Source organism: Panthera onca, chromosome A1 (genome assembly GCF_046562875.1).
Source record: "Panthera onca isolate mPanOnc1 chromosome A1, mPanOnc1 haplotype 2, whole genome shotgun sequence".
Lineage (NCBI taxonomy): Eukaryota > Metazoa > Chordata > Mammalia > Carnivora > Felidae > Panthera > Panthera onca.
Genome location: NC_138339.1, coordinates 164,076,639 through 164,148,365, shown reverse-complemented (window position 1 = coordinate 164,148,365; position 71,727 = coordinate 164,076,639). Strand labels below are relative to the sequence as shown.

The 71,727-nt window shown below is 46.6% G+C and overlaps 1 protein-coding gene and 1 long non-coding RNA gene across 2 annotated transcripts in view; one reads left to right on the top strand and one right to left on the bottom strand.

Annotated features, from left to right (window-relative positions):
* LOC145715546 (uncharacterized) overlaps positions 1-3,613 on the top strand; it is a 6,618-nt gene extending 3,005 nt beyond the window's left edge. The window contains exon 2 of the long non-coding RNA XR_014137759.1: positions 1,931-3,613. This is a non-coding gene — a long non-coding RNA (uncharacterized LOC145715546). The remainder of the gene's footprint in view (positions 1-1,930) is intronic.
* Positions 3,614-26,922: 23,309 nt separating this feature from the next.
* On the bottom strand, positions 26,923-71,518 carry EFNB2 (ephrin B2). Its single transcript, XM_060636717.3, has 5 exons — positions 70,786-71,518; positions 48,606-48,889; positions 31,492-31,584; positions 30,635-30,748; positions 26,923-29,293 (listed from the first exon to the last, which is right to left on the bottom strand). Exons 1-5 carry the CDS (start codon positions 70,905-70,907, stop codon positions 28,905-28,907), a joined length of 1,002 nt encoding a protein of 333 aa, XP_060492700.1. The 5' UTR covers positions 70,908-71,518; the 3' UTR covers positions 26,923-28,904.
* Between the last annotated feature and the right edge of the window lie 209 nt (positions 71,519-71,727).

The following is a 71,727-nucleotide window of genomic DNA, read 5'->3' as shown; positions in this document are numbered from 1 at the left end:
GGGCTGATGGCTCAGAGCCTGGAGCCTGCTTCCGATTCTGTGTCTCCCTCTCTCTCTGCTCCTCCCCCGTTCATGCTCTGTCTCTCTCTCTATCTCAAAAATAAATAAACGTTAAAAAAAAAAAAACAAAAAAACAAAAAAACAAAAAAACTCCAGGAAGTTACCAAAAAGAACGAAACACATGCGGATAGAGCCACTACTCAGAATCCACAAGAGCCAACACTCGCTGCTTTTGATATTTTTTAAGGAACTAACCGAACATTTCGATAATGTGACCTCTCCCTTCCCTTGTGCATCCCCAGTCGGATTCACAGCCTCCGCAGAGATGATCGGTTCGGGAATTTGATGTGTGCACTTCCCGCCCGTGTTACACACGCGCACGCACACGTACGTGTACGACTTGGATGGTGTTGCTTTCCTCAGCGTACATATATAATATTGTACTGGGCTATGTGATCCCACACCTTGCTGATTTGGGTTCAATAGTATGGGTTTGATATCTCGTCGCAGTGACACACAACCGTCTTATTTCAATTGTTCTGCACCCGTTTCAACCGCGTTACACGAAAGTACCAACTCTGGTTCCGTCGTTTGAACTGTTGTCCATTCCTTTTCATTCCCTTATGTGAATACATTAAAGGTTTTTTCATCCATCCCCAGGGCTGTGGTGAGTACCTTTGTTCGCGTCTCCTTCTGAACGTAAGCCTGAATGTGTATACTCCGCAGAGTAGAATATTGTCTCTGAAACTTTAACAGCAATTACCAGTTTGCTCTCTAAAATGATTGGATCCATCCGTCTTCCCAACAAAATGCATCAGTATTTTGGGGGGCTCTGTACTCTTTGGAAATTCAAAGGGGTATCCGCTAAATAATAGGTATCGATTAAGCTCCTACTCCAGTTAGTTTAGTCAAAGAAAAGTAAACCACGGTGCCCCTTTTCCTGGACCTCAAAATATACATGGGTGGAGTGGATATAAACACACAGAAAAGCATCCTGATAAAAAGCAGAGGACAGGTACAGATGGGGAGGATTCCCCAGGTGGCCGTTGTCCTCGGCAAGGCGCACAGCAGGTGGCAGGGACCAGCACCGGAGTTGAGTTCTTTCTCACAGGCTCTGAAACACAGCTCTGGAATTTCAAGACGCAAACAGGTGGCCTGGGGGCCATGGGCACCCCACAGACACGTTTTCATTGTTTTTGTTTGCTTTTTTGTCTTTGGGCCGCACAGTTTCATACATATGAGGCAACGTGGAATAATCCTGTTTCTGGGAACTCTGAGCATCGCATTGCTGGCGGCGGTGGGGGGGGGGGGGCTAGCAGGCTGGGGGGAGCCAGTGACCACAGCAAATGGTGTGTGCGTGGTCCCATCCACCAGCATCGGGACTCACAGACAGGACGTTGCACAGGCGGTCACAGCCCTCCCCATTGATCCTTTAGTCAGTGCCGGGGGCCCTTTCTGACTCGCCAGCAGAAGGATACAGTACAGATGTTATCTGGTCCCAGGCTACATAAAAGAAATACCCCACTGGATGCCTACCACTGGCAGATTTAGTTCCCAAACTGTCAAATGTCACTCAGCCCGCACCTGGCTCCTCGTTCCATCTCTGCGACCCCCTCTGCTACCGCTCTCTTGGCCTAAGCTCTGTTTATGCCTTCCCTTGTCATTCCAATTTGATGCATGATTCCCCTTCTCTCGTCTGTGACCTCAGCTCTCCTCCAGCCTCTGGCTTTCATTTCTTTCCTCCGACTCTTTGATAAAATAAACAACCTTCCCGTCAACACCCGTCCCGGGCCGGCCCCCCCGGGACCCAGGCTCCCATCAACAAGGCCTCAGGCAGGAGGCCGAACCCACTTTGCCGCCGAAGTTTAATGTGTATGACTTTATTCCTCCTTAATTAACTTACTTATTTAGTATTCTTGTCTATTTGCAGTCATGTTCTGGAATAAATATTCAGAAGAAACGCGCAAATACGGTAAAACAATCAAAAACAGAAAAAATAGTGTGAAAGTGAACTAACGAAGAGGGTAGGGAATGATTGTGCCACGACACTAAGGCTGACCCGCGTGTATCCCGATGGCACTTTTAACAGTTGTGAGCTTCGTGGAAACAGTGGCAAAGACAAACAAACAACAACAAAATATAGCTACGAATTAATGCGGGTCATGTGCCTTAACTAGCAAACAAAAGAAGCGTATTTGTCCATTTGGAGAAATGAGTTTTCCTGCACAAGAAAAACTGAAAGACTTCAGGAAGAAATAGTTTTTTACAACCACGAACCTCTTCTCTGAATATTAAAGATAAATAAAGCAGACCCTTCGCTCTAAGGGCCATTGCAGCCTTGCAAGAACGGAGCGTTTGGAGGAAATAAAAAGATGCCTTCCCCTTTACAGCCTGAAACTGTCGTCCGGCGTGGTGACTATCAGCGAGGCTGGAATGTTCCATCCATGGGAATGAACGCTAATCCTGACCCCTTCTGTGGGCTTTGGCATGATCTAATTTCACTGAATGCTACTATAACTTGCTAACTTTAATTACCACTTAGCACCTGAAAATTGATACTTTGAAGGCCAGGAGAGCTTCCAAGCTTTCCTCTGAAGTGACACTCTTTTTCTTGACAGGTCCATTGTGTGAAATAGACTCATCATTTCATGACTCCTGGACATCAGATTGCTGGGAGCCCAAGCTCATCCCCTCTCAGCATGTTCCGGCCTGACAGTTCCCTCACAATGGTTTTGAAATTCCATTATCGCCGGTGACCCCTCTGACCCGCCCTTTGCTGGGCTGACATCTCCCCTCTGCGGGTGTGGGGGCTACCTTAAACCTTTCCCTTTTGGGGCCTTTCAATCTGTTCTTTTAGAAGCCAAACAAGCGTTGGGAGCCAACGAGTGAGATACGGAGAACATCTTCTTTTAACTTTCTCTAAATTATCCGAGAAGACAGGCCAGCCACCTGGGTCGACGATTCAGCAGGAAGATACAGGTTACAGTCAAAGCGTTTTCCTCCACCCAGGAACCTGTCAGAACTGGATCACGAGAGAAAATGCCAGAGTCTTAGTGGCCTCGGGCACAGGCCAACTTGCCAGCATGAACATGGGGCTTCGTTTGCCGGGCCCCAATTTTTCCATCTGGGCCCGCAGCCTTGGCTGGTAACATCAGCAGAAGCATCGGCCGTGTGGGGAGGCCCCTGGGAGTCCCGGGTGATGACGCAGCTTTTCATTGGTACTCTGCTCTAGCCAGCCTGTCAGGGGACATGGGGGGGCCACCCGTCAGCCACCTCAGAAAGGGTGACACAGCCAGATCTGTGAAAAGGGACAGCAGCTAAGTTAACATAAACGAATCAGATCAGGGACAGGGAAGCAGGCAGAGCGGGGGCTCTGACAAGGGCCGCGGTCCCTCAAATTCCCGCCTCCGGGGACAGGCAGAATGTGCAAGAATATAGGATGGCAAGTTCACATCCAACTTGGCTCTAAAAGTTGCAAAGTCACCATTCCGTGCCCCGATCTTCATCTTAAAGGTGGCTCCCGCACTTGCCCTGTATGTCTGTTTCTGAAATAATCACGTTGCCTCCTTGATAGTTTGGGATCCAGGACAAAACATATTTGAGACTTAAAAACTATTGATGAATTATTTTTTAAAAATTGCCCCGACAGCTGCTGACATGATTCTCCTCAATCTTCTTTTTTACATGTTGCCTTGGAGACACAATAATATGCAGTTCAAGCTCCCCTTTCTCTGGGAAACCGGGAAAGGACTTTTGTCACTTCTTATCAAGCCCACGATGGCGGATACAAGTAATCCTCTCATCCCATAGAGGAAACACCTATTCCCTGCAGGTGTGTGGGCAGAATTCACAGGTGCTTCTGGAAATCCAGTCTGGGCACAGGGCTTTATCTCTGCAAAGCACGGAGCCCTTCACTGAAATCCACCTGCCGGCCACGGTCCAGCCCTTGGCAGCTGCCACGGTTAGGGCATAGCCACAACACGAGATTTTACTGAGGAGGGATCACTTTGATAATAATTACCGATCCCATGTCAGGGCGGAAGCCGGTCCTAGAATAATATACGGAGAAACTCATGTTTCTGACTTGGGGCAAACGGGGCTTTTGAAGCCCAGCATTCAGCTCTCAAGGTGATACCTTCTACAGGCTGCCTGCAGAGACAGAGCCCTGGGGAAGGTAGAGGGATCCGTCCCGTGATGGGCCGCAATGAGCGTGAAGAAGACGCTGGGCACGGGGTGGGCCTTGCACGGATCAAAGCCATGCATGAGTATTCAGGTCTTCATTTTGCCAACAGACTGAAGAATTTAAGGGGCACCTGGGGGGCTCAGTCGATTGAGTGTCCCACTTCAGCTCAGGTCATGATCTTGCAGTTTGTGAGTTCGAGCCCCGCATCAGGTTCCGTGCTTAAGTAAATAAACATTAAAGAAATTTTTAAAAGAACTGAAGAATTCAAAGGTGGAAACCAGAAAGTTCAAGAGTAGTAGCGCTTAAGTTTAAGACCGGCGAGCGCTCCGCGTATTTGAGTAAAGGCCAGATTTTCCCTCCAGGTTCTACATACAAACATGGATTTCATGTTTTCCTTCAGAAACCCCCAACATGCAGAAAATAAGTCTCTGTTTGATTGATTGGCTTTGAGGTTTGTTTTTATTCTTTGGAAGAGGACAGTAGCATGAGCCTCGCTGGGGTTTACTGGGTGGTCAGGTGGGGGTGCGGGATAGGTGGGGGGCAGAGGAGCCCAGACAAGCTGGGGAGACAGAACCAGGGCCCCCAGCTGAACGGGGAAAGGCAGGAACAGCTTGCCAAGTTTTTAGGACGTCAGACTTGCTAGAACATAGGAAATATCTGAACAAAGGGAAAAATCAAGGAAGAATGTTTTCACTTATTATATGACATTTCGTACATATGCAAAGGTAGAATAGTGCAAGGAGCCCCCAGAGTCATCAGAGTTTACTAATTATCAAGATTTTGTCATATTTGCTTTGTCTGTACTTTTTTTTTTTTCTGTGCTCATGTATTTTATATGAAATCCAGAAGAGCACATTGCCGTACTTTTGAGTCTGACAGGCATGCCGATGCCTTATGGGACAACAATGCCATTACGACACCCCACAAAATAAACAACAGCCTCTTGCGTCATCGACTGCCTCCCTTGTCCATAAACCAGTTTCCCCAACTGTCCCCAAAATGTCCTTTTACAGTGGGGTGGTTCAAATCAAGACCCAAACAAGGTCACTGCATTACATTTGGCTGTTAGGACTCGTCATCATGGGGTTTTTCGTTTGTGTGCCTGCTTTCTTCAAATTCTTGACTCGTGTGGAAATCCCATCACTTTGCCTGTAGAAGGTCCCACATTTCAGACGCGTGTTTGCTTCCCGGTGCTGGTTTTTTTATTACAGCTTTGAGCCTGGATGACTATAAGAATTTTAAAACCACGGGCAGAAATAAGGAAATTTCAAGGAGAATCTTGCAGGACAAAACAGAAGTTCTATTTTGTTTTGTGCTTTAGAAATTTTTTTTTTAAGTAGTTTTGGGGCACCTGAGTGGCTCAGTCTGTTAAGCATGTGACTCTTGATTTTGGCTCAGGTCATGATCTCATGGTTCGTAGTTTCAAGCCCCGCGTCGGGCTCTGTGGCGACAGCGAGGAACCTGCTTGGGAAACTCTTCCTCTCTCTCCACCCCTCCCCTGCTGACGGTGTCTCTGTCTCTCTCTCTGTCTCTCTCTCTCTCAAAATAAATAAATAAATATTTTTTTAAAAAGTAGTTTTAGTTTCAGAGCAAATTTGAGGGCAAGGTGGAGGGACTTCTACAGCCCGGATAACAGTCCATTAGGAGATGTGTCTTTTGCAAAGGTTTGCTCCCAGTCTGTGCCCTGCCTGTTCACGCTCCTGACACTGTCCTTCACATAGCAGGACTTTTCCATTTTAGTGTCATCCCCCTTGTCAGTTCTTTCTGTTATGAATTGTACCCTTGGTTCTGTATCTAAAACATCCTGGACAAACCCAAGGTCGTCCAGGTTTCCTCCTGTTATCTCTTAGCAGTTCATACTTTTGCATTTTACATTGATGTCTGTGACCCATTCCAAGTCATTTTTTTTTTAAAAAGGCGTAAGGTCTGTGTCTAGATTCGTAGTCGTGCATGTGAGTGTCCAGCTGTTCCCGTGTTCTTTGGGGAAAGCCTGTCAATTCTCCACCATATTGTCTTTGCTCTGTCAGCGTGCAGTCGGCTGTACTGTATGGGCTGTGTATTCTGTCCCACTGGCCGTTTTGTCTACTCTTTCCCTGACATCCGAGCCTCGATTACTGTGGCTCATAGGGAGCCCTAAAGCCGGGTAGGCTCAGCCCCCCAACTTTGTTCTTGATTACAGCAATGAACACAGACAAATAAACAATAAGGATCCCGCCGCATCTCACCCTATCTTAACGCTGTTGCTGTTCTCAGATGGCTCAGCCCCATGAATATCAGAAAGCAAGAGCTGAACAGGGCAGGCGCCCCCCCCACCCCGCCCCTTCCAGTTCATTCCCCACTGTTTGTGCCCAACTTCTAAACATTTTATGAATTGTTTTGAGGAAAGTCCAACGAAAACACTCTTGCTTTGAATATATTAACGTGAATTTAACAAGAAATGGTTAACGCATTATCTTCACAAGCCTCCTTTTTGCCCCCATCCCCAGAGCAAACCTTTTCATTGAAAAATAAAATTTCTCCAATTTCCAGGGATGCCCATAGCCACGCGGTTTCCGCTGTGCCCTGCGTTGTTGCACTCCGTGCCCAAGTGTTTCTGTGCGCTCCCAGGATCCGGGGCCACGCCGGCCCCCTTGGGTCTCTGACATTTACTGGGCATCCTTCCTGAAACTCTCTGTGTCCTAAAGGCCCCTGATGCATGCCGATGTCCTCGTTACGAATACTCTGACACGGTTGTTCAGTGCATTTCCGTAGGGCTACCACAGAGGAGTTCAGGAGCACGTGACAACCCCCTTCCTTCCAGTCTTGCTCATGTCAGCTCAGTTACCTGCATACAGACAGAGCAGTAAGACCGGATGGGCCTGTAGCATGTGCTCAGTCCTGTGCCCGGTGCCTCGAGGCGTGGCCTCGAGCTCTCGGCCGAAGTCTCGCAGGGGTCTGCTACGACAAGAGCAGAAACTGAGGCTGGTGGGCGGGGAGGGGCTCACCTCTGGTCACAGGGAGCGGTGGTCGAGCCGGGATCCCCGCAGCCAGTCTGACGGCAAAGCCCCTACGCGTCACCAAACGACGCATCCAGGCCACGCTGTCATATTGCCACCCCGTGACTTTCCTCCTCATAGTTTCTGACTCGGGGACTGGACTGTTGGCCTCTGCTACGTCCATTAGCGGCATCAGTGAAACCTCCCCCCGAAAGCATCATACTACCTTGGGAAAAGCAGGCAAACCCATCGTCTCTCTAGAAGAATGTGTGTCCAGTATTCAGATGACTGTATTTCACGATACTTGGTTTCCCTTGATAACTCAGTTTCAGTATAATTGGTTTGTTTTTTTTTTTTTTTGGTGTCGGGCATATTTTATTTTATTTTTAATCGTAAGATATTAACTTATTCTATAATTTTACATCATCCTGTTATTTTCAGGTGTACGTCGTGGTGATTCGATATTTTTGTCCTCCGTGTATTTTATGTCATGGGTTTTAAAATACTGTTGTGGGTCAGGCTCCTCAGGCTTCACCGATTGCTGACGGAGTTCTCGGCTCAAAAATTGCTTAGGAATCCCTCCTTCACTGCCTGTCCTGGGCCCAGAACTCATGCCTCCTGGGCTATGAAGCAATCTTCTTGAACACGGGGAACCTAGCTTCCCTCTCATGAAGGCGAGTGCCTGTCACAGAGATGAGGCATGGCTTTGCGGCTGGCAATCAGTCGGGTGTCACCTGGGAAGGTGCCCCGCCCGGCCTGAGTCACTGCGCCCAAGGCCGTGGGAACTGACCAGGTAGGGGCACCCACATCCTTTTACAAAGCCCAGACTCCTGGTGCACTTCTCATTCTGACTTCCGGTTCCCAGACTCCACTGGACTCCCTGGCCTTTGTCCCCATTTCTTATTCTCGACTTTCCTTCCTGCTTTGACTCCTCTCCTGGAGCCTGACTCCTGGCCACCAGAACTCCTGTTACCTGCTCCTTGATGAAGCCATCTCTCTAGAATGCACCTGTCTGACCAAGCCCACCCAATCTGACAAAGAGGGGCGCTAGAATAAAGGCAACGGCAACCGAAATTTGCATGTGATAATGAGAATGCTTCTATTCACAATGGAAGGAAATGCTAAGTTTCTTTTTTTTTTTTTACTTGACCCCTTTTACCCATTTCTCCCACCCCCACCCACGGCCTCTGGCAACCCACCAATCTACCCTTTGTATCTATGAACTTGTTTTGTTCTTGCTTTATTTCCCATGTAACAGAGATCAGGTGGTATTTGCCTTTCTTTGACTTATTTCAGGAAATGTAAGTTTCAATTAGACGTTAGTGAAAATAAAGATATAGTTTTTGTTTGGTTTTGTTTTCTTTTTAGGCTCAAGGATCCCCAGGTAATATCCATAAAACCACCCATGGGCCCAGGTGTCGAACTCCAGCCGTGGATGATGAGAAAGATAACTCATGTTTCTGGGATCACTAATCTAGGGCAAACAGGTTCCCCGCTCTGCTCACGACTCCGTATTTCTCTAGCATGACTACCTCCCTCTCCAGCTTCTTTAAACCCCCTGAGTGAGTGTAGAAGTTCTCCAGGATGGTGTGATGTGCATTTAACAAATTCCTCCGGACGACCAGGAGATAGTCACCATTCCCTTCCTTTGCTTCAGCCAATTGTAAGACAGGTTCCCGCTGCTGCTGAGTGACCCAGCGTCCAGCGAGGTCCCCGCCTTGTGACTGTCTTCCCAGGGTGGGGCCGCTGTGGCTGCTGTCTGGGGTGGGCCCGCTGGTGCTATTGGCCCCCAGCACGGAAGGTTCTACCGCTGGTCCCGGTGGCCATCACAGCAGGTGCCAAAGCTGGGAGAGCCTCACATGGGACCTGAGTTGGAGTGAGGCCTTGTGCTCTCATCAGGCAACAGAGATTTCGGTAAAATCGCTCTTCTAATTTGTACATTGCTTTGATTTTCGTTCCTTGTCCAGGCAGGACTCTGATGGGAGCATGTGAACGCTAGGCCAGGGGACTCCCTGGGGGCAGAGCGCTCTGGCCTGAATCACCCCTCCCTGGCACCTTGGCACATAGCCTGAATCAAATTGGGGAGCCCTGTGTCTTTCTGGTTTTCCGGAGATCCTTTCCCAGGGACTCCTCAGCTCCTCACAGACGCAAGCCTCGGGCAGGCCAGCGCCCAGGTCCAGCCCCGTTCTGCTCCCGACCTTTCTGTGCTGCCACATTCCATCGGCAGCCGTGACCGTGCTTGTGTGTTTAGTTCTGTGTCTAAACGGACTGTCGCTGGGGCCTCTGCGTCCCACCTGGTGCCCCCTCTCCTTCTCCCCTGTCCCGGCCACCCATGGAAGCACCGTCTGGAGTGCATCCTGGGGGGTGGAGTCTGGACACAGGCCTACATCCTACCCCACACGAAAGCGACAAAGAGCCACCCTGAAACTGAGCTTCTAGCTGTCTTCGAGAGAACAGCATTGACTGAGTCTGTGGGGGAGGTCTTCGTAACAGAGGGGGATCTTGCGGTTTCTACAAAATAAACAAAGCCTTGTCGGTGTTCTCTTCATTGTCTTGTTGTGCTAATAATAGATTAGTCGGAAATGGGGTCAGTTGTAAGTAACCAGTAAAGATTATGAAGACAAACCCTGTGGGGGCTGCTAATTTTCTCTTATGCATTATAATTGCAATTTTTAATGGCTGCCCTAAAATGGCTGAGACTTTTAGTCTCGGGTACGGTTTTTAAGAAAGTAAATTCTCCTTGAAAAAACTGGTGTGGGGGCGCCTGGGTGGCTCAGTCAGTTAAGGAAGCGTCCGACTTGGGCTCAGGTCATGATCTTACGGTTCATGGGTTCGAGCCCCCGGTCGGGCTCCGGGCTGACAGCTGGGGGCCTGGAGCCTGCTTCGGATTCTGTGTCTCCCTCTCTCTCTGCCCCTCCCCCACTTGTTCTCTCTCTCTCTCTCTCTCTCTCTCTCTTTCTCTCTGAAAAATAAATAAACTTGAAAAAAACTGTTTTGCAATATGTGCAAATGTGGAATCATGACGTTAGATACCCGAAACTGGCTACATGTTACGTGTCAGTCATACCCCAATTAAAATAAATAAAAACTGTATCTTTACGAACATACAAGCTAACGGTCTTGCCACAGACAGTATTGTTTTATGCGCTTTATTAGCCCTTCGAACCATCACAACGACTCTATGAGATTTTCACTATTAGGTTCCTCGCTTTTACAGATAGGGAAACTGAGGCCAAGACCGTTAGAAAGCTGTACTCATCGCGAGGCAAGATTTAAAGAAGTATCACCACATGGATCCAAGAACATTCTCGCATTGTTAACTGCTTCGAGACCTTAACTTGATGCCCATATGACCTTGAACTCCTTTGGGGAATCATAAACCTCCTCTTTCAGTGACTTTCAGATTGTGGGCTTTGACCCCTAGGAAGTTGGGGGAAAACTGTGAAATAAATGTAATGAGTTAGTTTGTTTCTTTTTTTTTTTTAAGTATCCAAAATACCAGAAGACATTGCATACCATGGTGGTAAATGTTGTTTCAGGAAACTCTTGTATCAGTCGCATGGTGGGGGGGTGGCGGGGGAGGGTGCGCTAGGTCACAGTGTGGCACAAAACCGGGTTACATTCAAGAGAACTTGACCAATGGCGTCTCCAGGGTTTGAGCTCTTGCTGCCTTACCTGGACCCTGAAAACTCTCAACAACGTCCTCATCCAGGTCTGAGCTAAGGTGTCCTGTCCCCTTGCCTTTGAAGCACGGTGACAGCTACCTTTCGTGGTGAGAACAAAGGAAGTATTATCTTCATGGCATGAGTCAAACACAGACCCCAAGACGTGGAGCCGCACACACCGTGTGATCCACTTAGGAGGATAATCACAGGGCAGCTATGGCAACATGGCCGCCTGGCCCTCCTCCCTCGATGGTTCTTCCCGAGCAGATCTGCACGGGCGTTCCGCCCAGAGTAACCTTGACTCTCCTGGCCGTGAGACAGCGGCTGTGTGCGAGCCTCGGTAGGAGTCACTCACCGAGCAACAGCCCTAACAGGGTCCCCACTCTACACCCTGCCTTGGGCACCCAAGCAAGCCCACCAAGAAGTTTGAAAGGCTCTTGGTGATTGGCTGAACCACCTGTATCCTGTATCCCTCCTGCTCCTGTATCCCTCCTGCTCCTGGCTTAGTCGTTGGCACAGTTGCAGATCATTGCCTGCTTGCTGAATTTGCTTTTGGTGTGTGCAGACCTTTTTTGGAAACCCAGTTTGAACAGAATCATTTAAAAAATAAAATTAAGAATTGCTTCCAAGAGATGCATGCAAAGTGTGTAGGTCTTACCCAGCGTGCTTTGGGACTTGATGCGGAGATCCTAGCTGAGAAATACAGAGCGACCCTCAAGAAGACAAAACTTCTGGCCTCATGAGCTCTATTGTTTCAGCCTGATGTGGTAATCTGACCCTCAGGCTCATTCTGGACTCAGCAGTTTCCCCAGCTGTGCTGGGTGTGCAGAAGATGGCCTGTCCCCATACCCAACACTTGGCGACAATGGCTTCATGACGGGGCGTTTTTGTTTCCAAGTTAGCATAAAATTCGCAAGTATGAATCATTGGCAGAAAATCTGCAAGGAAATTCCCGGCTCTTATCAGGTTGGGAGATGTGAAAATGTTGGACCTCTGGCCATGGCATCACTTTTCTGCTCAACGGCCCTCTCTAGACACGAGATGCTGTTACCCAGACACATTCCGGGGGAGGGCAAAGCCTTTCCTCGCTTTGTCACATACGCCCGCAAACTCTGTGTGTCTTCATTCTTGTCTCTGTAATAATGACTGCCTGCATTTACTTAGCTAACGTGTGGGTTAATCATGCTCTTAGAAAGCTGCAAATCTCGGGGTGCCAGGGTGGCTCAGTTGGTTGAGCGACCGACTTCAGCTCAGGTCATGATCTCACGCTCGTGAGTTCAAGCCCCGCGTCGGGCTCTGTGCTGACAGCTCAGAGCCTGGAGCCTGCTTCAGCTTCTGTGTCTCCCTCTCTCTCTCTCTCTCTCTCTCTCTGCCCCTCTCCCACTCACCCTGTCTCTCTCTCAAAAATAAATTAAAAAAAAAGAAAGTAAGATGCAAATCTTTCGTTGGCATTTTGTTTGATTCCTCTCACACCTCCTGTGGGTACTACCATCATGCCCATTTTCTGGTGGGGAAACTCAGGACTGCAGAGCTCATGGGACACGCCCGAGGTTGACCAACAGTGAAGGTTTCATCTGTCGTGATGGTGGAGGTCTGTTGAGTTCCAGCCGCTTGTGCTAAGCTCTGCGTCACTTTGGCTGCCCTGTTCCCACCCAGCACCCATCAACCCAAGACAAAGGAATGGTCTGCTCCATCAGAACTGTATTACTCCCTGCCTCATACGCTTGGGCTTCTCCGTGTTTCTGTAGGACAACATCGTCAGTGTCTTAATCTGCCTGGATAACGTAATCCCCTCCCCCAGACTTAAAGCATCATTTTCTCAAAATAGGTTGAATCATGACTCTGATTATATGAAATCGGATGAAAATGGACACGCATTAAAGATTGTACTCAAGGGGCACCGGGGTGGCTCAGTCGGTTAAGCGTCCAACTCTTGATTTCGGCTCAGGTCATGATCTCACGGTTCGTGAATTTGAGCCCTGAGTCGGGCTCTGTGCTGACAACACGGAGCCTGCTTGGGATTCTCAGTCTCTCTCAGTAAATAAATAAATACACTTAAAAAAAAAAAAAAAAGAGTGTACTTCTCACTAATAAGGGAACTGGTAGGATGCACAAGATCATACAAAGGACAGACACAGTTTTACATCAGGAACATAACGCACGTGCCGACTCCGGCAAAGCCAGCCTCTTCCGCAGCCTAGGAGGAAATTGCACTGAGCCCCTACCTCTACCAGGCAGAATTTATTTCCACATCCTCAGACGAGCTTGCAATGGCGTCAGTCGTCTACACCTTACAGAGTTGCACACCAGTCAGAGGCATGGAGAGGCCGGAACGGGCTAAGCTGAACGATGTGCTCTCCTCCAGGAGTCTGCAGACCCCAGTCATGCCTGCTTCTGTAAAGTTTACTGGGAGGGAGCCTCTCCCATTCATTACTTGCGGCCCACAGCCACCTTCATGGTACATCGTGAAGAGAGCAGAGAGCTCATGGCCAACAAAGCCGTCATGTTACCTGTCCGGCCCTTCACGGAACACGGCTGCCAGCCCCTGGCCGACACCGTGCCTGGTTTCCTGCTGAAGCGTCTCCCTCCCTCATACTGGCTGAAGTTCACCGCTTGGGATGTTATAGGAAGCAGGTGACGAGCAGTCTAGGAATGTCTTTCAGACCAATAACTAATGGCAGGAGATATTTGGTGTGTTAGTTGGCGAGTGCTGACGTAACAAAATACCAGAGACGGGGCAGCTAAACAACAGATATGTATTTTCTCACCGTTCCGGAGGCTAGAAGACTGAGGTGAAGGTGTTGGTGAGAGTTGGCTCCTTTCTGAGGACTGAGAGGGAAGGGTTTGTTCCCGGCCTCTGTCCCTGACCTGCAGACGGCTCTCTTTTCTCCGCGTCTTGACGTTGTCTTCCCTGCGTGCACATCTGTGTCCAGATTCCCTCTTCTTATAAGGACCAGTCGTGTTGGATGTGGGCCCGTGCTAATGGCTCCACTTGAAACCGGTCACCTCTGTGAGGACCCTGACTCCAAGTATGGTCACATTCTGTGGTCCTGGGGGTTAGGACTCAACATCCGAATTTGGGCGGGAACACAATTCAGCTGATAGTGTTTAGTTAGAGGGGAATTTGTGCCCTCAGGAAGTATACCGCGGGGACGGTCAGGTCATCTATCTACCAATGTGCGAGAATCACACTCCTGGGGTTGCGTCCGGAAGCCGTCACCAGCCCACTCATTCTGGGACTCAGTGGCTGTTCGTGAACACCTCCCCTCACCCCTCACTCTCTTCTCTGGCTGCAGCTCCAAATGTAGAATACTAGCGTATGAGCGGGAACCTCAGCAATGATAACATTCGATGCACACCTTTATATTATTATATTTTGACTTAGTGTACAAATCAAGAAGAACGAGATCTTACTTTTGGGTCCGATTCAGTAGCACCTTAATATGAAGCAGATGTTGGCTTAAATAACAGGCATAACCGTGAGGGGCAAAGAAAGTTTGTTCTTTCTTTACTCTGGAAAAACTTTCTAATGGGTTTCCCTGTGTCTAAGAGACATCTAACGATACTGTATGTATAATGTAACGTTAATATTAACGCTTCACGTGTCTGGTAGGGGGTAAAGATTTTTAAAAAATCAGCAACCCAGAAGGGTGCCTGGGTGGCTCAGTCGGTTAAGCGTCTGACTTCGGCTCAGGTCATGATCTCACGGTTTGTGGGTTCGAGCCCCATGTCGGGCTCTGTGCTGACAGCTCAGAGCCTGGAGCCTGCTTTGGATTCTGTGTGTCTCTCTCTCTCTGCACCCCTCTCTCTCTCTCAAAAATAAATAAACATTAAAAAAAATTTTTTTTAAATCAGCACCCCAGGATCAAGCGTGGCCATAGTGAAATGTATCACAAAGCCAAGACTTCAGATCAGCTACTTAAAGTACAAAAGCACCGTTCAAAGATCATTATTGAGCGCCTATTATCTTTCAGGACTATTTACGCAGGCTATTTCCACGAAGCTTCACAACAGCTCTTCAAGGTGGGTGTTAATAGACCTCTTTTCATTGATGAAGAAGCAGAGGTTCCAGGAGGTTAATTGGCTTTCTCAAGAACCTGTAGTGAGTAAGCATCAGGAGTGGATTCCCACCACCACCCGTCGCCAACGCAAATGCACAATGTCCGCTATCTCTCGTGAAAGCCGTGACGTGATAGCACTGCGTTTTTGAAGGACCCCCTTTACGCATCAAACCCTGCGGGCTTTGGATGGAACACGAGGGCCACTGCTTATAGATTTTGCACAGGGAGCAGGACAGATGTGCTGAGCAACATGGCAGGGAGGTGTGTCCCATTAGATTCCCAACTCAGGGTGGGGATAGCTGGGGCCGGCCAAGCCTGCTCTTCTTGCAATGGGATCTTTCCTAACGTGTTTTGATAATGCTCGGGGGAAACCTTTTGTGGCTCAGATCCATGGAACACAAGCCCCGTGAGCTATTTCCCTGCACGTGGCAATTGGCCAACAAGAAAGGGAAAGAGACTAACAGGAAACAAGTGGACTCCATCTTCTCTCTTCATGGTCGTCAACCGTTAGCTGTCGATTGTGTCCTTTTGCTGAAATAATTAAAAGCCTCGTCCAGTTTCTCAGTGCCTGTGAGGCGAAAAAAATGAAAGTATTCACGGCGTGAAAAAGAAGAAGGAAGAAAAGAGAAGCCAATCATGTTTGTCCTTACTGCTCCAGAAAACGACAGCCAAAGCCTGTTCTACATCTGGACAGGGAAGGCATAGGTTGAATGTTACAGAGAAGTTTTTATTGCCAAAAAAAATAGTTTTGCATTGACTTGCTATAAGCTGACATTTTATTGGGGAAAACAAGAAAAATGGGCAGTGTCTTCAGGAGGCACGAGTTAAATAAACCAGATGTTTCCTGAGCAAAGCCCTCTAACCTCTAGAACCTGTTCGTCAGATGAGACCGTTGAAATTTGGGGTCTACTAACCAGGAAGCCTGCAGCGGGTGCAGTTCATGCCAGTGGGATGGGATGTAGGGGACCAGCCAGGAGAATGTAAGCTCGGGGGGACCCGGGACACGTGGCCTGGAGGGCTGGGAGGGAGGAAGAAGCAGAGGTGCCCAAAACCCACTCAAAAAACAGCTGCACCCTTTTCTTAAGGGCTCAGACATTTGCCAGCCCCTCTGTGCAACGCCCCTGATCTGTTGGCTGAATCTCTATTTCTTAACCCTCCGTAATATGTGCGGACAAGTGAGGGTCAGATGGGCATCGTGGAGGCTGAGAGAGCGGGTGTCCATCCATAAATGGAGACTTTCTGAGCCCCATCCAAGACCAGGTGGGAAACCATATGTGCTGCCTGACGTAGGGAGTCCCAGCCCCAAGTTCTAGTCCCGGCTCTCAGCGTTCTAAATACTTGTCCCAGAAAAACAATGTACTAGAGGCATGTTTCCTCATACCCGTTGCTCCCTGTTATCTGATACATGGAATTATATTTGAGCGTTTACCTCCTTTAACTGAAGAGACTGAGCCCGTAAGAGAGAAGATGTCAAGCTCCTATCAGCCATGTACTTGTCAGCAATCTTGCGTGCGTGCTGGGAAAAAGAGATTCTTGGGTCACTGTCCAGTCCTCATGAGATCTGGACCTCTGGCTTTGGGTACAGGAAGTGTTATTTTAAAATGGAGAATCAGGTGCTTGGGTGGCTCAGTTGGTTAAGCATCCGACTCTTGAGTTCAGTCACATGGTGATCTCACAGTTCATGAGTTTGAGCCCCGTATCGAGCTCTGTGCTGACAGTGTGTAGTCTGCTTGGGATTCTCTCTCTCTCTCTCTCTCTCTCTCTCTTTCTCTCTCTCTCAATGAATAAATAAACATTAAAATGGAGAATCAACATTTATGGAACGGCTTTAGTAGGCAGTCGTAATTCTTAGAACACTTCTTTACCTTCCCCCCAATTTTGTTTTTCTTAAGAAAACAACATTTATTTTCCTAAAAAGAATATGTTCCTTTGGAAAACTAAGATTAAAGTCCCAGGCTGTGGTTGCTACACCAATAGAAGCTTTTTATCTTTGCTGCTTTTCCATTTCTCCTTCTAAGCTTCCAGCACATTTTAGGCAAAATGAGGAGTCATTCGAGGGAGTCAGTCCCTCAGTACCCAAAGCCCATCCCTGGCAATTTTTCCATAGAACGATTAATGCCACCTCTGGCTGTTTCCACGTGCACATAGTAAAAACAAAGACAGGTCACAGAGCACACCAAATTCACGAGGGAATTACTGCCCAAATCTTACTAGTTGAAAGTGATATTAGATCCTGGATACTCAGTACAGTTTGCAAGATAACTGCTAGCAAGTAGCTTATACCACGGTCTGTTCTCTATTGGAAGCAAAATGTAAGTCTGCATCGTGATCTCAGCTCAAGACCATGAGTCTGAATGCACGCACACCCTGGGCCCCGAATTACTTTCGAATACACTAATGAGCACTGATGTATATATATACACCATCTCTCCTCCCCTCCCCCTCTCTCTATCTCTCTCTCTCTTTCTGACATTTTTAATTCCCAAAGCCTGGCACCAAAGCAATATAGTGGCTTAACAATTGTTACTTAAAGAGATGGTATTTTCTTAAAAAATTTTTAAAAAAATATTTATTTATTCTTGAGAGAGAGCAGGGGAGGGGCAGAGAGGGAGGAAGACTAAGAATCTGAAGCAGTCTCCAGACTCTACACTATCAGTACAGAGCCCGACGTGGGGCTCGAACTCATGAACCTCGAGATCATGACCTGAGCCGAAGTCGGACACTCAACCGGAAGAGGTGGTACTAACCTTTTTCATCGCATTTGCCTCTTGTAGGTTTTAAAGGACATCACAGAGTAAAAAACGCAAACAAACTGGAGAAGAGAGGCCGTGGAGTGGAGCGGTTATATATTTAAACCAGACAAAAATTAAAAAAGGGGGAGAGAGAAAATTGGAAGGTAGTCCAGGTGTACCTATCAAAACTCCAGATGTGCAATCTCTTTTATACAGCAGCTCCACCACTAAAAATGTTCCTTTCTGGGGAAAATACCGTAAGATGTTAAGCACATATAAAGTAGGGTCGTAGGCACGTGCTGGGGCAACAGACGAGCCTGCAAATCTCCTGTCATAACGTGTGAATTTCCGTTCTCTCGCTAGAGCCCAGAAAGTAGCACAGATCAGTGGGGGCCTCTGCTCCCCTCAGTCATTCTGGACCCAGGCTGACCGAGCTCCCACCGTGTTTGAGCTCTGTCCTCTGGAATTTAACCACAAGTGAGGCTGGGGAAAATAGGAGAGCGCGTAAATTATCTGATGAGCTCCACTGTAAATACTCAAGATGTATTGCGTGTAGGAGCCTAAAAACCAAACTTGGCTAGCGGGTGATGATTTAAATGAACTGTGGTATATTATATGTTTTTTTTTTTTTAAAGTAAATTCGAATGTGCCAATGAGGAAAGATTTCCAAGATGTATTATTTATTTTTATTAAAAAATTTTTTTTAATGCTTTTTATTTTTGAGAGAAAGAGAAAGAGAGAGAAAGAGAGTGAGCGGGAAGGGAAAGAGAGAGAAGGAATCACAGAATCCAAAGCAGGCTCCAGGCTCTGAGCTGTCAGCACAGAGCCCGACTCGAACCCACGGACCGCGGGATCACGACCTGAGGTGAAGTCGGACGCTTAACCGACTGAGCCACCCAGGCGCCCCAAAGATGTATTATTTATTTTAAAGGCATGATGGAGACTAATGTGTATAGTGTAATCTCTATAGAGATAATTTTTTAAAAACATGCATTTATATGCAAGTACATGCAAACAATGGTTTTCTGAACAGATAGACAAGATTCTGTTTATGACGGTCACTTTGAGGAGTGGAGAAGGGGCTGGGAAAGGAAATAACCTTTTTCAATTTTTACTTTATTATTTTTTTCTAGGACATATACTTTTTACCAGATGCAAGTACAGTACTGTTTTCATCCAAAATAAAAAAAAAGCTAAAAAAGATACAGGTAACAGACTAGCTGATTATATGATGAAATTCTTGTTAATTGCCCCAAGATCGATAACGGCATTATGGTTCCTTGAGGCGGATTCCTTTATCTCAGATGCTAAGATGAGGGAAGGAGGTGTCATGGGGTCTGTGACTCCCTTCAAATGCCTCAGCTAAAGAACCGCGTGTGTCAGGGAGTGTGTGCATGAGTCTATGTGTCCACAGAGCATGCCCGCATGTGCAAAACACTGACCGTCGAAACTCCATGGTAGATAAACGGGAGTTGGCTGTTCCGGTCTGTCAACTTTTCCGTGTAGCTTTTCCCAAGTAAAAAGCGAAGGAAAATAAAATGAAGGAAAGCGATAAAAAACATCCCGCCTAAGAACAGGGAGCTTCACAGATCTCTCGTCTTCCTACCTTAGGGCTGATGTAGATGAAGTCCAGAGGTACTCACATTAAAATGTCAGAAATCAGACATCAAAAATCTGAAGTCAAGACACATGACAGAGAACAGCGGTGACAATGGTCTGTCAGAGAACAGGTTCTTGAAAAGGATTTCTGTTCGGGCCTATAAAAAGCCGGGCGACCTTATTAAGCATAACCAGACTCTTTAAACTGCTTAATGACTGTCGTAATCACGGTACCTGCCTGGCTGGCTTAAAAAATTCCGCTGCCACATTTGAAACACTTTTCCAAACTCTGTTCTCCAAGTTAGCATAAGTGAGGCTCTTAAAAACAATGCACAGGGGGATGCAAAGCCATCTGACTTTAATCCATTCTCTTGCGAGCCTGTGAGGTGGTGGTGACTCAGGGAGAAAGTATGTCCCTACAGGTCATTCTTCAGGAGGTGAGGTACGCTGCCATTTCGGTGGACGGCCGCCTCTCCCTGTGTCGTTAATGGTCACCGCACACAGAGGTTTATGAGTCCTGCTCCCTGAATTATACACAGCCTCCGATCCGTTTCCCACGCTCTGGCAACTGTCTGCAACCAGACCCCAGTCCCCACAGGGGGGGTCAGGGCGCTGGAGAGAAAGGGCCCATCGAGGTGTATTTTCCATTGTGGGACCAGGTAGGTCATAGCTTCTTTGGAAACGGGGAAGGGTGCCTCGGCCACGTCCAGGAGATGCCTTTAACAGACCCGTGTCTGTCTGCGACATACACAGCGAACCTCGGACACACACATTCTCGGCGAATGGCGTGTTCTAGTCTTTTCCTGACCCTTAGGCCACAGTGTGGAGGAATGCCTTGGGTGCGGTGAAGGCGAGACTAGCACCGTCCTTATTTTTCTCGGAAATATTGAAGGGAGCCGGCGGGAGCTTATCTGTCCTCTTCCCTTCGCAAGGGGGACCCTTGAAAGGCAGAGACCCGGGTTCCTGCAGGAGCAGCCCCGCGTCTGCGCGTCTGAACTGCGTATGTTCCATGTACCTTCTAGGTCACTCTGGCAAACATCCCAGATGCTCAGACTTCATTTTTTCCCCCTGCTGCTTCCGCGCTCCGTGCTAACTACCGTTAGCAGACATAAAGCTCCCTGCGATTCTTTCCTCAGAACGAGCTAGAGGAAAACTACCAATTATAGCCAAGAAGCAGTCCTTCAAACACACGTACACATTGCAGTGTGGGCTGGAAACCAATTGGAAATGTTTTGATTTGCCCTTTAAGGCCAGAGGCAGGCACTTAAGGCAAACTCCTGAGATGTTTGGAGGAACAGTTATACTAAATTTAGCATCCTAACCAGCCAGCTGGCATAGATGTAATGAAAGATTTAAAAGGAAAGAAATTTAACCCGCGGGAACATAAAGAAATTTAACCCGCAGGTGATGAAAATAAGTCTACTAACAGACTAATACTTTTTTTTTTTTTTTTTTTTTTAAGAAGATGCTCCAGGAATACAACCTCCAGGGGTTGTAACTGTCACTCCTTCCCTTCGGATGGCGTGTGAGATTCCTAATTGTTATTCGCGGAAGATTTGGGTTGCCGACTGGGCTCTGAGCTCCCCATTGGGAGGGATTTTCTCTTTCATGTTGCCCCTCCTTACGTGAAGTGCTATGTAGATGCGTGTGGGATAAGCAAACAAATTGTGTGTGCGTGTCTGTTCACTGGACAGAAGCTTCTAGAGTAGATGAGCGTGAGTCTGCTTGCCCACGTGGGCTCCCGGGTAGTGTCTTGGGCCAGTCTGATGAAAGGTTGGTCCCACTGAGGCTGGTGGCCCCCGGTGCTCTTTCTGTCCCTCCGTCATCATTCTCTCCCAACCTGTGGGTGTTCGTTGCTGATGCGCTCCAGGGATACTGTTTCTTGACCTGTTGTGTTTTATAAGCTGCACTCCCAAACCAGGCACGTATAATTGAGCTGAAGCATGGGCAGTCCCCAACGGCATCCAGAGGAACCCACATCCCGACGGTCGGCCTCGGTGGAGGAAAGGCTGTGCCTGGGTTCCTGCAGGGAGCCAGGAGTTCCAGACAGAGGCGTCCCAGCGGACACGGCTTCGGGGTCCCATGGCACTTCAGCCAAAGGGTATAACGCAATCCAAACTGCATTAAAACTACACACGGAAGACACAGAAATCGGGAGTTACGTTTACGGAAACCTGTCGCATCTTCCTTAGCGGCTTGAGTAACACACAGACTCACCAGATGGGGAAGAACCGGGAGACCAGATACTTACCCAAGTGGAGGGCGTGGGAAGCCACGACCAGCTCCTTCTGTAGCGTTTTGTTGGCTTTTGTTTCATTTTAGTTTTCTCCCCTTGGTGGATCTTAGAGCCAGACGTTAATTTCCACCACTCTCTTGGGTCTCCCTTTCAGGCTGCATTATTGATGCCCTTGTATACAAATAAATGATATACCTGAAGGGCAGTCTTGTTGGGTTTTGCTTAAGATTTCAGTTGATTTTGGGGCGCCTGGGTGGCTCAGTCGGTTAAGCATCCGACTTCGGCTCAGGTCATGATCTTGCACTCCGTGAGTTCTAGCCCCGCGTCGGGCTCTGTGCTGACAGCTCAGAGTCTGGAGCCTGCTTCATATTCTGTGTCTCCCTCTCTCTGACCCTCCCCTGTTCATGCTCTGTCTCTCCTTGTCTCCAAAATAAATAAACGTTAAAAAAAAATTTTTTAAAAAAGATTTCAGTTGATTTCAAGCGATTGTCTTTGATGACATTTATCCCCCCCTACTGTCCTTGGACTTTTTAAGATAGAGTCCCCATGGCTCTGAAAACAAAACACACACATAGGAAACTCTTGTCATGTATGAAGTACCAATGGTGCTTGGGAAAGAATGGCTCTATTATCAACTAAAAGATGTTTCTTCAGTCATGCAATTCTTTGCCCTAGATAACAGAAGCAGACGTATAAACAATAGAGGAGGTATACCTAACAGGGATGTGTTCCAGATACCAGCATGGAAAGAATCAAATAGCAAGCGAGTGAGTCTGAAGTCTACAAGGAAATGGAGCAAAGCTGGTGGAAGAGACTGCCACCAACACTGCTGCTTGGCCCGAGGTGGGTCCCCACGAAGTATGCACGTATGTACTTGAAAGTTTATTTATTTTGAGAGAGTGTGCGCACATGCGCGTGAACGGGGGAGGGGCAGAGAGAGAGAGGATCCCAAGCAGGCTCCACACTCAGCGCAGAGCCCGATGTGGGTCTCCATCCCGTGAAGCGTGAGATCATGACCGGAGCGGAAATCAAGAGTGGACGCTCAACCGACTGAGCCGCCCAGGCGCCCCTCCCACGAAGTATTTAAATAGAAGCTGGGGGGGCCTGCTTGCAGTGACCTGAAAACGTGTGTAAATGAAGAAAAAAAGATCTAGTTAACAATTATGAATAAAAGGCTGCAAACCCAGGAGCATAGCGCCCAGTGTTTACCAGCGTGCATCCACTGCCAGTTAGTGTCTCTATTTGAATTTTCCTTCCTCGCCAGGAAGGGGCAGGGGACAGCAGGGCCCTGAGCCCCGTGTGGGATCCTGTTGGAGGGGGTGGGAGGATGGTCAAGGGCAGCCCAAAGTGGGCGGGGTGCGACTGTGAACCCCCGTAGTTCTTCAGAGCTTTGCCCCAGGGATGCCGGGAGAAGGAGCAGTTTACATCAAGGCACTTTTGTTCAGCTGAAAGGCGGGCGGCTTTACTGCAAATCGTGCAAAAGTTACAAGTGACCTTCAGTGCATGGGAGTCCCACCCTCTCCCTTTGCAGGTGAGGCGGCTGCGCACAGAACGTGTTGGGACACTCTGGAAGACCGAGGAAGCATCAGTGGCAGAAACACAGCCGCAAGCGAGGTCTCCCCTTTCCCGCATTTAATGCATGTATTGACCATCTATGATGATTGCTCATAAACTGTGTTGGTATTATTATTTCCCTCATACTGTGTACGTCTATAGATGGGCATTCTTCTCATGAGGGTGTTGGCTGTTTTTTAAAATGTAATTAATGTCAAGAATTGTTTTGAAGAGATTTTGTTAATGTATCACAGCATAATGAAGCACGCATCCTTCGCTTCTGGGGTGCGGTTTAATCACTCAAAACTTGATTCCTCCTCCTGGTATGCTATGTTTTATTACAAATAAATACAGTATTTCAATATCCTCCCCATCACTGATGAATACTTCTCTACCTAGAAAAATCAGTAGGATAGGCAAGACTCTGCCATTACAATGCTGAAAATTTGCCTTCAAGGGGCGCCTAGGTGGCTCAATAGGTTAAGCATCCAAATTTGGTTCAGGTCATGACCTCGCGGTCTGTGGGTTCGAGCCCCGCGTTGGGCTCTGTGCTGACAGCTCAGAGCCTGGAGGCTGCTTCAGATTCTGTGTCTCCCTCTTTCTCTGCCCCTCCCCCACTCACGCTCCGTCTCTCTCTCAAACATAAAAAAAAATCGCCTTCAAGTACATCTAGAGCATAAATACCACAAACATTATCTGAAACCAACTGGAAACCAAAACCAGCGGAATACACAGGTTAATGTCCTTTGCACAACAGCAGAAATTATGTTTCCTTTTGAGCCATCTGAAGACACATTTGCTACCCAAGGGAAGAGTAGGGTGATCATCCTTTTATTACACACTTTAGAGAAGTGACTTTTACTTCTCTGGGCTGTTTTTTAACTTTCACTGATTCTTCTCTGGGTTAGGATCAGAGACTGACAGCAAGGTGCACAGCAGTTACCTGGCGACCGGTAGTTTGATTTTTTTCTGATTTCCACCGGGCACCTTTATCACAGTGTTCGAAGGGGCAACTGCTGTGCCAAAAAGGAACCTGACAATTGAAGAGTGGGATGGAAAAGTGGCGGGTGTGGAGAGCGCAGGGACTTTACAGCAGCCTGCTTACCTTTCAGACAGAACTAAGAGCACCTGATTGTGACAACCTCCGGGAGAAGTTTCTGTAAGTGTCCTTCCCGCCAGTTAGAATACAAGTGGGTGCATTTCACTTCTTAGTGGAGTTCGGCTTGCCCAATTTGGGACACACAGTTTCGAAAAGAGGGTGGAAACAATGAGGTGGGGTGTTTGGTAATTTAAACTGTAATCCTGCAAAGGCCACGATGTAAGTTGCAAACGCAGTACTTACTTGGCTGTTGTTCTTTCATTTTACCCAGACCGCTCATTAGTGATACTGGTATGTAGGGTGGAACTTTGTGCTTAGTCACTTGGCTGTAAGTTGTGCCCTGGAACTTGGGTTTGCCGTGAAGGGGCAGGTAGGCGCCACGGAGGAAAATGAAGGAGTGGATGGAACTATTATTCCAGCGCCACCTGAAATCGTGGGCTCCTGGAGAAGCCCGGGGCGGGGAGGAGGGGGAAGGAAAGCATTTATACCACAAACATTTCTTTAGTACAGGTACGCTAGGAAGATGCTGCTCAGATCGCTGCCTCTAAAACCAGCCTTTCGTGAGGCGTTCTTGGGGGGAGGGTGGGGCTTTTCAAACACTGGAATTCTTCACTTGGCTGGGGCTGTGATCTGTGGCTAGACAGTCTGGAGCATCGGGCTCCTCTGTGCTGGGGCCTTCCCCATCCGGACGCACCCCCCTCCTAAGGTAAGGAGGGGCCCGAGGTAACGCAGCCAGAAATCTGAGCACTTTCTGGTCACGGGTAGCTGCTTCTGCCCTGACTGCTGCTCTGCCCTCCACACCTCTGGGTGAGGAAGGTCTCCCCGGAGGGTGGGGAGTCTGCAGATCAGTCTTAAGACCCCAAGCCCACCAGCGCAGGGGAAGACATCCCCAACCCCCCGCCATCTTCCGAAGGAAGGCCAGCATTGAAAACGCGGTTAAAGTCACCACTGGCCTCTGGCTTGCTTCAATCTGGTGTCACAAAGCATGATTTCTTTGTACGACGTTAGCGCTGGTGAACGTTGGACTCCTTCCTTCCTTCCGGGATCCTGCTGTGAGGAAAAATGAAGGCTTCGACAGCAAACTGCTTTGCTCGAGTGGAAACTAGATTTGGAATTAGGCGTTGAGATAACTAAAGTCCATTTGACTGCCTCCCTTTCCTCTGGTCACTTACTTAGGTCACTACTCAAGACTGGGGGATCCAGGGAGACTAGGGAGGTTTTCTGTTCAGGACTTTACAAAACTTTATGATCAGATGATTTGTGAAATACGAGCTCGAGTTTTATGGGGAAACCAATGGGCTCCATCGTGGCCCTCTGCAAGGTTCGCATTCATGTTATGCGAGTGTCCTGATTGGGAAAAAATGGGCACACAGGTGCCCACGGGCAGAAGGCTCTGGATAACTGTTAATTATAGAGAAACAGAGCAGAAAGCAAATTAAAATAAGCGAAAAAAAGAAAGAAAAAAGAAAAGAAAAAGGAAGGAAAGGAAAATACTTTGAAGGCGCTTTTTCCATAGGAAAAAAATATTTTATTTTTTTAAGAACAAATTCAGTTTGAAACAGACGTGGAATGGGACCTCACGGATTCCGTTTCTGGGGGCTGACTGCAATGTGGAAGGAGGCTGGAAACCTAGGACAGGCCATTAAAATAAAATGAAGAAGAACAAAAATATTTATAACTCAAGCATAATACTGTGTTACTTACAAATTGGACAACGAAATCTTAAATAAATATCCATGGTACATAATTACGGCACAAATATGCAGCAATTTGGCAACCTTTTATACCGTTTTTCTTTTCCTCATTACAGTGCAAAGGGGGGAAAGACACTGCCGTTTAACAAGCTGTAGCTAAATACATTGCAAAATTCAGATTTTATACAAAACATCTTGCTTAGACTTTATAAAAAACCAACATTGCTCTATGTACACAATCTGGGTAAGAAAAGCCATTTCTGTCTTGTTTTCATGTGTATTTTTATTAAAAAGGTGAATAAGGCTACTGTAACACCCCGAATCCATATACAGTAAAATCTGAACCCTATTTACAGCATCTTCAGTTAAACGTTATGGTGCAAATTCCAAAGTCAGGTGACTAGGGATGAGAATACAAGCAAGGCATTTACAGTAACTTTCCAAAGCGGCACCAACTTCAAATAAAAGGAGAGTTGGTAGATTGTCATATTCTGCACCAGACACAAAACAGACGCACAGAACACTTTTCCATTGGTTGCAGGTAACTCTTCATCAAATTCATCTGATTTTTCACAGTTTAGCATATATAACCAAAAGGTAGCCAACTGATGAGACACACATTTGATTTCATTAAAATCAGACTATTTCCCATGTTTCCCCTTCTTGTCCCTCTCCCCCATCCTAAAGGTAATTTTTGATGGCTTACAAGAAAATCTTGTACGAATGCACGTAAAGGAGAGGGTGGGGTGATGGAAAGAATTACATATGTACTGTGGATGGTCACCATGGCAACCCTCCACAGAACTATGATATAGATATATATAATATATATTGTAGATATATATTATACATATATGTACACATGTATACCACTCACCCACTCACACACACACACACGCACTTTGGACCAACATCATTTTCAGGTTCAGGAAATAGAGAAGGAATAATTTCTGTGACAACTCATTTTTGCAGGCATTCACTGGAGGTCTGAGAACCTTAAAATGCTGTTGCTACATTTTTTTTTTTCTCCCAATTCAGAAAGCAAAGTGTTACCATAGTAACGGGACTATGTTAAAGATGTCTATTTTGCATAGCACATAAAAAGTAGGTTTCCTGTTTACTCGTTTTGTTTCCCAAAAGGGAGGGGGCGGGGAGGGGGTGGGGGAAGGGGGCCGGAGCTAAACTTTCAGCCCTAAGCCCCCTCTGAGGGGACCCGGTGGATTTTAGCGAACACTTCAGCCATAAGGCAAGGGAATACACAACACAGAAATGAAATGCCGGAACATCTTGCCACGGTTAAATATACGATGCGGTAACATCCATTTCCTGGTATGCAGGGCTTGTATTTCCTAGTCTACGGTTACGTTAGATGCCTTCAGAGGACTGGGTTATTTTTGTATTTACTCCCGTTATTGTTATTTTTGGAGTGATGTTGTTTTTCCCAGATGGAGCTGTCCAATTTTTCTTTTTTTAAGCACTGAGCGTTGGGACCACGTAATTGCCACAAGTGAATTTCACGTCTTTCTGGTGTGATTTGTGTGCAATCTTAAAATATATATTAGTACAAATCTGTCAGTTTCTATCCCTTGTGTTCTATATACCTGTTATAAATATGTGCCATCTTCCTCCCCCCTCGACATCATGATTTATTTCCATTTTAAGGACTCAAAGAAGTTCGCAGTATGCGTCACCTGGACACAGCGTGCGGGCTGTGGCCTCGCTCAGTACCTCCGCGTCCGCCCTTGCAGCCGGACAGGACAGCACCGCCATAAACCAAAGTGTCGTGAGGCTCAAGTGGGGGTGCGGGGGGAGGGCACTGGGGGGGGGGGGTGGGGAATCTGACCTACCTTTCACATAGGAGAATGCCTCAATAACATGGATGATGATGGAATCACAGCCTGTTTGACCTTTGGCTTGTAAACTTCTAGGTCAGATCCGGCTCTCTGCTGTTCTCCTAAATGCTTTCCCTGTGTTTCATAAAATGTGATCAGTATAGCAGCTGAGTCTGCTTCAGACATCATCCAAAGCCGACCGACTCTCCTATAGCGCCGAGGCCGTGCGCCTTATTGCCAGTACGACAACAGTCCTGCCCAGATCTGTCATCGGCGGCCCTCCCGGCCCGCCCCTCTACGACAATGCCCCTTTGTCCTACCCAGTGGAGAGAGACTCTGCTCCTCCTGCGTGTTGCCATTTGATCGGCGGATCCCTTCCAAGGCGCCCCACCCCACCGCGTGCGTGGTGTCTCCTACTTGCCTCTTAAAACCTCAGCCAACCAAAGTGCTGTGCTACCTAATTGGGGTTCCCCCTCGACTTTCTGCTCCCGACACACCAGCAGCAGCATTGAACTGCATTTGCAGACAGCCCTCCCCACCCCCACCCCCCAACCCGGCCCGCCCCCTTCTGTGAGCTCCTGGTCTTTCTGGTCTTCCGCAGCTGAAGGCTCCTTAGTAGCAGACACAATTTCTAGAAGTGTAGGACCCATCGGCTCCAGCTGCCGTGGCGCGGGGGCAGAAGACTCCCAAGGTGAGTGTGCCAGCAGTGATGCGGGGTGTGGAGTGAGGGGCTCGCGCTGCGGGGCCCCGGAGGTCGGCAGGGGTGTGTGCAACGGTGAGGACTGGGCGCGGGACCTCTGAAAGCCTCCCCCAGCCAGAGGTCTGTGTGACAAGTCCGGACGCTCCTCGGGAGGGACGCCCAAGGCAGAAGGCGGCGTTTCCAGGCCCCGTGGCCCCGGGGGACACCTGCCCGGGATGCTCACGGCTCGCCCAGTCCCCCCCACGCCTGCTGCCGCTCTGTCGCCCTCGGCTTCCTGCAGGCCCGGGTGACCGCGGCGCATGGCTTGGAGGTGGAGGGGGGAGGCGGGCGCTGCGGTCCCATCGGGCACCTTCCACGCCAGTCTCCCGGCCGGCGGTGGGCGTCTGTCTTCACCGCGGTCCGGGCGCTACAGACTAGGTAAGCTGTCCAACTCAACAGGGCTCTTCCGAGAAGGAGTGCTCCCTCTCCCCCGCCGTGCTCCGGTCCATTCGAGACACGGGGGGTCATCAAACCCTCCTCAGGGCGGTGGCGGGACAGTGGGCTTCCTCTGGGAAAGCGAAGGCACCGCCGCGTCTCAGACCTTGTAGTAAATGTTCGCCGGGCTCTGGGGAGGCATCTCCTGGACTATGTACACCGGGTGCCCGTAGTCCCCGCTGACCTTCTCGTAGTGGGGGCAGAACACACTGTCCGCAGTCCTCAGCGGGATGATAATGTCACTGGGCTCCGAGCCGCTGTTGTTGCCGCTGCGCTTGGGGGTGGCCAGCGTGCTGAGTGACAGCGTGGCCGTGTGCTGCGGCGAGTGCTTCCTGTGTCTCCTCCGGTACTTGAGCAGGAGCACCACCAGCGTGATGATGATGACGATGAAGATGATGCATCCTGAAGCAATCCCTGCGAATAAGGCCACTTCGGAACCGAGGATGTTGTTCCCCGAATGCCCGGCACTGCTGCCGTCTGTGCTGGAACCTGCGGCCGGGGATGGAAAGGAGCAGCCCAGTTACTGCTGTCCCTGCTCGGATGGCAGCCCCCCAGCCTCGGTTCCCAGCCGCGCGCACCAGGCAGGACGCGGCGATCGCCCCAAAAGGGGACGTGGACGGGACCCGGGCTCGCCGGCCGCTCTCAACCACAGGTGTCCCCATCCGTCCACCCTTGGGGACAGGAGGGGACAGGCTCCCACGCTTCCGCCCCAGGTCCTAAACCGCCGCCAGCCACAGCAGGTGGACACAAAGGAAGCGGCCACCTCTGGGGCCAGGGCTGACTGCCGTGCGCTGCCCCCCTTGCCCTTCTGGGCGCCGGCCTTCCCGAGCATCTCCCGCTGCCTGTTTTCTATAGACAAGCCCTGCCTGCTGCGCGCTGAGGGGACCCTGGGGCCCTGGGAACACATGCCGCTCGTAACTCGCTTGTATTATTTGATTTACACCTAAAATATATTGGGAAGGCAGCAGAAACACTCACGCTGAACACGCTGCCAACCCAAATGGGAAGCACTAAAAACTTGCCTGGCATCATTAGATTATCCATTTATCGGTGTGTCACAAGAATTTGACACATCTTGCCATTGAAAATTAGAAACAACAGCTTCCCTCCACGATGCTTGTAAAGTGGGGGAAGTGGCCTGCAGATGCTGACTGCACATGCCACCAACAGGCACGCTGGTCCCTCACACGAGACTGCTGACGTCGGGGAGCAGCTACCGTACAGAAATGTCATTAGCGTGGAAACAAATACATAGCTATCTGCTCAAGGACCGGTACGAAAATGAAATTCAATGGCGGCCAACTTTATCCTGTATTCTAAACTTCAGCCAGTGATCCGACTGGTATTTTATTTTACGCTGAAAATGTGAAACAAAAATGTCAACGGTAACCACTCGAAGAACACGGCATTATGCGATATTTTAAGATGCCACCACCTAAAATGTAGAGGAGGATCAATCAGGCTCTTTGTGGATCAGACATAATTAGGCGAGGAATTAGAACATTAATTACATACATGTGAATATCGGTTCTATGCTACTGTTGCAACAGGCACGATTAAGTGTCTCCAATAAAAATAACTTTGGTCTGAGTGAGTAGTGCTCATAATTGGCACTTGCATCTGATAAATTCTACTCTTCTGAATGGGAAACTTCCGTGGGAAGGAGCAATTCTGTTCTTATCGAGCCATTAATAACAAGTACCTGCGAGCAAAGGTTACTGACTTGGGGAACTACAAGTTAATCCCACTAGTATCCAAGGGCTTGGACTCTGTTCTGCCTCTTGCTCACGGGACCCACGGACGCATCCACACACACTCACGCTGCCATACCTGGATTTGGTTTGACAAAGGGACTTGTCGTTGAACTTCTTCCATTTGTACCGGCTTCTAGTTCTGGGCGTCGTGTCGGATCATTATGCCTGGTTGACCCAGCGGAACTCGCATCTATACGAGGAACAAATGATTACTTACAGCCCAGACACCTAATGAGATCTAGCTCTAAGAACTGCCGCGTGTCAATCTCAAGAGGCACAGACAGCAATGAACGTGAGATTCTTTATGCAAAGTGCTGTGACATACAAGAATAGAGTTCTCCTTTTAAAACGGAACGGTGGTACTACTTATGTCAGAGGTTCAGATCGTGAGGCCATCTGTGGAAACTATAGGGATTCTCGCATTTGGCACGCAGAGCATTGCAGGTGACATTTCAATTTAAATGAGCAAGTTGACTGACTACTATACCAATTTCTAATTAGAAGAATAAATCTGCACAATAGGTTATCTGTGTGGGAAAAGGCTCAGTGAACTAGTCTTCTGTACTCGAGATGCAGAAATGGGCCAAATGGCAGAAACCTAAGTTTTCACTCCGGGTAGCGTAATTTTTTTGAACCAAAGAGGTGTTTTGCTTTTAATAAGAAAAAAAAAAAAAGTGTGTATAGAGATACACGTACACACACATATGGCAATGGACGTTGTACCTGGCTGACCTTAACTGTGAGAAGAAACTCCAATAAAAGAAGTTTGTTACACCGACTTGAGGAAATCTGTCAGTGGCTCAAGGTGCAGAGAAAGATGTGCTTTCGAAACTAGGCTACGAGTGCGTGAAGGTGGGCGTTCACGGCATTGGTGCCACACTCGTTGGGGACTCAACCAGATTATGGTGGCTTCATGGAGCAGGTGGTCTTTACCTTGTCCAACTTTCATGAGGATCTTCATGGCTCTTGTCTGGCACACCCCTCCCTCCTGGTTATCCAGGCCCTCCAAAGACCCATTTGATGTAGCTGATTAAAAATAAAATGGACAAAACAAAAAAATAAAGAAAAATCAGGAAATCAATAAGCCAAGTTTACATGAACATGAAATGTCTGAAAACAATTTGAAAAATAAGAATTCACTCTTAGTCACAAGTTTTCGGAAAGTATGGAATGCTGAAAGCCAAAAAATAAAAAATAAAGAAAATAAAGAAAAATGGATCCTGTCAACACCGCTGCACGTATGCTATCTGGTTTCAAGTTTACTTAAGCGCTTTCTCCTTCCTTCAGAATCAACTGATTTAGGGTCAGTCCATACATAAAAGGGACAGGACCTTCCAAAAAGCTTACTATTTCAGGGTCGGCCTCAAAACAGCAAAGTAGTTAATACAGTAACTTTAAAATGTGGTAATCATCGCACAACACCTGCTTCCTCTACTACAGATTTCCTGCTTCGAGAACAATTAGCTCGATGCTCCCTGTTTGCCAAGCATCCAAGTTCGGTAAACACTAAAAGAGGAGACTCCCACACCCCCTCCTTTTCTTTCCCCGCCTTATGTGAGATGAAGAAGTATGTTAGGATTCAGGTCTTCCACTTCTGAAGTTTTCTCTCCATCATTTTGCACTGGACTGGAAATAATAAGTGTGTTATCATTACCAAGACCGACCTTAGACAGACTCTTCAACCCAGCTACCTGCTGGAGCACAGCTTGACCGACAGAGGGGACCACGCGCGCCCTCTGCTCTGTCAGGGCCCTGGGGCAACCCTGGGGTATGAGGGGAGATTGTCCAGTACCCACTTGCCTCCTGTTTACCGGCTCGATTCCCTTCCCATTTCAAGAGGGAGGAGGAAGGACAGGACACTTGACCACTGTCAGTACTTTTAAACAAACAGCCTATGCTCCACTGTGTGTAAACACGTTGCTGTTGCGTCTCCTTAGGACGGTGAGTTCTCTGAATAGCGTTGTGACTAAAGTTGTAAAAAGACTGCCAGGTACTTTGCTAAGGAAGAGGACTTAAATTGCAGGTCAAGTTCCAGAAGAAAAAGAAGGTGGAGGGTGCTAGACGTTTCCATTCTTCCAAAGTTCAAGGGGCAAGGAACAGAAGTGTTTCATATACATTTCTGTGCGGTAAATCATTCTCCACTTTGATTATCAAAGGCTGGTCTACTAACACTGTACTTTTCAAGGCACGGAAACAGGGACAGAATTTCTGGTAAAAATACATCCAAAGGCACTGTTTCAATGGGTTGTTTGTTTTCCAAATGGTGGACCGGCCAGCAAGGTCTACATGCACACATAGAAATACGTGGGCTACAGAGAACGCTCTTGAGTTACAACTTTTACTTTCACTGCTTTGAAAAACAATGGCTGCTTCTTGTGTGTATAAATATCCCTGTGCTTATCTGAGTGTTTCCTTAAAGTTTACAGTCTTACGATCAGACCTCACTCCTCCGCTGACACTGGTGCCGAGTTTCTCCTGGGAAAATGGGCAAAATGGCCATAATCATTCTGGGGGTAAAAAGTAGACAGTCTCCTCTTGTAGATTGTTGAGAAAATGTTTGGCAGAGAAGTTAAAACAAATACCTAAAAACTTTATATGTCTCTGTGAATCTAATAAAAAAAAATCGTTTTTTTCCTTCCCAATTCTCTACCCGCTTTCTCTTTTCCCTCCTCCAGACAGTTGCCTAAATTTCAAAGTGTCCTTTCCTCCCAAAGCCATGAAACAGTGTGGCTGTCTACATGCAGGCACTGTTTGAGGTCAGGTGCAGAACAATGTTATCATCTCTATTTAATCTTTCTCAAAAATTAGATATGTTTTCATGGAGAAAACCCTGGAAAGCTGAGGTCTAGCCAATGGCTTCAGAAGTTTACTTAATTCAAATGGAATCTCAATGTTTTCTATGCTGTAGGCACGTAAATGCACTTTCATGCAAAAGTGCACCCCAATGCACAGCGAAATGACCTCTTTCTGACTAACAGCTTCACAAATATGTTAAAAATACGATCTGAAGGGTGGTGCACAGAAAAGGCGGGCGGGGGGAGGGTAGAGCTTTGTTTGTTTGAACCTGGAGTTCATAAGGTCAAAGATTCAGATCTGAAGGAGAAAAAACAATGAATACCAGAATGGGGAAGACAAGACGTGGTAGAGAAGAGTCACCGTGGAACAGAATTCAAACCTGTGTCCTCAAAGATAAAAGCTTCTGACTGCTTCTACCAAGTCCATTTGGAAGCAGGAGGGCTGCACCTCATTTCGGTGATTTTTTCTTTTGATTTTAATCTGTAGGTCACTGCCCTTTCTGAATACCAATGCTTCCATGCAGAGTGCTTGTGGGTGTGCCCTGAATGCTGTCCAAGTGACCCCCAAATGTAGAGAGCTCCAAGAATTCGAATTAAACTGCAATCTGTAATTTAGCATCCACAGACTATAAGACAGTAGGAGGAAAACTGTGTAGCCGGAGAATGAATCTGCTCTCCATTTTTAACAGTTGAAACTTTTTTTTAATTCCTTGAGGGAGGAAGAGCCTTCAAGCCCTGAGCTGCACAGAGGGAAATGGGAGCTTGTTTGTGCCTTTGCCTGGTTCTTGGAGATCAGAGGCCGATGCTGGTTTGGGGGGGGGGGGGGGGGGCGGTGGGGGTGAAGGGGGAGGATGGGCCAAGAGGCAGAACACTGTGATGTGCATTCCAGACGCTTGCTTTGTTCCCCTTTAAGTCAACTTGCAAGTTGCAAAGGTGACTGGAAGATATTGGAAAATTCATTACTAACGTTAACACAGAATCCCAGATACCTGGTTGTTTAAAAAGGGAATGAACTATAAAATACAGCTGGATGTTTGCTGTGAAGGAGTTTTGCCCTGCCGTATGGTAGCCATGACCCGAGCGGTCCCAGAAAGCCTGGTTGGAAGATGTCAGCAACCAACTGAAACTTCAGAAGGTTAACTTTCTAGCAAGCATAGAATAATTTAGAGTGACTTGAACTTACTTTATATTTGATTCTGTAATGAAAATTACCCTCACTCTTCCCTATGACCTCCTCAGCAGGAAGTGTAGGGAGCATCGCTCTCATTCTAGAGGTCCTCCTGTCCCTTGCCTTGAGCAAGGACACTGACAAGTGTCCTGTCCTGATAGCACCTCCTTATGGCAGTCAGCTCTGAAATAAAGCCACAAGATTAATCCTCTGAAGGCATAGTAGTGGCTCACTCTGAAAGACAAGAAAGTGCTAATGCTTGGGGAGAAAATCTAATTCCATTTCAGGAGACAATTTGGCAATATTTTTTATTGTTGATCTGAATATATTAGGAATTTTTGACTTAGAGAGAGGGTAAAAATAAATTGCTACCTCATTATCCTTCGCTTTTCTTTGTATCTACCAACATTATCTAATGCTGCCACAATTATAGTATTCCTAAATAGATGAAATTGCATTTAATCATTTGGAGACAGAAAAAATAACCCTGTTATACCTAAGCTTTTAGTGCCCATTTTTTTTTTTTCTTGGTCTAGAGAAAATATAGACTTTATAAAATTAAAAATTACTAAGCAAAGTTTCTCCATCCAGTTAGAAAATGGGCTTAATAAAGATACATGGGCATTTTATAGCCTGCTTTTAAAGGCTTCTGCTTCAGGGATCTAATTGCATGTAGTAAGTATACTGAAATTACCAGATTGTTCCCCTGGGGCCTGATTTCCAGTGGGTGGAGATCATTACTCAGCAAAAAAGTACCCCGAGTTCTCACTGCCTAAAAGTTCTTCACATCTGAAAACTGCACTGCCCCACATCTGTGGCTTCCCATGAATTTGCACACGGACCTATATCTGCAGCTCCTACTCCCTGGCAATGGTACACTGGTTATCCCGGGAGAAAAAAGAGAACCGGTGAATAAAACAGACTAAAGGGGCAAGAATCTTTCTGGCCGTGTTTTCTAGACTGTGCCCACAGAGAGGAAGTAAGAGTGCATTTTAACATGTCTTCATCTGATGGCCACTGCCCCACGCCCCGGGAGGCTCCACTCTGTGGCACTGGCTTTGGGCGGTTTTCAGTCTATCACTTCGGTAACCCTGTGCTAATCAGATGGAGGAGTCACTGCTGGGTTGGTACCGTTATATGGGTCTCATTCACAAGGAGGTCAGGAAGGAGGGCAGCACAAAAAAAGTCTGCAGGATAATGTAACATCACTAGGAAGGAATTCTTGGCTATTCTGGAAAGGATGAAAAAACACACTCGTACTATGCAGGTGATTTCAAACTATTCTCAAATGTAGCTTCCTGGGATGGGGCAGGGAATGGACACTCAAAAGCAAACCTTTTTATCCACTTTATCAAAGCAGTCTACCAAAGGAGAGACAGATAATAAGCACAGAGGATCAGGAAAGCCACAGAGATCAGTTTCCTAATAAGAATAGAAACTATAATGTATATAAAGCTGCACATATTTGCTCTTACTTGATGATGAAACAAATAGCACTTTGTGACAATTCTCTATCAATATCATCCTCTTTGCACGACTCTATTCCATGCATGTCATGATACGCTGGCCCTGGTAATTCTGATTTCTTAGGGCCGGTCTTCCTGCACGTGGGTCTTTCTCCTTAAGCTCAACACAGACTCAGAAGAACCAGAAGCCTATCACCTGACAATCTGAGGAACCCAAAGCAGCAGAATCAAGTAGGAAACAGAGAAAGCCATGAACTTCAAATAAACATGACACACAAACAAGCTTACTGTCTTCTACCAGGGCTCGCAATTCTTGGAACGTCTAAAGGCTAAAAAAGCTGGAGTGAGATGTGTCGGTTGAAAACTAAGGAACCCGATAAAAATGTAATTGATGACTGTGAACATATAAACCCGGGAAATTTAGAGCATTGTCCTTAACACCCTGACAGCAATTCAAAGTCAAAATGTCTAGCATCAAAACAGCGATTTAATTTCTAGATCTCAAGGTAGTTCGATGCCTTGGATATCACAAGGGTCCTTTCAGATACTGAGGAGAAAGATTCTAAACATGGACATGATAGAGTTCAGTGAGTGCCAAAAATAAATGCCTTTTTCTGTAATTAATAAAAACTTCTGAAACAGAAACAACTGTATAATATGCCAAAAGGAAGGAGAAAACGTCCCTTTTTCTAGCTTCTTTTCACGTGTTTCTCTTTGTGGATTTATAGTGTAAGAAATGAGGAATGTGTCATCATCAGTTTCCAAGGGCTTCGTTACTTCTCCTTGCCAGAACGTTCAGGAAAATTCAGCATGATTTCAAGGCAAATGGCATTTCATCCCATAATACCAAATTTGCCTTATCTTTGCTATATAAATAAATGCTTCTTAAAATTGCCTCAATGTGAAGATAAAAAAATACAGAGGAAGACATTTTCAAAGTGAAATATACATCCACAAAAAAGGTTGCTTTTTTTTTTTTTAATCTCTACTTGATGTGACAGCTCTCACGGGCATTTGATTAGCTGATTTTTAGTGTGTGGGGAACAGTTCACAGTTCAAACACTGTATAAGCTACTAGTGAGGTAGGATGTGTGTGTTTCTCCCCCAAGGAAACATTGTTCCAATATGATAAGAAGAATCACTTGAATTAAAACCACATCACTGTGGTTGTGTTTTGAAATTTTAAGGCAGTAAATCATGCATTAAGAATTAATAACTGGCTTAGCCCCAGTGACTTCTACCCAACACAATTAATTAGTTTCTCTGCTAGACAGAACGATTTGGAAAAATGAATTTAAAAAGGGAGTCACAACTTAGACCCTCCCTCTTGTATTCTAGCATTAAAATAGGAGTGAAGATACCAAGTATCAAATTTAAATGGGTGCTCTTGAATAAAACAGTATAATTTTATTTCCTTAGTTTCAAATGTTCATCATGAACAATGATAGGATATTCTATTGACAGCTCAGGAAAAAGAGGCGGTTTTAAAAATGTGTTAACAACCTTGAAACAGTTTAGTAAACTTTGTGCGTTTACTAGAAGATTTAATGACCGATATTGCCACTTTATATTAATTTGGGGGGAAGAGGGGAGGTAAGAGGTTACTACGTAAACTGAGTATGAAGGTGCCAGTGTATTTATTATATCTCGTATCTCATATACCGCACGAGACTTGGACACTGAGGGAGGTCAACCTATTGAGAGAATCGTAACAGCATAGAGTCATCTTATCTAGAACATAAGAAATCCTATCACAGCTTACTCAGAAAATCTTTTAACCATCAAGAACTGTATACAAAGATCAAGTTAGTGGCAATCATGAAAGATGCTAAGAGCCAGTTAGTTACCTTTGAGAACACAGTCCCGAAGAGTCACTGATTACACATGACCAGACTGAAAAGGAGAAGCAGCGACCATGTGTGAGTGTGCGTGTGTGTGCGTGCATGTGTGTGCGAGTGCATACATAAGGGGTATATGTTAGTGAAAGGAATACCCTCCGGGTTCCAGCAGTGTACTGACGTTTTTCTGACAAAGATCAAACAGTCCTAGCAATAAATTAAGTGTCCGTATTTTTACTAAAGGCCCACTAACCACATGAGACTGATTATGGGGTTGTTTACTCTGTTTCCCCTTAAAAATACTGCCTCCAACACCTTAGTGCCTTGATTTTTAATGGAGAATTCTGTGGAGAGAAAACACCCCTTTCTAAGTCTAGGATTTTATGGCTAAAAGCTAGGATGATTTATGTATGGAATCTTTCATTAGGTAAAAAAAAAGTTTCAGTAAGATCTCAGAAAACAAGTTTTCATCTAGGTATGCTTTAAGGGGATTTATCTTATTGTCACAACAATTGAGACAAAGTTAACATTCTAAGGATGTGTCAGTCAACAGTAAAATTACCTTTATACACGAGAGTCAACCTGAATATGGGCCAAAACCCACTAAAAGGAATTATGTCTTATTTATTTTTTAAAAGTTTATTGATTTATTTGAGGGGGGAAGGGCACTGAGAGAGAGAGAAAGAGAGAGAGAGAGAGAATCCCAAGAAGGCTCTGCACTGTCAGCACAGAGCCTGACACATGGCTTGGAACTCACAAACTGTGAGATCATGACCTACGCGAAATCAAGAGTTGGATGCTCAAATGACTGAGGCACCCAAGCACCCTAGGAATTGTTTTAAAAATAGGTGGCCAGGGGGCACCTGGGTGGCTCAGTTGGTTGAGGGTCTGACTCTTGATTTCGGCTCAGGTCATGACCTCACGGTTTGATAGTTTGAGCCCCACATCAGACTCTATGCTGAAAGTGTGGAGCTGCTTGGGATTCTCTCTTCCTCTCTTTGCCCCTCCCCTACTCACTCTCTCTCTCTCTTTCAAAATACATAAAATAAACTTAAAAAAAAAAAAAAGTGGCCAGATACCCATTTCAATAGACTGACCAAAACTCAAGTTAAAAAAAAATGGCAAGAATGATATAAGAGTTCAAAAGATAAAACATTATTCCCGGTTGCCTACATTGCCTTACTTAAGCACTCGGATTTGTAAAACTGAGAACTCCCGGTCAAGACACTGTGATATCATCTCATCCAAACATTCTGAACCGTGGAGACGCATGTGTTTGAGTGAATTATTTCTAGCCCACAATCCGCTGCCCACTCCTGGGTTTTTGACAGTCTTAATCATTAAGGTATCTGTGTGGAGATATGGAAATGTCTAGATCGCAAAGGGTCGGAGTACAGAGTTCATGGTGGGGAGGGCGCACCTCCCCCCAACTTCTTGCTCATTCTACTGTCACTAATCGGATGCAATGATATTAATGGCCCAGTAATTGGGAGTCTGCAGCACTGAAGTGGAAAACATCCATCTGAGGCAGAGTTCATCTCTGGGTGGTAAGACTTCACTAGTGACTGAATTAATGTTTGCTGACAGTTTAGAATATAGCCCTGCGGATGAGAGAATGTGCCCCTCTCCATGGCACACGCGTTGAGATGGACGTGACGTTATTTGCTTTGACCATCTAGAGACCGCTGGTAACCCCAATAAAGTGCCCTGTCTGAATCTGCCCTACACCTGAACCTTATTCCATTCAGGGGACACGTTCTATACTCTGGGAATCCAGAGCAATTTTCCACATGTTTGCTTCAATAAAAGAATACCTTCGTCTCTTGGTTCAACATCAGGAACAATGAGACTAGGCTACTTCACTGATGCAAAAAGCTGTTTTCAAAGCAGAGCTGTTGTTAGTAACACACAGCCTGGCTCCCTCCGTAATGTAATCAATTATGTTTCTTCCAGAGGTGCTGCACACCCACCCATCCACCCACCCTCCGTCCATCTGTCTGTCCGTCCGTCCATCCGTCCATCCATCCACACTGCAGCATTTGTACTTGGCTAAGGAAATTTAAAGTCTCATTGCCTCTATTTGTATATTTGAGAAATTAAAAAATTTTGTAATTTTACTATTTAGCAACTTTCCATTGAGGGGCACAGCGGCACAGTCTGATTTGATTAACAAACGGAACTGACGGGGCGCCTGGGTGGCTCAGTCGGTTAAGCGTCCCCCTCTTGATTTTGGCTCAGGTCATGGTCTCACGGTCTGTGGGATCGAGCCCCGTGTCGGGCTCTGTGCTGACAGCGCAGAACCTGCTCGGGGCTCTCTCTCTCCCCCTCTCTGACCCTACCGTACTCGACGTGCATGCACTTGTGCTCTCAAAAGAAATAAACTTCTTTTTTTTTTTTTATTTTTTATTTTTTTTATTTTTTTAATTTTTTTTTTTTTTTTAACGTTTATTTATTTTTGAGACAGAGAGAGACAGAGCATGAACGGGGGAGGGGCAGAGAGAGAGGGAGACACAGAATCGGAAGCAGGCTCCAGGCTCTGAGCCATCAGCCCAGAGCCCGACGCGGGGCTCGAACTCACGGACCGCGAGATCGTGACCTGAGCTGAAGTCGGTCGCTTAACCGACTGCGCCACCCAGGCGCCCCAAGAAATAAACTTCTTAAAGAAAAGGAATGGAGTTGATTAAAAGATCTACAAACAAAGAGGCCACGTGGAAGAATTGACACTCTGTTATTGCAGCCGCCTTTTCTCATTGGCCCTTTTTCCTTTCCTACTGCTCATGGGATGGTCTTTGTTCGACTCTGGGGCCTATGATGGAAGTTAGTTCTAGTCACGCCACAGACCACAAGGCACAGGCTCTACACGTTTCAACCAGCACAGAGATCGTTCGGTATCTGGATCGTGTGAGCTTCTTGGTACCGCTATGTGCCGTGTGCACACATGCCCTCTCTCTACTGTCCCTGTGTATGTGGCGTGCACACAGGCATAGCTCTTTACAGTGTGTGTGATGGCACGCATACGTGTAAGACCTTTCCTCTCACTAGGTGAGAGACCCAGGAGCACCGTCACGGACCAATGACGCTGGTCTAAGGCCCCTCAGCCCTGGTCTGAGTTTGGACTCTGGCATTTCATGGCCTTGGGAACTGCCCACACCGTTGAGGAAGTACTCATACTTTCCAACCTCTGGTTTTCTCATGGCGATAAACATTTCTCTGCCGCGTTGTTTCTGAGACTGCAAAGTGACAGAGTATGTGAAGCCACAACGCTTTCCTTTATGCGACCAAACACCTGGCCAGGGATCTCAGAATTCGGGGAACAATTGCACGACTCATAAGAACTGCACAGGTTTTCTCAAAGTGATTTTTTTTTTTTTTTTTAATGCCTGTCTATGCCTCTTGGCTATTTTTTAAAAGTGCTTTAGTTTGCTTTAAATTTTGATCTTCAAGGTGAATATTTAAAGGCTACTAAGAAACTCGTTCTCTCTCATGCTTGTATTAGGTCTCCAGTATTACTCAGTTATTTATAAGGCTAAGTGAACTTTCAAAAAGCTATAAATACAGGTGTTAGATATTAACATGCATTTTATGAAACTGTAAAGGCAGTTTTATTCTGAGCGATTCCTAAAGAATTCCACTTTTCACATGGAATCTTCTCATCTGCTCTTGTTCTGCTTATTTTGCACATGAGGTTTCTCAGCGTCTACCACCCCCCCAACCCCCACCCCCTTCAACGCCTTCCCATTGCTTTAAGACTCGGTTGTCTTTTTCTTTCCTTAGTGGTTTTTGGGGGTAAGGAATAGTGTTCACAGGACTCTCTCTGTCTAGCTTAAATGAGATAACCTGTCACGCCTGCCCAGGTGACACCATTGGATGTGAATGGAGTCCCATTCCATGCTAGCCCTGTCCTTCTGCACCCTGGGGGATCCATCGGGATAATTATCCCAACGGCCATGACTCCATCAGGCCCATGAGCCCAAAGTTTCTCAGCACAATGTCCAGTTAAGCAGAAGCTGAGATTTTATTCCTCAAGTGCAAAGAATGTGAGCTTTGTTCGTCTGAAATCCAATAAGGAGTCTTACTGATACATTCTGGAAGAGCCTTCGATACAGTCAGAAGACGATTTCACATTATGTTAAAAAATAACAGAAACAACACTTCTAATTATCAGGCTAATGAAATACCTTTCCCAGCCTGTCTCAGTGACAAGGCAGCCCTGACACCCTTCTCTCTAGGAGGATATTTATAACACGTTAGAATGTTGCCGAAATTACCAATAAAAACACAGCGTTTCCTTTGTGTGGCAGGGAACTGAGACAAAGCCCTGGCAAGGTTGGGGAAATGCAAGTAGAGAAAGGATTCCATGGACAGAACAGTCCTCCCGCTCTGTCTCTTCTGGGTCTTACAGAGGATCTGCTAACAAGCTCAGGCAATTCCACCAACAGAAAGATACAGAAATGCATGTTTCTTCAGAAAGGAAGCCCAGAGACAAAAGAACTTTTATGACACTCCAACAAGACGAAGAGAAGAGATCTTATAATTAAGTTACGCAGCATTCCTGAAACTTGTAAACTCTCTGGAGTTTCATTTTATGGATGGTTTGCAAATAACTTATACTTTGCTAGCACATCTTCCCCGCCCGCTAGCTTGCAGGAAAGCCTGGCTTCGCCCTTGGGCTCCTGCCTCACACACTCTGCTCCAAGGGGACCCCATGGGTTGTACTTACTGGGAGCCAACCTTGGAAATGAGCACTTTATATAGATCATGCATTTCAATTCCTGTGACCCTGCGCAGGCAGATACAGTCAGCATCCCCAGTGCACAGATGAAGAGATTGGGGCAGAGGCTGGTTAAGTTACCCGCTGAAGGGCATTCAAGAACCCACATCTGTCTGACTCCAGACGCACACCCACCAAGCTGATCTGTCGCTCTACGTGGCATGTGTAGATAATCCTCCAGACACCCAAGGGTCTGATGGACAGTCTATTACAAAGATGACAGTTGTAGGGGCGCTTGGGTGGCTCAGTCGGTTGGCCGTCCAACTTCGGCTCAGGTCATGATCTCACAGTTCGTGGGTTCGAGCCCCGCGTCGGGCTCTGTGCTGACGGCTCAGAGCGTGGAGCCTACTTCGGATTCTGTGTCTCCCCCTCTCTCTGCCCGTCCCCTGCTCATGCTCTGTGTCTCTCTCTCAATAATAAATAAACATTTAAAAAAAATTAAAAAAAACAAAAACAAAAAACAAAGATGACAGTTGTAGGTTAGAAATAAACGTGTTTAAATGCTGGAATTTGGCAATTATATACAAGGTATAAAGATAAATCCTCACCCCAAAGTCAGGGGCTTGAGTGACAGGCTGATACGATCATGTCACTAAACTTGATGGAAGCATAGCTTTTGCTACGTTTATCATATAAAATAATTCGTGAAAGAAAACCCATAATCATTTTACACAGACCACACATTCTCACAGAGCTGAAAAGAAATCTACATGTACAAGGATATTCGAAAGTTCCCACAACTTTTGTGCTGGCGAAAGGTTACGACACACCCAGTATATTTTAGTGTCAGCTGCGAGACCTACTATTCCCCGAAATAAAGAAGTATGTCGAAAACCCAAAGGGAAAACAAACCCAAAAGGAAGACAAATATAATGAATATAAATACAAATGTAGTAAATGCAGGAAATGGAATCTGCTGTTCCCCTGCTTTGATTTCTTTAAGGATAGTATTCTGTTATATTTGTATGTAAGCATTTTGATTTATTTTGCAATTTTGCTCAGAAGTGAAGTCTATGCCTAAAAAATAGCAAGCAAAGCTGACTGTGGAGCCTTCCAATTTTATATGCTCTGATTAAAAAAAAAAAAAAAAAATTGCTTTAGAGAACTAAACCAATGGCCTAGGAAATGGTGCCTCCTTCAGACTTGTCTACTGCTCCCTAAGGAAGACCTTCCCAAGGCAAAGAAAGGGAGAGGCAGCTTTAGGAAGGACGGCTGTGAGTGCGGCAGGGTGGACGTTAAAGAACCACCTTTGATCAAACCATCGTTGGAAATGACGACTTTCAGACTATTCCACAAGTCCAAATCTTGGCTACGGATGTGAAGTAAAACATCGTGAAAGTTACATAAGGCTAAACTGGGGCAGGGGTGGGGGTGGGGGGGCTCGCACACGTGGTCTTTGTCACACGGCTCTGCTGCGGCCACTGTTCACTTAAAAAGTATTAACACAGCGGCACTCACTCGTCATTCATGTCTGACTCACATAATTTTGGAGGTGGGGTGAGAACCTCTTTGTAGGTATTTTGCAAGGTCCTGTGCTGAGCCTGGATAACCAACCTGCGGAACCTTCGTGAAGTCGGATGTGGCCTAGGGCCAGAAAACTGCTGACTCATTCGGCTCTGGGTTGTCGTCTCTAAAAAGAAATTGGAAGCCAAGCACAGGGAGTATCTACAAGAAAAGTCTAGAACACAAATATGGATGAAGGCTGAGAATACAGTTAGGGAGGTTTTCCTTCTGCATTAATTGGACTGTTTACCAACAAGATAGAGCTTCCCTTAAAAATGCACACTTGAGAACAGATGGTTATTTCACAAACTTTAAAAAATTTTAAAGGCAAAATAAAAGTAACTATAGGTTACACAAAATAATGCGTACTATGCTTTTAAGGCAATTGAGACTCGGAATGTAATTGGGGTGCTTGGGGGGTTTGGTCGGTGACGGGGGTCCAACTTCAACTCAGGCCATGATCTCTCAGTTTTTGAGTTTGAGCCCTATGTCAGGATCTGTGCTGACGGTTTCGAGCCTGGAGCCTGCTTCGGATTCTGTGTCTCCCTTTCTCCCCTCCCCCATTTGTGGTCCCTCTCTCTCTCTCTCTCTCAAATTGAATAAAACATCAAAAAAAAAAAAATATGAATGTGATAAAGAATAGGGGGCTTTTTCAGACCAAGTGGCAATAACACCCCCCTTTTGAGTCATTTAAGATTAGGAGATTTTTTGATGCAAATTAGGCCCAAGGCTAATTACTGAAATAGGTCACTTGAAAAAGTCAATTCTAAACATTTAGAAAACCCACATATATCATTTTGCCACATGTCAAAGCAAATAATCATCTATGAGAAGAACTAATGAGGAAGCGTATCATTTTGTCACTTCCTAAGGGAATTTAGTGGATACTTGGTAGGTTTAAAAATACACATCCAATTAAGAATTAATATTTACTTCTAAAACTCCAAAGGGTGGTGACTACGTTCTATATCCGGTAACACTGTAAATCAAATTAAGTGTCTTTAAAGAATTCATAGCAGATCCTGTCCATTTCCGTTGGAGGAAAGACACGTGGACAAGAGACCCTACCCTGGATGTGTGTTTCCAGCCCTAAGATGGTTTGGAACTGCAGCCCTCCATCGTGGGCCATAACAACAACAATAAAGGAACATTCTAGAAAACAAATCAAAATTCAAAGAAATAAAGGGACTTTCTCCTTAAGCACAGGCGGCAGGCAGGACTGGAACCCAGGTCTCTGGGCTGCTGGTCCAGTGCTCCTGGAATCAGTTTACCTAGGGAATTAGCCAACACCTCAGGACCCCACGGGCAATCTGGACCCGTCCCCTCTGTGGTAACTCGACTCCCAACTATCCCTTTCCTTTTTCCTTCCCCTGAAAAGGAACCACACACAACGGTGATGGTGTTAACACTACTACTCTTACTTATGAAGGTTCTGAGACGCTAAGATTTGGAGCTGAACACACTGTCCACATGACAGCATCCTCCACGCCAACATTATTCACTGTCTCAAAGTGAACCGATGACCTGAAGTGTCAAAAATACATTTGTAAAGCTGAGTACTTTCCAGCCTGCTATCTTGACTGGTGCTATTTTAAGTCGAGTGGGACTCCTGGGTGTGTGTGAGTGATCGTTGGAGGTGGAAATCAGTGACTTCTAAAAATCCTGAAATTCTTGAAGAAGCCATGGAAAGTCAGCACGAACTTTTTAAACTATTTTAAAATGTGTGCCTCTCGTCTCTCACCTTCTTTCCTGGGAAAGCTGTCTATCCATGACCTCTGCTGTGGGGGTGGGATAAGAAATGAGCTTCTGGCTTTTCCCAAGTCTCTGCAGTGCCTTTCTGTGTGTGCGACTCGACAGGAGTCCCTCAGCTGCCTAGTGAGGGACAGTCCCCCAGGTTGGCCTCTCAGCCCCGGGCCCTTTCCCCAGGACCCCCCACAACCACCCAGTGCCAGTGCTCGAACAGCCTCTCACCAGTTCCCACTGGAAACCCTTCACTCTATTTTAAGAAAGATTCTTTTATCCCAGGCTACCACGTGGTTTTATACAGCGAAACTTAACTCTGAGGCGAGTCCTGGAGGCCAGCGTAGCTCGGCTACCTGTTACTGAAGTTAATGATGAATTTTTATCAAAAGAAAAACAGTAAGAGATACCATGGTTGCATAGATTAATAGTATAATTTTAAATTAAACTGTGCTTCTAATGTTTGTTTTTGAGAGAGAGAGAGAGAGAGAGAGAGAGAGAAAGAGAGAGAGAGAGTAAGCAAACATGAGCAGGGAAGGGTCAGAGACAGAGGGAGACACAGAATCCGAAGCAAGCTCCAGGCTCTGAACGGTCAGCACAGAGCCCAACGCAGGGCTTCAACTCACAAACTGTGAGATCATGACCTGAGCCCCCAGGAGCCCCTAGACTGCTTCTAAATACACACCTGTCATGTGCTGATGCCAATACCAAGCACACAGTGTTTGTGTTCCCGCCTCGGACCTCAGACTGAAGGCTAAATCCCACCATGTGTGCTGAAATCCCACCTGTGCTCAGGGGGGGATGCAGAATGTACACAGCCATCTTTATGAAGTCATCATTGAAAATAAGGGGGCAAAATCTGGGTCTGTTGGCTTATCTCCATGGAAGAGCCAGCTCATGGACTTGGGCCGCACACATAGTTCTAGTAACAACACAGGAGCAGTGGGCACTCGATGGTGCCCCCTCTCAGGCACTGCACCTGCCCTCTCCCACCTCCTCTGGGCACCAGCCTTCTGTGTGAATTCATCTGAGGTCAGTTTCGGTTCCCTGCACTAAAACATTAGGGTCCTTGGTAAACAGTCTTTAAAAGTATTTTTTTTTTTTAATTTTTGAAAGCTTATTTATGTATTAGTTTGAGAGAGAGAGAGAGAGAGAGAGTGCAAGTGGGGAGGGGCAGAGAGAGAGAGAGAGAGAGAGAGAGAAAATCTCAAGCAGGCTCCATGCTGTCAGCACAGAGCCCGATGCAGGACTTGAACTCATGAACTGTGAGATCATGACCTGAGCTGAAGTTGGACGCCTAACCAACTGAGCCACCCAGGTGCCCCGTGAAAAAGTCTTTAAAATAAATAAATAAATAAATACGTAAACTGCTAGACTTCCAATAGCTCCATTTATGTTACCTAATAACTTTTATATTTTCAAAGATTTCTCTATTGTTTTGTATCATTTACCACCCCACCTGCTTGTTTCTTCCATCGGAATGCTTTTATTTTCATTTTATGGTAATCATTCTTTGAAATCTATAATTTACCCCCTTTCCTTTCTTCATGGTACTTACTCTTGCTAAGCTACTCTCTGGGTGTCACATTGGCTTAAAGATAGGTTTTTAGTCTCTAGTGTTTCAGGTTTGCACAAAGGACAGGATAATTAGACGGCTATGACCATCTTCATTTTAATAACTAACGTGGTAAAAACTAGTGTACTCTTGAGTACCAAGTAAGTCAGGGAGTTACTGATTTTGCACACTAAAGAGTGGCCGGCAGGTTGAGAAAGCCAGTTTCAATGGGATCGAGAGAAGACGGTGGGCGTGCCCAGCGGAGAGCAGTTCTGCATTCCCTGACGGACTGAAGCTGTGGTAACAAGCGAGCAGACGTGGGACCCAGCTCTGAGCAGAGCTTTAAACCAAAGAAATTAAGAAAAACATATTTCATTGCTTGAGTGATATAACCAGCTAACCTCAGTCACCCAGATTGCACTCTTGACAAAATCCTGGGCCAGGAACAATCCTGCCTTTGTGCCAACATGCAATCTGCCCCTAGGGGGCATGTGTTTGGATGTGTGCCTCCTCGGCCTTCACAGCTTCATGAAGGCAATGCTAGTTCAGATGCGACCCAAAGGATACACAGTATGTTTCCTGAAACAATGTGTCATTTTACTATGTAGATAGAAAAAACCAAACCAAAACAAAACTAATTCATTGAAGAAACCCAAGTTTTTGTCTTATTCTTCTAATTGTGGTTTGCCTAAAACACCCTTCCTTCGAATCTGGGAGTCCCATGCGGAAAGGGTACCATCATCCCACCTTGTTTATTGTTGAATCCCTAGTGCTATGCAGTTTCTGGTGCAGAGTAAATACTAAATGCATGAATGAACAGATGAATGGATGGTTGGATGGATGGATGGATGGATGGATGGATGGATGGATGGGTGGATGAAGAGAAAAGTCATTGCACAAGATTTACCTATCAGATCTCACCAATGGTCCTTAAAAATGTTTTTGTCAGTAGAGATGCTGAGAATATTCATATATATCCATTTATTTCAATACTCTAAAAAGGCTAGGAGGTTTTTTCCTCTTTGGGTATTTATATTATCGAGTACTATGAGTATAGGGTCCCTCATTCAATTAAGGTTTCTTTAAAAATGGACAATTTTCAGCAAAGATTCTCACCAAATTATTTGCCATAATAACACTTAAAAAAATTGATACAAACCTATTTAGCTTATCCTATATTCTGTAAAATAAATGAATACAATTATACTTACATATAATGTAATAATCTCTGTTCTTCTGAAATTCTAGACCCCAGAGGTTAGGGCTGAACTCTTGAAACTTGATGGTGAATTTTACATCTTGGTCTGGTCTGGCACAGTTGAGAAGAGGGGTATTTTCCTTCTTAATAGTACATCGATCTGCTTGCTCTTTATCAACCATATAAACTTTATAATATTCATACTGGCCAACAGTTTTAGAGTCCACTTTGGGGCAAATAATATCCAACTTGTCTCCTATCTGTGGGTACAGTACCAGTCCTTGTCCAGGTAGAAATCTAAAAGCATTAAAAAGAAAAAAAAAAGCCACTGAGTTGATAAACATGAACAGTATTCACAATAATTACAATACAGCCACGCAAGGCCAGTAATTCCAAAGCATACTTTTATAAATCCACATTTGTATTCATCCAAAGTATCTTAGTGCAGATCATCACGGGATGAATGTATTTAGGAACCAAGCTTTAAAGAAAAACAGTCAAAAAGAAACCACTCTCCTTACTCCCGAGTAGGATCAGTCAACCTCCTGACACTTCTTTTTACCACCTCCTCACTTGTAATATTTCAGGACTCCTTTGTATAACTTCACAATAACTTTTCCTCGGTGGTGAGTCACACCTTCACACCTGTTTGTTATTTTTTAAACCATCGGCAGCTTTAGTTTATTGGGCATGCCACAGAAAGATGGCAGGGATTCCAGGGAACAGTGGGTGCACTCACACTCTGTTGTCCTGTTAGTTTCCATTTGCTGTTGATGTTAATTAACAGACAAGTTTCATCAAGAATGTTTCAAATTACTTATCGTAATTAGTGAGCCACTGATCAAACAATGGGGTTTTTATTACACCGAACAAAAGAACTGTCTTACAAACCCATAAAAGATAACCAGAAGTAATTCCCTCGAGTATTGATTCAGCTGCAAGATGAAGAGTCCCCAAATTACAAGGACAGCCACTACGGTCCCTGCTTCACAGACCTTTTTTTCTGCCTTGAGATGTATTTGCTCCAATTAATTCTTGGAAGCAAATCTTCAGAACTAAGATGACCGAGACAATATCCCCCTGGTGCTTACAGCTGAAAGCTTGCAGCTTCTCTCCTCTTTTCTCCCTCTTGCTTGCCATGCTGCTGAAAGATCTTTCTTAATGGGGAGTTTCTCTGAGAAGCGGACACAAGAGCTTTCTAACGAACATCCACCTACAAGTGCTAACACTAACAACACACTTAGAAACCCCATCTCGTTCCTCCCTCCAAGCAGCCAAGCCTGTAGGCTCATTAAAATACTCAAGCCCAAGAACAAAGCATCACGTCTGAATCCTTCCAATCCAACCCTTTATTTAACCAGGGAAGCCCACCAGCCATGACAATGAATGGGTCATAATTCACAGAAAGAGAGAGAGAGCGAGCGCATGCATACCTGGATGATGAGGCACCCCAATTTCAAATACACAGTGAGGATACAGGTTAGGATTTATGCTAATGAATGGTATTAATTTTTCTGAAAAGCACATGAGGTTGTTATGAAGCATCAAAGAACATAAAGAAATTGTGGTACAGATTTATATTAAAAACCAATACTCTTTATGGCAGGAAAAACGCACGCTGCACACAGTTTATCACCTTCCTCGGGAATGTGTTATTTACAATCCCGAAGAGAGTATGTGTGGTTCCTCCTCCCTTTCTTTCCCCCAGACTCCTTTAGCAAGGACATGGCATTCACAGAAAGAGAGAAAGAAAGAGAATCTAACAAAATCTTTCTCAAAATGAGTATTTTTTAGAACAATGACAAACTTCAAACCACCATGTGTGCACCTTGAAGAATTTCTACAACTTCTGACAAATGAGGGTCACCACTAGTCAAGAGCCTCTCTGTGACTTTTTTGGCCATTTGTACGGTTTTCTGGGAAGATGCTTTGAAAATTCAAGTCCCAGGCTATTGCCCCCGCCTCCTAAGTGCCAGTGTGCTCTCTTCTCGGCAATTCTGTCTTTCTCGTGGGTAAAACACAACTCTGGGTTCTGGGGGGCGGACTGAAGGGCTGAACCAGAATTTACTCCTGCCCCTCACAGCGATTCTCATGTGTTCTTGTGGTCACGCAGTGGGGGCAGGATGCCTGGCAGTCGGTACGGTACGAACGAAATGTGCTCGCCTTCCTGACACATCCTTTTCCTCCTCTTTTATTCCTTGACCTTCTTAGGAAATATTCTCTGCGTCCAAGAACCAGGGGCCAATTCCTGCCTGGGGGTGCCCACCGCACTCCAAACTTTTTCTGTCCTAGGTCTGCTCCTCGGGGAGCTGGCAGAGAGAGAGAGAGCAGCACATGTTAGCTGTGTTAGAAGTATTCCTAAACCACAGCTAAGGCCTGCAGCCTGCAGGCCTGGGTCTGCCTCCTCTCAAAGCACTGGTCTTCACCATCAGCTGTGACCTGGGACCATCTCCCCAGGGACTCACCCGGGCTTTAGAGACCAGGATCCTTCTCGGCCAGATGGACCCACCTTCTTGTGCATCCAGTCAATTACCTCAAGGAAATGTGTTGGCTCTGCCCCCTCCCCCCCAGCCTCGGATCACGGCCACTTATCAGAACTTGCCCGCATCACACCCCGTATGTCACTAAGCTCTCTCTTCATTCAAAATGCTCCCTAGATTGTGTATCCTTCATGAGAGGGCTTTTTTTTTTTTTTTTTTTTTTTTTCCTGGCTTCACTAAAGAATCACTGCAGATTTCCTCCCCACCATGTAAGTAACTGCTTATGATGGTCTCTTCACACTCCCCAAACGCGAGTTCCAGCTTGGGCTGTGGCTGACAGGCCGAGGCCACGAACCTATGACACACAGGTCGGTCTGGCTGTGAGGACCAGCATGTTTTAGACTGTATTCTCAGAAGGCACAAATCACCTAGAAACTGGAAACTGTCAGTGATGAGGGAGTGACGTACGGGGAGGGTTAAGCCATGGGATGGCCTGGCAAAATGAAAGAGAAGGGCAGAAATCTCGAATTTCAATAAGCCTATCTGATATGCTCATAAAAACTAAATCCCGATGAAGCACCCTATTGCAAACACTTTGCAAAGTGTCTGTTTGCTTTTCAGAACACACTGTGGCAAAAAGTAAGGCGACGATTTGATCCTTTTCCCTTTCAAGAATCCCTTAAACGAAAAAAAAAAAAAAAAAAAGAATCCCTTAAAGAAAAAAAAAAAAGAATCCTTTAAAGGCCCAGCACTTCAGTGTTTTAAAGGTATACTTATTATATACACACACACACACACACACATAATATATATTTGCACGTAAACTGGTTTATATAACATGATTTATATATAATATAGTGTATGTGACATAAAAATATATAATGTATATAAATACACGCATACATATAAACTGGTTAGCACACCAGTCATCCAACTGATGAGACTATGGTTTCTCAGCGGAAACTGAGAGCCTGAATCATACATTTCTTGCCTACATTACCCACTGCGCACCGTCAAACCCCAGAAGCTCCTTTGCTTCCCAGGAACCCTCAGTTTCTAAGGCAACACGAGAGCAAAAAGAGAGTCAAGTGAGTGTAACAACTAAAGCAACCTATTTTGTGCCAGATGCGCCGAGCGACAAAAGTGTAAGGCTCTCCTCACCAGCAGGGCACAGTCTAGCTCCCTGAGGGCAGGCAGGTCCCGTGTGTCTGAATACTGAATGCCCGAGGGCCACATATGGTAAATGCTCAATAAATTATGTATTCATCGACAAAATACGTAAGAACTAGTGGAAGCTAAGAAAATGCACAAAGAAGTTCAAGTCCAATTACGTGCCATTGTCTATTTGTGGATCACAGGCATGGAAGAATTCTGTAGACAGGACCCCCGGGTGTTGGGACAGGGATGGACTGAGATGAGAGCAGGGATGGGATTTCCAAGACCTCATTCCAGGCCTGGCGGTCTTTCTGGAGAGCACGGAGCAGTGCAGACCGAGCTTGTGATCCATTCTTTCTGGGAGGATCTGTCAGCATGGCAGTCTTGTACAATCCCTTCCCATCTAAAATGCAGGGCACTTAGCCCCTCCAGAGTCACTAACAACAAAAACACCGCTGCTTTGGAGAACTTATTCTCGGCTACGCACCGATCAAAGCCCTTTACATCACATTATCTTCATTTAGTCACTGCACACGTACATGACATGCCAAACAGATGAAGACTTGCTGTGCCAAACACGCGACACGACAGGAAAAGCCCCCTTCCTTTGCACACTTTTCAGTTCTCGCTGCATCACATTACAGCATAAATCTGGTTTTGCGAGCCGCAAGTTTTTCTAAATTGAGGTTTGCATAGATAAGCCACGAGGCTAAGCAAAATGAAGAGAGAGTCAACGGGACACACAGGCTTGCAAGTGCCACGTGGGGCCTAACTCCAGGCCAGGCATGTGCCTGAAGCCTGTTCCAGATGTGGTCAGCTGAGACCACGGCTCACAAAGGCGGCCATCTGGTAACCCTACCTGGCCCAGGAGGCTGTGAGCAAACAGGTGGGGAAGAAACCGACCAACTCTATGAAATTTGTGTTTTGATTAGAATGCCACGGACGGTCTCCTGACAATTCATGAGAATCCAAAATGTAAATGAAAACAAAATGGGGTGAATTTCTTAATACCACTTTTGAATGGAAAACAATGCGTCCCATGTGTTAACATCAAGTCGGTAACCGTAGAGTTCTGCTTTTGAAGCTGGGTCATTTATATTTGGATTTTACTACCTCAAGATTGCTGAGAGACCTTAATAATAAGTCAGACTACACAGCATAAACAATGCCCTGAATATTTCATAATATTTAGTAATACATTTCTCCTATTTTGACTTAGGAAGTGTTCAAAAAAACCCACAGAACGATGGGGTGGCAATGGGCTAATTTCAAATCACTAACCTGGCTCTCCACGGTGGGGATCAGATACAGATTTTTTTTGTGTGTGATGAAATAACCTTTACCTTCTAACCAAAAGGAGCACAGAGGAAAAGCCCCAGAGGTACAAGCCATACCACACAGGGGAGGCGGTTTTTATTAAACTATACGCAAACAAAAGTAGGTATAGGTGTCACTTAATAAAGTCTGCCTATCTCTAATCCCAAACAGAAAACAAAGACCTACAGGGCTTCGTGTCCTAGATAGGACAGAGACGGCTCTCTCTCTGAGCCAGGCTACTCTTCTTGTTGGGAAGGAGAAGTCACATCTCCTGTCCATCAGGAGACCTGGGGCTCAGGGCTGCTTCCTGGAGTGGCGCAGGCTGGGCGTGTCAGTGGAGGGTTCCCCAGAAGGCTCTAAGAGGGGAAGGCTGGGCATAAACAGGCAGCTTCCATGGTTTTCCCCAGTGAGTCATTTCCAAGCAAGACAATAGACGTGATGGCTTTGAATCAAATATAGAGACAATAACGGAATAAAACAGAAACCCTACATAGGGTTTCCAAAGTTAAGCTGCATGAAATGAAAAGGTCTGATAGCAGAATGTTTTTTATCTTCTGATTACCTATCAAATGTAATCCAAGTTTTTTTTTTTTTTTTTAAAGTTATTCAGCAAACCAGACTCTAGTATTTCCCATAGGGAATACTTTGAATCAATCTAATAACTGAAATTAGACATTAATATTTAGTAATCTAAATTAGATCTCTAATAATCTAAATTAGACATTTCAAGTTCATATTCATTATTGTAGAAACTATTTATAATACAGCTCTCATGTGACATGATATTCCTTAATGTATTAATAATCCACACTGGGGGCACCTGGGTGGCTCAGTCAGTTAAGCGTCTGACTTCAGTTCAGGTCATGATCTCACGGTTTGTGAGTTCAAGCCCCATGTCAGGCTCTGTGCTAACAGCTCAGAGCCTGAAGCCTGCTTCAAATTCTGTGCCTCCCTCTCTCTCTCTCAAAAATAAATAAAATGTAAGAAAAAAAATGTATTAATCCCACACTAGGTATCCATGCTTAAAAAACCAGAACAACAAACAAAACAACAAACAAACACCCCAAGCATAATACATTTGAAGTATAAACCAGCTATTTCAGAGTTCAAGGGTCACAACATGCAATTTTCTCTGACAGACCAGAACATCACACGTGTGACCTCAAGTCTGGATTCTTCTGTTGACTCCTGTTATGTTACCAGGACTCAGAGGTGCCTGGGAAATAATCGGATGGAGGCAGGGGGCACCCCATCAACTTCAAACCCTGGCCAGATGGAATGCAAGGATCCATGGGAAGCCAGGAGCGGAGATACTTAGGGATAGCTGTGTCGGGGAACCACAACTGCACCCCTAACCCCACGACAAATGCCCCATTTCCTCCCCTATCTGGTCCCGTATTTGTCCCTGACCATGACACCCACACCTCAGGACAAACATTCAATGACTTCCTACACTTTTCTTTGGAGTTGCTCACCCAAAATGAACCTAGAAGAACGGCCAAATTGTGGGATGGCCCCTTGATGCTGCTACAAGTCTGTGAGAATCTACATGAAAATCAGAAGGTCTGGTTCTCCTGGGGGAAGCAATCCTGGGAAGGTCGACTGAAGACTATGCCAAACTGCCGTATAAACAAGGGCTACTCAGTACATGGGAGCCGAATGCAAAAGTACCACGCTGACACTGAATAACAGAGATCAGAAGAAGATGTAGACAGGACTGACCAGTTTCTGTGTCCAAATAACTGGGTCGGGCAAACCCCCTCCAGCCAGACACGATGACAGCGCTTCTAATGTAAAAAAGTCTCAGTCCGGGTCCAGAGCCATTTGTATTTGCTACTATGTACCTAAGAATCTATTTAAACATCTGATCTTTGTGCATAAGTAGGGCAGGTATCATCCACCTGAGAACAGGAACCCTGTCAAATCCTGCCAATGGGCAAACTGGGGAGACTGGGGACCCACCCATGATGTGCTTGCTACCTAAGGAGCACGCGACTGAGCGAAATAAGATTCATAAATGAACAGAGGTTACTTTTTTTCACGGAGGACTGATCTTTCCTTTCGTTTCAAAGTTGTGAGTATATGGTCGCGGCCAATTTCAGCTGCAAACATGCACGCTTACACAACGTGCCTTACGCCATTCTGCTTACTCTGCTGACGACACAGAAAACATACACCGATGATCCAACTGAGGGCCTTTACCTGAGACTGCTTTGAGCTACCGGGTGGTAGATTTAGGGTGATTTTCAGCTTTCTGCAGTTTTCACAATTTTCTGCAGTAAACATTAAGTGCTTTTGTGATCAGACCTGGGACATCACATTCAGTGTACAGAGAACAAACTGTAGCCTGTTCCCGATCAGTCTTTCCAAATGCTGGTTTTAAAAATAAGCACTTAAAATATTTAAAGCCTGCAGACGTTTTAACCTTTTTGGTGCACTTCCTTAGAAAGTAACTAAATAAAGTTATTATGGGGGGAAGTGTCTATTTAAGAAGTCAGTTCCTGAGTCCACAAAAGCTTAGTAGTTAGTGCACAACTAGTGTATTCACATGAATGAAAAATACGGGATGGGTATGGTTTATGCTGAATCATTGCACTGCAGAACTCTGTCAGTTGGCTAACATTTGAGGGAATCTGAGTTCCAGCTTCAGAAGCAGGTTTGGCCCAGGAGCTGGCACCAAAAATCACATCCGATCGCAGAATGGGTTTATTTGCACGCCGGAGTTCTTGATTAAGTACGCTTTGCATTTACTACATTTTGGAAAACGTGCCCTTTTCCCAGAAGATGCTCCTATTTTTAATTAAACGTCAAAGGCTGCAGAGAAAAGGAGTGGGTCTGTTTGTAAATTAGTCCCTTTTGAAATCTGAATGAGAAGGAGCCCTCTGTAGCTTGGCTGGCCCCTGGTGGGGCTTTCTGGTCACCCCTGACAAACGGCTCTGGGTTAGCCCAGGCCCACGCGTGACCCGGAACGTCACTGTGCCCTGGGGGCCTCCCACGTCCACATGGGCTATTAGAGCATGGACACAGCAGCCCGAGAAGATCCCGTTCAGAAACACTCTGCACCAGAAAATAGAAATCCTGCAGAAGCAGGACTTCAGTTCGTATGTGGATTTCATCAGCGAGCAGAATATCCTCCTGTTGTATCACTTTGTTTAACGCTAGATTGCTGCCACGGTTTAATAAGACCAGCTCTCTGAGTGCCCCGCACACAAGTGTTTCTTACAAAGGGAATAGATAAAAGCAGGGCCCATGGCAGACAGAGGCAACATGGACCTGGAGAGATACTTGGAAAAAGTTTCCTTTTTGTGGATAGCCCTTTACTGCCCCCTTTAGCACTTTCACATCAGAACAAGATTCTGCACAAACTTTCTCCGAAACCAGAGAGAGTGGGGTGTAGCTGTGGGGTGTCAGCTTTATCCAGAATTAGGTCACCAGATACCACGGCTTGGAGTAGCAGGTTAAAGGGCGAGTGCACCACGATCGTGTCAGTGGCTCTAAACCTCCAAGAAATAAGGCAGTCATTGGAGGTCTTAATTGACATTTTCTGCTTTAATTCGAAAGTGTATGGGTGCTGGGACAATGGCTTGTTTTCACAGGTGCCCCTTCTTTCACACTTTTCTCACACAAATATCATCTGCAACATGAACCTGATTTATTCAAGGAAAAGAAAAGGGGAATAAAAGCAGGCTGTACAATCTGGGACCATTAAAGTGTTATAAATCTAAGAGCTGAGTTGGGGGGGTGGTGAGGGGAGGGGTGCCTTTCAAGCTTCACACCAATGACAAGCACAATCTTTTCCAGAAAAAGAAAGATGAGAAGCAGAGAAATCGCAATGTGCTGTGAGCCGGTGGATGAGCAAACCAGTTTACCAACTTTTCAAGGTGAGGAGTGTGCCTCTTTGTCTCTGTACACGCTGGAGAAAAAGCATTCAACTAGAGTCTAAAGGAGAAGTTTTCTTTCTAAAATCCTAATATGCAAAGCCAGAGGCCTCACTCTGGCCAATGACCTCAACTGGTGCTGCTGAGTACTTTTATTTCAACTTAATCCACTTTCCTGTCGTCCTACAATTACTGTACGAGTCAAAATAATATTAAGTTTCACAGCCTGCAATGCTGCACAATTGAATGAAAACGGACTCCTTTTGATGTTAATCTTGTTTTTTATTTGTGACATAATGCTCAGACATTGGTGGCTAAAATGAATTTTATTTTAGAATGTTCAAATATTCTCATGGCTTAGGTTTCCATTCAGGAAAATAGCGCAAGTTATTTATTTAAGTTTTATCTGTCCCACTGTAATAAAAACTTCCAAGTCAGAGGCCAGTCTACAGCAAGCTGGGGTTGAAAAAGTAATCTTCGCACACTTATGATGAGCAGCGAGTACTACAGACAACTGTTGAATCACTCTGTTATACACCTGACACTAACGTAACACCATGTTAACTATACTGGAATTAAAATAAAAAACTCTATAAAAAAAGAGAAAAAGATAGCTTTGTCTCTGTAAGTCAGACACTGAGCGTGTCACTGTTTTCTTTTCCCAGGTTCACAGAGAGGAGCTGATCTCTGCAATGGAATTAAAAACAAAGATTGGCCACTTACAACAATAGCAACAAAACAATAGAGGTTTTTATTTATGGAACTGATCTAAGCTCCCCCCTTCTCTCAAAACTTTCAGAAAAGCCACCCCATGAAGTCTGTAGCTCGAGAAGGCAAAACTGGGGTGGCTGGGAGGCGCAGTGGGAAAGCAAGAGGGAAGTGAGTCACCCAGGCCAACTCTGTCCTGCTGGCTCATCCACGCTGGTCCCATTGGCGAAACAGGTATTTCAGAACCCTCAGAGGCAAGAGACGCTGCGAGCGTCTTTCCCAACTGGGATCTGTTTGCACCTGTAAGGTCTTGTTCCAAACGTGCTATTAGCAAGAGTCTATAAAGGAAGGTGGGACTCCTGCTATTTATAGGTGAGGCACCAGAAAGAAAAGTGGCTTTCACATCCATACAGAAAGAAATTCAAGGGGCATTTCCAGATGGTTCTCTGTTGTTTTAGAGAGAAGTGTGTGCATCCCCTTGCTCATCTACTTGAGTGGGAACATCACAGACATGAAAGGCACATGTAAATCACAGAAGGGAGTGGTTTGGCATTTTAAAAACTGGAAGGAATGGGATTAAGATCTCCGCGCACAGCAACATCACAGTCTAGAGTGTGGGCGTCTCTTCCTTCCATCTCTTTCTTCCCCATCATCACAGTTTTTTTTTTGTTTTTTGTTTTTTTAAATCCCAAAGAATCTTGCCTTTTTAGAAAAGCAATTCACCCATGTTTCAAGGGTGAATGAAAAACCTCTCCCGTTTGGTGGGGAAACGGCACTAAAAGAAAGAGGCACACCAAGAGGGTCCAATTCCTGCTCTTCAGGCTGGGGTGTGACCCTGAGAGTGAGCCTGTTGTGTTTACTGAGGAATGCCCGGCCCTCCACCCCATGGCCTTGCACAGAGTGGGCTGCTCAGAATGAACAGTTGGATAAGTAAGGTTTAAGAAGAGACAAAACTCGCTTCTCTCCTGATGGAAGCCTGCCAACACAGTTTACAAGGCTGTGTGCCATCGCTTTACAACCAACCACCTAAACGCCTGCCTCCTGTGCCCTTCCTTCTTCCCGGGCTCCGGAGGAGGGTCAGGGACAGGTGTGCTGGGGGCACTGGGCCGGACACAGCCCAGAGTGGGGAAGGGGGGAGGGAAGGAGGAAAGCAGGTCCCACGGCGGGCAGGTGGGTCCTGCTGACATCACACAGGAGTCAAACCTGACCGGCTGGAGACTTGCACGCAGATCCCCCCGAACGGTATTTTATGAAAATGTCCACGGCGCCCTGCTCTAACTGTGCGCAATACACTTCCTGCTCTGTCGCCACAAGCAGCTCGGATGCGGCTTCACCAAAACACAAAAGTGCACAGGAATTCAATACTCTTAAGCTATTCAAGCAGGCCGCGTGACGGAGTTAAACCGAAGGACACGGGACACGGACAAACGAGGAGGACGCCCTGGGCCCTGAACTCTGGCCTGGCTGAGACCTGTAGCCGGCTGCGGGGTCCGCAGGTGAGCAGACGCCGAGGTCAGGTCCTGGGGAAGTTGAGGAGCCTCCTTCTGGAGGCAGGAGAGGCCCAGGCTGCCTGGCTTCCTAAAACAAACTGCTCCGAACTTGCAGAACATCAAAAGCCAGATGGGATATACTGAATGGATCCACAGGCAAGAAGCCAGAATCCCAGTTTGCTGTAGAAATAGGCCTGGACTTGATTTGAGTCTTCTCAGCTCTGACAAGCTGGAAGCTGGCCCGGGTCCCAAAATCCAAAATAAAATGGCATTTAATTGTGACTAGACTCTAAAAAAGATGTCATCCTATCTCCTTAGCCTGACACACACCCGCGGCACCTTACCAAATGCAGCCCTCCTCGGGAAGCCGACCTCTTCTCCCAGCAAAGAAATGATCAAATATTTAAAATTTTTAAAAGGAAATGTTAATAGTCAAAGGAATAGTACTCGATAAATGCATTAATATTACATACTTTCATAACGGTCTAGTTTCCATTGGGTAGGACTTTGTTATCAAAGATTCAAAGGATCCATTTAGAATTGTAATAGCCATCATGGGAAAGGTTATAAATCAAGATCGACATGGAAAGGATTATACCTCAAACTTTTTTTTTTTTTTTAAACCCACCATGCATGCACTGTTTTTGGTACACATAGGCTTAATTTAGTTACACGATTTCTAATTACTCCATGCCATCACATGAGAGAGAGAGAGAGAGAGAGAGGCAGAGAATTAAGAGAAAGGGTCCCGGAACCAGAGGAATCAGGTTCAAACGCAGACAGTACCACTTATTAGCCATATGACTTTGGGTGAGTTAATTAATGTGCCTTGGTTTCCCCACCGATATCACAGGAGTCATCAAAGCACCTCCCTCAGACAGCTACTGTGAAGGTTTAATGAGTCAGTATTTGTCAGCTGTTGGAGTAGCATCTGGCACATGGAAGGAGCTCTGTACCACTGTGGTTAACAACAACTGTGTCCACCAGGTGAGTAGGTTTCTAAAGAAGTAACATGTAACATTAATGCAAAAAATGCTACTCTTCTGCCCATCCCTACAGGTTGCATTCACGTATGTGTTCAACAACACAATCTCTTACTCCATCCTGTACTAGGATCCACAAAGCGGATTCAGCCCAGGCTCTGCTCAGTCCATGGTGGAGAAACTGATTTCTTCAGTGTTATAAATGTTACAACAAAGCATCAGGGGTGGGGTTGGGGAAGAGAGGAGAGAGCGCCTACTTTATGGTAAAGAGGAAATAACGTGCTTCATATAACAAAAAAGTCTTAAAGAGTGAGTAGAAGTCTGGCAGGTGAACCCAATACAACACAACAAACCTTGAAAGGTGAACATGGCATTTTGTAATCTTTATTCACATGTCATTTTTACGTATTCTGCATTTGTATACGGTAGGCAAAGTAAACCATAGCCAGGCACACAGATATTCAATTAGTTTTTATTAACAATAGTTGACATTTATGGCTTCATTGTGCCAAGCACAGAGCTAAGCTCTTTTAATCCTGACCACAATTTTATTACTCTTTTTATTCCACACTATTAGATTACCGCCTCCATTTTAGAGACGGGACACGGAGGTTACTCCCCTAGTTACACAGTAAAAAAACAGCTGCACTGGGACCGGCCCCAAACAAGCCAGATTCCGAAGCATGTACTCTTAGCTCTTAACTCGGTGAAAACAGCACTTGCCTGGTTGTCTTTGCTAAATCAAATCGCCCGACCTTTCCGTTACCATCACATGCGTCTTGAACCAGGAGGCACTGCTAATTGTCCTATTAGGAAAGGTAGCTGAAATCACTGTTGGCATCCCCCCATTTGCCTCATTTGTAGGGTCCGTCTTTGAGCTACACTCACATGTATGAAGTGCTGTGGATGCTCATGGATGTACCCTTCACGGACACACACACACTCTGAGCTGTGGTGTTACTGCTCTGACTTGCTTCCTGCGTATTTCAGAGACCTCCTGGGATGACACCTCCACCACGGCTTCCCTCTCCTTGCCTCAGAATTTAAGTCTCTTGAGGGTAGAGACAGTCCTTTCTCTCATCAGTAACGGGGCCTCAGAGTTAACAAATGCCTGTTGACCACATCAATGCTTTATCCACTGGGGATGACCAAGATGATCCCTATGGCCTCCAGCAAGGCAAGGACCACAGGTTTCTTCGAAGATTCCAAAACAACCTTAGAAAATGATGAGCTAATGTTGAGCTGTTTCCAAAAAAAAAAAAAAAAAAAAAAAAAGGTGATTGAGGGCAGTGGTTCTCAAGGTGTGGTCTCAGTGGCATCAGCATCAGCTGAGAGCTGGTAAGAAATGTAAATTTCAAGCCCTGCCCAGACCTTGGGAAGGTAGAACTCCCGGGGGTGGGGTCCAGCAAAACCCTGTTTTAACAAGCCCTCCAGGTGACTGTGTGCCCTCAAGTTCTAGGGCCGCTGCTCTGGAGGGTAGATCTCTAGTAATAGGTGCCATTTCAACACAACACGAGCAGCCATAAACACACATCTGGGTTGTGTCTGGCCATCGGACTAATTCTTATTGGATGTCACCGCTAGCTAGTAGTAGTTGGGGGGGGGACTGCCAAAATGAAACAGCTCTTGTCCCCACCTCTTAGGGATAGAGAGGGCCCTAACGGGGATTAAGGCTTGCAGTATGAATCATGACAGCACAGTGTATAAGGTTTTCTATACCCTAGTTATTTAACTAAAGTGCTGTGGGATTATGGAGAGAAGATTTAAAGAAATTATGTCTGATCTGTCATAAAGAGGGCACTCATCTAGGGGAATCTGTAAGCTCTATTAGACAGTCCATTATAACGAAGATCCATCTATAGGAAGGAAGATCCTTCCTATAGACAAGGGGAATTCAGGGCTAACAAGAGCTTGTTTTTATCTAAGATGTACCCCCAATTTAGTTCTGGTAGTTAGATAAAAACTGGCATTTTCTAACTTCTTTGGCAGGGAAGTTACATTCTGAGCTGGCCCTGAACACGACCGGCCTGGGCCCACTCATTCGTAAGACAGTTGTGACTCAAGGCAAAGGTTTCAGGCCACTGTGAGCCAGCTCAACTAGTGGAAAGAGCAAAGGACCATGATTCAGAGGCATTTCATCAGGTGGTGGAACCACGCTGTGCCTCAGGTCACCCGTGGAACCATACAGACTGCAGAGGAGCTGGAAACTCTGATACGCCAGAGGTGAGGCGTCCTGAAGGGAGTGTGGCTGGGGAGTAATAGAGTGGGCAGACAGCAGGGTGTTGCACCTGACACACACACACACACACACACACACGGGCATTGTATTACAAGCACACACCCCATAAGTACCACCCAAGCCAAAGGCCCATCCGCCATCACTTTCCTCCAATACAAACACGTTGCCTCTACTGGTGTCAACAATTAAGAGTGGCACTCATTATTCTGGGGTGACATGGGAGGAATCCGTACACTCTCAGCAAGTACTGGAAGATCTCTACAAGGACTGGAATTAAAACTGGACGTAAATGAGCTTACATTGGGAAAATAAACTGGACCATTGCATGGTTTCACACAGAAAGCACGAAGCCTCAATAGCACTGGAGAAACCAGAGCTTTCAAAGCAAAGCACGTCACCCGTGGTTCATTCCGAGCGTCCTGAATGTCTGCCCGCCACTGAGCTCTTGGAACCTTTACCTATCCGTGCTTTTAGAGAAAGAACATAGTAAACTATTAATACTTCACTGCAGCCATTTCCCCCTTCATATTCTGGGTAGAGAATTACTAAGGGCTTGTTTTTCCTTAATGGAGTGTTCTCCTACCAGTTTTTTTTTTTCCTTTTTTAATTCAGCAGGCACGCACTCACCAGCCACAAAATGCTTTGAACTAGAATTACACGTTTGAGTTTATACAGGAAAAAGGAAAATAAAGAGGCCCTGCCAATTCTCTGCAGGAGCAGCAGGAAGAGGTTCACCTGGCACTCAGCGTGCGTGGAAAACGTGTCATAACTGATCACCTCCTTTTTTTCACCGGCACACCAGATCCAACCATCCTTATCTCTAGGATTGCTGAAATACGCTCATGCAGGTAGAAGGAGCGGCCTGAACGCACCACATGTCGGTCAGCGGACAGAGGCAGGGCTCCCCGGTTCCATGTAATCACTTTAACCCCCGTTCCTAGCAGAAAGCCCGAGGCCAGGGCAATTCAGCTTCTCCTTTTGTCATTTGCCTGCCATAAATATGCACCAGTCTGCATATGAAAAGCTGAAGGAGGCCGCAAGCTTGCTGGACATTTATCATGCTCTGTTCCCTGTTAACAAGCAAATACTTTAGCTGAATGGGCCATTAGCAATCATTGTCAAACGTAGAATGCAAGGTGCTTGGATGTGACCAGCTTGTAAATTAGGGGGTGTCCCTTCTCTTTGGTGAATCTAGACAAGTGCAAAGGATCTTTTGATATAGATTACTGAATTAGACTGGAAAGGAAGGTAAAGTCCGCAGGCACTGGACCTGGGTGAGTGCAGGTGCAATAATTTTTAAATTGTTTGTGACCTATGAAAGCTACATAGTAATGACCAGAACAAACAGGCGACAAATCCCAGCGCCAAGCAGAGGGTCGGGTCGGCTGAGCATTAGGAACCAAATCAACCCAATGGGTCTGGAATAGAGTATTTAAGATTTGATGCAGATCTCAGACGCTCACAGGAGGAGTTAGTCTAGAAGGACCCCATGTTGCTGTTAAAGGGAACAGCATGGAACCCTCTTCATCCACTCCATCAAGAAAGGCACTGGGGGTGTTTGTAGCTTTGGGTTGTCAACGTCTTAAGGGTTCAGACTCTCCTAAAGAAATGCTGAGACTCTTCTAAAATGCCAAACAGGAGGCAATAAAGCAAATATTTCCTCTCTGGCCCGACCCGACTGGCGGATGTCACTCCCCTTGTAACCCAATCATGGTTTTGTGTTTTGTTTAAGGACTAAAATAAAGTGTGGAAGGCAAAAACAAAAGTCCAGTTTACTCCCAAGATTGTTCAAGACAGAAGGCAGTAAGACCCTACAGCACAGCGGTTCTTTTTGCATTTGTTTTTAACTTTCAAGCGGAGCAGCGCTAACACTTTACAATCCTATCCTTAGGTGAAGGGCAACCATCCCATTCAACTCTAAGGTGAAAACTCACATCCATGAGTAAAACATCCTCTAGATAGAGCCCATTGGTTTGGTCCTATTGGATTACTGCTGATTTGAATGAAAACGCCCCCCACCCTGGTACTTATTGTATTACATATTCTTTTCCAGGGTGGGAAGGACCAACCTTGGAGGTGAGCTCTCTGGCTGAGGGAGAGGGACAATATGGAAAGTTTACCTTTGCTTCTCCCATGCAGGGGGATGTGGCACCGGGTCTGAAACATGGCTACAATCCAAAGGTCTCCCTTTCTTTGCGGGTAGCGCCAGCCTTACCTTCCCCTCTGGTTTCTGAGCCTTCCCAGCATGGCCCTGCCTCAAGCCCAAACAGATGTAGGCAAGGACCGCCAAGGGCAGTTAATCCTACAGAATGGCCGCCGCTGTCAGGCCAGGAGTTAAAAGGGAAAATCTTGCAGGCTTTCACCGCGGCGCTGATCCGAAGTTTTAATCAGCCCCATATCTCAACCGCTAGGAAAAAGGGCGGCCAATGAAATCTACCTTGGCCATATTATCCACCATCAATGAGCAAGAACTGAGCAGCTTTTCTTTGCTGCTTGAACCATCCCGGGCCACAAGTAGGGCTTTCATACTTTCTAATCCGAGTTTCCAAGTCTGTGTGGTTCTCACATAATAGCCAACAGCCTGGAGCAAGGGCCTGCGCTTCGACACCCTTTTCAGGGACGTGTCATTTCCAACATCAAGCTAATCTATATGTTGCCATGGCTTCACCCTTTATCTGCCTTTACATCTTATGAACTGCATGGATTTACCACATTATTTTTATCTGAAAGACAGAAAATGGTGGTTTTATTGCCATACAATCAGATTACTGCCGCTGGTTTCTCTATGCCTTTTTACCATACTTCAATCAAAAGGGATCAGTTTCTTTATACTCTGCCCTTGATTTACATTACATCTGTAAAGACCTAGTCTGGGTTGTAATCCCCTTATTAACTATGACCAGGGTTGATTTGCCTAAAAATAAAAGCAAATTGTGTCAGACCCTTTCACTTTGTTTTTGATTCGGAACTACAAAATGGATTACTGAAGAAATCTTCAGAGTTCACACGGCTAGCATAGCACTGAATTTAAAACAAGAATTAAACAAGTTAAACAGGGGGCCGTGTCAACGGTTTACATTTTCCATCATGGGAGAAGGACTGAGTTCCTTATGTCTTTGTATTCTCTGGCTTTACAGAGACAATGAAGCCACAGGAGTTTTCCCAAGCTGTTCGGAACACTGTCCCCTTCGCCATCCTTCTCTTCGCTTTTCTTCTATCCCTCTCCCAGCCCCATTCTAATCCCATCCCTAAAAAAAAAAAAAAAAAAAAGGTTGGGGAGGGGGGAGCTCTTCCCTGAAAGAGCTAATTCCTGCCTAGAAGCTTATAGCTCTATGGGTTCTGCATATTTTAATCAAAATATTTTAAACAGTTGAACACTCCTATTTAAGGCTCTCCTCCACTGCACAAAGGCTGAGCTCATAAGCAAATCTATGTAGATGTATGATAAGTGACCTGAAAAACAGGCCCTTTATGTCAGCAGCCAACGAAAGCAGAGATTAGACAGACAGAAGTGCCATTTTCATCACTATTTTTCTTACAAGAGCCCTGCTTTTTGTCTACTTTGTGAAGGAACGGTTTAAGAATAAAGTTCTCATAAGACGGTAAAGAAATATCCTTCCTACAACAACAACAACAACAACAAAAATATCCTTTTTTGCCGAGGGTCCACAGTCTGTATTTCCTTTCCCTGCCACTCCCATTCCTATGACGCATGGCTGCAGTCACGCTGGGATCTCAGATCGTCCCCATTAGGCAGACGCTCTGGGAAACATCACACTAAGGTAGATGTCACCCTCAGCCTCCTGCGAGCCACCCAAAGCGTTTCAGGGGAAGGTAAGGCGGCAGGGATTGACTTGCACCCGCTGCTGCAGTGTCCCTCTGAGGATAATTACTGTACTGATCCACCAAGCAAAGGATTTCTCTCAGGAAATTTACAGACAAGAGGTTTTACAATAAGTAATCGAAATGCACCGATGACTCTTCAGCCAACTCCACATGGAGAAACCATGCCCATCTATAGTTTTCAGCTGGTCCGGGGCATGGTGGCTAATCCACCTGTCCTTCTCCTTCTGCCCAGGACTCAGAAACGTTCGGGAAATTTGCAGTCATTTGCATTTCTTTACATCCATAGGACAAGTGTCAACAGCTACGCTTTGTGAAAGATTTAGAACCGAGTGCTTAACAAATCATCTTAACCTCCAGCTCCCGTTTCTGAGGCTTGAAGCTGTAATTGGCGAGGTTAAAAAGTGCAGTCCCTAGACACACGATTCCCAAATAAATTCTCTTCTCGCCTGAAAAGGAGGCGACCAGGCATGTGGTGAGATATCGCTTTAGCTCCGTCTTTGTGCTCGCCCTGGCTCAGTTGTCCTGTGGAACAACGACAGTCCATTACCTATAGTTTATCATCCTGACAAAACGTGAGGAATGTGGATGGTAAAGCACTAACAATTTCACCCCTGGTGTTTTGTGCTTTTTTCTCTCTCTATATTAAAACCGACAAGATTAACCCAAACGCAAACTGTGGAGCATAGTTCAAGGGGCTATTCAATCCGTGTTGAATGTGCATTTGTTTATCTACAAAAATAAGAATTTCAGACACAATGGAAGGCAGGCTGGCTTATATATGGTATTGAATGGACTGTTTAAACAGCACTATCCTTTGTAGTTTATTTTACCAATCTCTGACAGGTCCGTATTTATTCAGAGCCTGACTGTGGTGGGGCCCACGTATCATAGGTTATCTGGATATTATCCAACCATTCTTTTGTATCAAGTCAATCAATACCAGGAATTCAGCATTCTGCAGGGAAAAATGACATGGGAAAAGAAAAATGCTTTGCTAACTAACCAGTATATGGTGCACAGGGAACAGTCCCCCTAGCCAAAAGAAATTAACGCTCGGCTGAAATCTTCAACAAAGTCAGTGCAATTCATTGTAGAATACCACACCAATACAGCCTTGCCTCTGACGTGGGCATCCTTTTAGAAGAGGCAACTATTTGATTCTGGCAAAAACATCACGCTCCTTAAAGCTGTTCTGCTGAAATGTTAATTGGGAATGAAAGCTAGGCTTTGCTATTCTCTGCCGAGTTGGGGTGGGGGGTGGGGGTGGCGGAGACGCTGAAACAACCTGATGGGCAAAAACTGAGGCAAGCCGACCAGTGCCTGTGCATGAGATGTGGGTGACCCACCTCGCAGGGCCGCCGCTAATGTTTCAGCATACAGAACTTCTTTTGATTGCTGTATAAACTCTCGGGGATGGGAGCAGCAGACAGTGTGATTCAAGGAGTTATGGAGAGAGTGAACTTACAAAGGATTTTCTGGACCCTGCATCCAAACAGCTGCTCACGCTCCCTATGTCGACCACCTGCTAAAAAAGCTGACCTCCGAATGAAACAAATCTAATTACTGATGGCTGCTTCATTACAAATGAATTGTTCCACAGTTCATACGAACTGATGTGAAACTTCCATGCATTTGATTACCTTCCTGCCACATTGCATCTACTGACTGAAACTTTTCCCTGGAAATAAATACGCAACTTCCCCAAATAAAGCAACCCCTTGGCACGAGGGGTTTTTATTCATTCTCCAACTGAGAAAAGGCTCTTTCATATCATTCCTCCAGGAAGAAATCTTTCTGACCTCTCGAGCTAGCATTCACAGTTGCATACTTTCTTAAGTAGACCTTTTCCAGGGACAAATTATCCAGTCCTCCAGGCAAGGCATTATCATGACAATTTTAAAAGAAATTCTACTCTTAAGGACCGGAGCCGTCATAGCCAACAGAAACCTCATCAGGGCAGGGAGGCAGGCTTCTCCAAAATGCAGGCCTCCAGCAGGTCTCCACATCTGTGGCCAAAGCACAGAAAAACAGTAATCCTTATCATCCGGATGGTGAGTAAAATACCAGTCGCCTGCCCCCACCCCAAATACAGCAGGAAAAGAAGATATTGATGTCCATGGTGGGAATAATCATGGTTCTACATTTTTTTCCAAGAAGGTTATTTCTAATCTTCCTCCGGGATACACACCAAGGAGTAAACACGGAGACACATAGACACTGAGCTGAGCAATGGACGGCTTAATGGGAGTTTCTTCCGACGAGATTTAAATGTAAATATTAAATCCTGGTGGAGGGGAGCGGGGGAGGGGAAGCAGCCTCCCCAAACAATCCGTCAGTGAAAGTGCAAAGTGGAGGGGAGCAGACAGCCCGGGGGAAGAGGTGAGGGCTGGCGCCGGCAGCATTGCGCGTGGAAGAGTGACCTCTGTAGGCGCAAAGCGAACACTGTCTGGCCTCTTCCCTGCTCGCCCAGCCCAGGCTCCCGGACCGCCTGGCCCGGACGCCGGCTGCTGCACGCGGGGCTGAGCCCGGCGCCTCCCCGCACCACCCGCTGCCTCACCACTCCGGATCTGCGCTAAGATGTCACCGCGACTACTTTCTCAACAAATACAAATCTTATGTTAAGGGAAAACAGCAGTCCCTACAAGACCAGGCGGATGGGAGGGGACCGCACGGAGTAACTTTTAACGGGGAGCAGTGTTGCAAAGTGCCATCTAGCATCATGCAAGAATGTGTTTAATCCGATTTATCGCTGTGACGTTTCTTGCCTTTGTAATGGGGAACTCTTGGTAAACATGTTGGCAGATTTGAAAGTTATCACTTTTAAAAGAGTGGATGCAATTCTTTAATTAAAATGTGGTTTGTAAATCAATCCCTCTTCTCTTTACTCCTAAACCCATGGCCAACTTGCCTGTCTTCAATTAGGCCATTGGTTTTCCTTCTGATCTCAAAGGCTTACTCCAGGAACCGGCCAATGTTTCCACACTTTCCCCAAGTTTCCCAAGGCTAAAATCCCATGATTCTGTAAGACATTTCTGGATCTGATTCGAAATGTATCCCAAGGAGGAGTTAATACGCAGAACTGAATGTACAGGTAACTAATTAGGAGTCACCGCCGGGTATATTTAGGGAAGAATCGCCTTTTCTAAATTCTAAATGTGTCGTATGCTGGTAGCTCCCACTGAAAGTTAATCTTCACGAGGCCTAGCTTTCTCCTAGCTACACTGCTTGATAAAACCAAGTCGGATCCAAGGACCCCATTTCTACACAGGCTTCCCAAGCGCCAAGGCTTCAGGGGCCGTGTCGACTGGGCAGGGCCTTAAGCTTTTGCAGAAAGCGCCCTTCAAATCAAGTCAACTAACAGGACCGCGCAGAGTTCGGGGCCACTGGTTTAGCAACGGAGGGAGAAGCCGACGTGCAGAGAGCTCTCCGGGAGAAGCCTAAGGCCCGTCTCCCCGGCGGGGAGGAGAGGGCTTGCCGCCCGATTTCTCCGGTAGAGCTGGCGAGCTCCCCGCGCACCCTCGGGCAGGCGGCGGGGGGCCGAGGCGCGCGGGCTCCGGGGCGCAGAGGGCGGCGGGGGGCCGCAGGCTCCGTCCCCGGGGGCGCGCTCCTCTGGCCCGGGCTCATCGCCGCCGCCCGCCTGCGGGGATCTGACCGCGCTCCGGCGCTCCTGGAGAGCGCAGCATCCCCTCCTCTCCCCGCAGCCCGCCAGCGCCTGCGCGCCGGCCAGCCCGGTTTGTGGCCATGTTCTCCGTCCTCGAAAAGAAGTGAGGGTCAGGTACCGCCATCGGATACTTTCCCGGACGTGACAGCCTAGCCGCCGAGGGCTTTTTAGCACCCCCCCACCCCGGGAGCTCATGGGGGAAGGAAGGCGGGGAGGGCGCCCCTTAGAACCAGAGCTCCGGCTGGAAAGCCGAATGAAGAGTTCCACCAAGTAAAATGTGGCGAGGGTGGGGGCCAGGGAACTTGGGGTGCGGGGAACCGGGGTTCCAGACACAGGCTCCGAGGCTCCGCGGCTCAGCCCTTCCTCCCGCCCGGAACGGCGCAACGCGGCGAACCCCCAGGCGGGGACCGAGGGAGGAATCGCGGACGCCACTTACTTGGAGTTCGAGGAATTCCAATAGATGGGCTCTAAAACTATCGACCTGGAAATGGCAGTTCTGCATAAAACCATCAAAACTCCCCAGCAGTACTTCCACACGGAGTCCCTCCTCGCGGCCATGGCCAAGCCGCTCCCAGCTCCGCGCACTCCGGACGACGGAGGGAATGGGCGCAGGCCGGAGCCCCAATCCTCGGGGCACACAAGGGGGAGACGGCAGGCAGCTCCGGGGCGCGCCGAGCAGCTCCAGGCGTCGCCGAGGTCGGGGGGCGCTCCGCTCGGGGCCCTCAGGGCGCGGGGCGGGAGCGCACGCGCGGGGCGCGGCGGCGCGGCGGGCTCGGGGCTCCGGGGCGCCGCGCCGGACGCAGCTCGGACGGCAGGCTCCCGTGTGGCTCCAGGGTGCCGGGCGCGGGGCGGCAGGGAGGGCGCGCGGCCGGGACACAAAGGCGGAGAGACGACTCGCGCTGGCGGCGGACGCTGCGCTCCGAGCGGGCCGCCTCGCACTATAGATCCAGGGGGGTGGGCAGCGGCCCGAGCGCGAGGGCGCCGCGTCGGCGCGGTTCCATGTCCCGGAGCGCGGAGCGGCGAGAGGCGCCTGCGGGCGCGCGGGAGCCTCCTCGGTCTTCGCGGCTCCGGCCCGCGGAGCAAGCAGGAGGGCCTCGGTCCCCGCCGCGGGCGCCGGACGCGCGCGGGCCTTTGTGTGCGGGGAGGGCGCCGGGACCGCTGTGCGCGCGGCTCCTAGCTCTCGCCGGCGCCGCCGTCCCCGCCGAGGAGAGTCAGCGCGGCCGGCGCGCTGTCAGAGCACTATAAACGCGGGGCCCCGCCCCACGCCGCGCAGCCCATTGGCCTGCGGCCCGGCAGCCGCGCGCCGGTTGGGCGGCCGACCCGTCCGTCATCCACCCCGCCCGACATTGGGCGCCGCGAGGCGGGGCGCCGGCTGACA

Coding starts and splice junctions, on each gene's coding strand:
- EFNB2 (XM_060636717.3), bottom strand. CDS start 70,907: ATGGCCGCGAGGAGGGACTCCGTGTGGAAGTACTGCTGGGGAGTTTTG. Junction 31,585..48,605: donor CAGAGATTATTACATTATAT/GTAAGTATAATT, acceptor ATTTTTAATCAG/CTACATCAAATGGGTCTTTG. Junction 30,749..31,491: donor CCTCATGAAAGTTGGACAAG/GTAAAGACCACC, acceptor TTCCTCGTATAG/ATGCGAGTTCCGCTGGGTCA.